The sequence below is a fragment of the Saccopteryx leptura genome, chromosome X (assembly GCF_036850995.1).
Source record: "Saccopteryx leptura isolate mSacLep1 chromosome X, mSacLep1_pri_phased_curated, whole genome shotgun sequence".
In the NCBI taxonomy this organism is placed as follows: Eukaryota; Metazoa; Chordata; class Mammalia; order Chiroptera; family Emballonuridae; genus Saccopteryx; species Saccopteryx leptura.
In genome coordinates, this window is record NC_089516.1 from 46,892,942 (window position 1) to 46,953,889 (window position 60,948).

Here is a 60,948-nt window from a genome sequence, read left to right on the forward strand (position 1 = left end):
GGAGTGGGCACCAACCCGTGTTACTGGACAGAGTGGCAGAGCCAGAGGTCTTTGAGTGGGCGGAAGCCTGCCTGATTATGCTAGCAGCTCTGACTGACTGAGCCTTACCCAGAGCCCTGTGCTGAGTGGGAATAGAGTGGGGAGTTGCCAGCTCTTTGAACCTCTTACTCTCCAGGCAGAGGCAGCAGCAACCCCATAGCTGGATTACCAGGCTACTAATTGAGGAAGGAAAGACTAGGAGAGAGGCTCCAGGAACATGGACTCTCTCACTGTCAGAGCCTATAAATGCTAATGAGCCTCGACTGCCAATGACAGTAAAGCACAATACATGACATCGCCATAGAGACTTATCAACTGCAAACCTCTACCTGAGCATGCCAAAGGGGCAGAACCCGGGGTACAGAGTCACCGACCAGGAAGAAGGAGAGAAAAGAAAAAGCAAGAAGATAACCTCTCAAAATCAAGAATGATCTGCAGACTTTATAACCTATCCCATTTTATTATATTTGTTCATTTGTTTCTCTTATCTTCATTCTTGATTTTTTTTTCTTCCTCCTCCAATTTGGTCATTTAACTCTCTGCCAGTCTTACTCTCTCCTCTCCTTGAACTACACTACCCATAAGTGTTACATCTCCCATTATCTTTTCTTTCCTCTTCCTTTCTCTCTATGAGGGTTGCACTCCAAAATCCTTAACGCTCTCTCTCTCCTCTTTTTTCTCTTTTCTTCTTTTAGTGGTACCCTCTTTTTTTCTCTCTCTCTCTCTTTCTTTTCTCCCTCTATATTAGTTTCTTCCTTTCTCCTTTACATCTCCTCTCATTCAAACCTCAATAACGAACAAATTATCTGATCTGGGAATCAAACTTATGTTTGTGGCATTTTGGGAAATTTTTACTTCACCTTTTTAACTCACTAGTAGTGCTCCCATCCCTGGCTCTCCATTTTACCTAGTTCTTGTTCCACTAAATACAATAGTATATTTTTGATTTGTCCCCCCATTTTCCTGTTTCCCTCTTATTCCTCTCATCATAACTCTTAGTCAACCAACACCTAAAAGCAAATCATTTTATTCTTGACCCAATTTTTTTTCTTATTTGCTTTTTATGGGTCCATACCCCCTTTTTTTCTTTTTTTTCCCCCTTATTACTTCTCCCTAATTCAGGCCCTCCATTACAGGCATTATTTGTTCTATTTAGTACAATATAATTCACAGTTCACCACAAGATTTTCTCAAGAAAGAGGGGAGAGGAGAGGAGAGAAAAAAAGGAGGGGGGGAATAATTTCCTTTTTTAAAAATTTTTATTATATTTTATTTTTTTTATTTCATTATTAACTTTTAAAAAAACAACTCTTTTCAATTTTTTATTTTTTAACTTTTTATTTTTTATTAAATCTCAATATTATCAACAAAACCACCCTCAGATGCCATTAAGGAAGAGAAAATCGAATATCATGGATACAAAAGAAAGAGAGGTAACACAGCTAGATGAGGAAAAATCTATGGAGAAAAAATTTAATATATTGGAAACCTTGGAGCTAAATGAAAGAGAATTTAAGATAGAAATGTTAAAAATCCTCCGAGATATACAAGAAAACACAGAAAGGCAATTTAGGGAGCTCAGAAAACAACTCAACAAACACAAAGAATATATTTCCAAGGAAATTGAAACTATAAAAACAAATCAAACAGAGATGAAAAACTCAATTCACGAGCTGAAAAACGAGGTAACAAGCTTAGCTAATAGAACAGGCCAGATAGAAGAGAGGATTAGTGAAATAGAAGAAAAGCACCTTCAGGAACAACAGAGAGAAGAAGAAAGAGACTCAAAATTAAAAAAAAAAATGAGATAGCCTTACAGGAATTATCTCACTCCATCAAAAAGAATACATAAGAATAATAGGTATATCAGAGGGAGAAGAGAGAGAAAATGGAATGGAGAACATACTCAAACAAATAATAGATGAGAACTTCCCAAGCCTGTGGAAAGAACTAAAGCCTCAAATTCATGAAGCAAACAGAACTCCGAGTTTTCTTAACCCCAACAAACCTACTGCAAGGCACATCATAATGAAATTGGCACAAAACAATGGCAAAGAAAAAATTCTCAAGGCAGCCAGGGAAAAGAAGAATACACATATAAAGGAAGGCCCATTAGATTATCATCAGATTTCTCAGCAGAAACTCTACAAGCTATAAGAGAGTGGACCCCAATATTTAAAGTCCTGAAAGAGAGGAACTTTCAGCTGCAAATACTATACCCATCAAAGCTATCCTTCAAATATGAAGGAAAAATAAAAACATTCACAGATACAGAAAAGATGAGGGAATTTATCATCAGAAACTCCAGGAATTACTAAAAGGGCTTCTCCAATCAGATACTAAGAACAAAAAAAACAAAGCCACAAGTAAAAGCTCCAAGAAGAACACAAGAAAACCAAATTTAAACTGTGACAACAACAAAAAAAAAGGGGGGGAGAGCATGGAGATTAACAGTAGCAAAGGACGATGGAGTGCAAAAGTACTCACAAAATAGTGCGATACAATGAACAGGGTAGGAACCCTTTTCATTACTTAAAGGTAACCACCATTGAAAAAACCACCACAGAAGTACATAAGATAAAAAAAGATAGCAACAGAAGAAAGATGTATGGAATACAACCAAATAAAAACAAAAGATAGAAAAACAAAAGAGAAGGATCAAACAAGACACAAAACTAACAGAAAGCAATCTATAAAATGGCAATAGGGAACTCACAAGTATCAATAATTACACTAAATGTAAACGGATTAAACTCACCAATAAAAAGGCACAGAGTAGCAGAATGGATTAAAAAAGAAAATCCAACTGTATGCTGCCTACAAGAAACTCATCTAAGTAACAAGGATAAAAACAAATTCAAAGTGAAAGGCTGGAAAACAATACTCCAAGCAAATAACATCCAAAAAAAAAGCAGGCATAGCAATACTCATATCTGATAATGCTGACTACAAGACAGCAAAAGTACTCAGAGACAAAAATGGCCATTTCATAATGGCTAAGGGGACACTGAATCAAGAAGACATAACAATTCTTAATATATATGCACCAAACCAAGGAGCACCAAAATATATAAGACAGCTACTTATTGACCTTAAAACAAAAACTGACAAAAATACAATCATACTTGGAGACCTCAATACACCGCTGACGGCTCTAGATCAGTCATCCAAACAGAGAATCAACAAAGATATAGTGGCCTTAAACAAAACACTAGAGCACCTGGATATGATAGACATCTACAGGACATTTCATCCCAAAGTGACTGAGTATACATTTTTCTCCAGTGTACATGGATCATTCTCAAGAATTGACTATATGTTGGGCCACAAAAACAACATCAGCAAATTCAGAAAAATCGAAGTTGTACCAAGCAAATTTTCTGATCATAAAGCCTTGAAACTAGAATTCAATTGCAAAAAAGAGGAAAAAAATCCCACAAAAATGTGGAAACTAAACAACATACTTTTAAAAAATGAATGGGTCAAAGAAGAAATAAGTGCAGAGATCAAAAGATATATATAGACTAATGAAAATGACAATACGACATATCAGAATCTATGGGATGCAGCAAAAGCAGTGATAAGAGGGAAGTTCATATCACTTCAGGCATATATGAACAAACAAGAGAGAGCCCAAGTGAACCACTTAACTTCACACCTTAAGGAACTAGAAAAAGAAGAACAAAGACAACCCAAAACCAGCCAAAGAAAGGAGATAATAAAAATCAGAGCAGAAATAAATGAAATAGAAAACAGAAAAACTATAGAAAAAATTAATAGAACAAGGAGCTGGTTCTTTGAAAAGATGAACAAAATTGACAAACCCTTGACAAGACTTACCAAGGAAAAAAGAGAAAGAACTCATATAAACAAAATCCAAAATGAAACAGGAGAAATCACCACGGACACCATAGATATACAAAGAATTATTGTAGAATACTATGAAAAACTTTATGCCACTAAATTCAACAACCTAGAAGAAATGGATAAATTCCTAGAACAATACAACCTTACAGGACTGAGTCAAGAAGAGGCAGAAAGCCTAAACAGACCTATTAGTAGAGAAGAAATAGAAAACAACATTAAAAACCTCCCCAAAAATAAAAGTTCAGGCCCTGACGGCAATACCAGTGAATTTTATCAAACATTCAAAGAAGACTTGGTTCCTATTCTACTCAAAGTCTTCCAAAAAATTGAAGAAGAAGCAATATTTCCAAACACATTTTATGAGGCCAACATAACCCTCATACCAAAACCAGGCAAGGATGGCACAAAAAAAGAAAACTACAGACCAATATCTCTAATGAATACAGATGCTAAAATACTAAACAAAATACTAGCAAATCGAATACAACAACATATTAAAAAAATAATACATCATGATCAAGTAGGATTCATCCCAGAATCTCAAGGTTGGTTCAACATACGTAAAATGTTTAATGTAATACACCATATCAACAAAACAAAGAACAAAAACCACATGATCTTATCAATAGACGCAGAAAAGGCTTTTGATAAAATACAACACAATTTTATGTTTAAGACTCTCAACAAAATGGGTATAGAAGGAAAATATCTCAACATGATAAAGGCCATATATGATAAACCATCAGCTAACATCATATTAAATGGCACTAAACTGAAGGCTTTCCCCCTTAAATCAGGAATAAGACAGGGTTGTCCACTCTCTCCACCCTTATTTAATGTGGTACTAGAGGTTCTAGCCAGAGCAATCAAACAAGACAAAGAAATAAAAGGCATCCATATAGGAGAAGAAGAAGTAAAGGTATCACTTTTTGCAGATGATATGATCCTATACATCGAAAACCCCAAAGAATCCACAAAAAGACGACTACTAGAAACAATAAGCCAATACAATAAGGTCGCAGGATACAAAATTAACACACAGAAGTCAATAGCCTTTCTATATGCCTACAATGAAACATTTGAGAATGAACTCAAAAGAATAATCCCCTTCACGATTGCAACAACAACAAAAAAATACTTAGGAATAAACATAACAAAGAATATAAAGGACTTATATAATGAAAACTATAAACCATTGTTAAGGGAAATTGAAAAAGATATAATGAGATGGAAGAATATACCTTGTTCTTGGTTAGGAAGAATGAATATAATCAAGATGGCCATATTACCCAAAGCAATATACAAATTTAATGCAATTCCCATCAAAATTCCAATGACATTTTTTAAAGAAATAAAGCAAAAAAAATTATCAGATTTATATGGAACTATAAAAAACCCCGAATAGCCAAAGCAATCCTAAAGAAAAAGAATGAAGCTGGGGGCATTACAATACTTGACTTCAAACTGTACTATAGGGCCACGACAATCAAAACAGCATGGTATTGGCAGAAAAATAGACACTCAGACCAATGGAACAGAATAGAAAGTCCAGAAATAAAACCACATATATATAGTCAAATAATTTTTGATAAAGGGGTCAACAACACACAATGGAGAAAAGAAAGCCTCTTCAATAAATGGTGCTGGGAAAACTGGAAAGCCACACGCAAAAGAATGAAACTGGACTGCAGTTTGTCCCCCTGTACTAAAATTAACTCAAAATGGATCAAAGATCTAAACATAAGACCTGAAACAATTAAGTACATAGAAGAAGACATAGGTACTCAACTCAGGGACCTGGGTTTTAAAGAGCATTTTATGAATTTGACTCCAATGGCAAGAGAAGGGAAGGCAAAAATTAATGAATGGGACTACATCAGACTAAGAAGTTTTTGCTCAGCAAGAGAAACTGATAACAAAATAAACAGAAAGCCAACTAAATGGGAAATGATTTTTTCAAACAACAGCTCAGATAAGGGCCTAATATCCAAAATATACAAAGAACTCATAAAACTCAACAACAAACAAACAATCCAATAAAAAAATGGGAAGAGGACATGAACAGACACTTCTCCCAGGAAGAAATACAAATGGCCAACAGATATATGAAAAGATGCTCATCTTCTTTAGTTATTAGAGAAATGCAAATCAAAACTGCAATGAGATACCAACTCACACCTGTTTAGATTAGCTATTATTAACAAGACAGGTAATAGCAAATGTTGGAGAGGCTGTGGAGAAAAAGGGACCCTCATTCACTGTTGGTGGGAATGTAAAGTAGTACAACCATTATGGAAAAAATATGGAGGTTCCTCAGAAAACTGAAAATAGAACTACCTTATGACCCAGCAATCCCTCTACTGGGTATATACCCCCAAAACTCAGAAACATTGATACATAAAGACACATGCAGCCCCATGTTCATTGCAGCATTGTTCACAGTGGCCAGGACATGGAAACAACCAAAAAGCCCATCAATAGATGACTGGATAAAGAAGATGTGGCACATATACACTATGGAATACTACTCAGTCATAAAAAATGATGACATCGGATCATTTACAGCAAAATGGTGGGATCTTGATAACATTATACAAAGGGAAATAAGTAAGTCAGAAAAAACCAGGAACTACATTTTTCCATACGTAGGTGGGACATAAAAGTGAAACTAAGAGACATTGATAAGAGTGTGGTGGTTACGGGGGGAGGGGGGAGAGGGAGAGGGACAGGGGGAGGGGGAGGGGCACAAAAAAAGCTAGATAGAAGGTTACAGAGGACAATCTGACTTTGGGTGATGGGTATGCAACATAATTGAACGACAAGATAACCTGGACTTGTTATCTTTGAATATATGTATCCTGATTTATTGATGTCGCCCCATTAAAAAGAAAAAAAAAGAAAACTAATGTATACTCAGTTGTTCTGGGGTGAAATTCTTTGAAAATATCAACAAAATACAGCTGATTTAATATGTCATTTAAAGCTGCAGCTTTTTATTGATTTTCTGTCTGGATAATCTATCTATTGTTGTGAAAGTAGTGTTAAAATCCCCTAATGTAATTATATTGCTTTCAATTTCTCTTTTTATGTCCATCAAGATTTGCTTTACATATTTGAGTATTCCTACATTGTGTGCATAAATGTTTACCAAGGTTATCTCCCATTGCTCCCTTTAACATTATATAGTGTCCTTCTTTTTCTCTTTGTATTCAAGTACCGGTATATTTTGTCACCTATAAGTATAGTTACCTCACCACTTTTTTTTCCTTTTCATTTGCATGAAATCTATTTACCATTTCTTTAACTTTAGTCTATGTGGACCTTTAATTCTAAGGTGGGTCTCTTGTAGACAGCACATATATAGGTCATGTTTTCTTATACAATTATCTATCTTATGTGTTTTGATTGGAATATTTAAGCCATTTATATTTAAAGTGATTATTGATTGATATGCATTTAATGTCTTTTTTTCTTTTAACTGTATTCCTCTGGGATTTTTCTTCTTTTCTTTTTCTTAAAAGCCTTTTAATATTATTGTAATGCTGGTTTAATAATAACAACCTTCTTTAGTTTTTTCAAATCTGGGAAGCTCTTTATATCTCCTATAATTTTTTAAATTTTTTATTATAATTTTAATGGGGTGACATTGATAAATCAGGGTAAATATGTTCAGAGAAAACATCTCCAGGTTATTTTGACATTTGATTATGTTGCATACCCATCACCCAAAGTCAAATTGTCTTCCATCACCTTCTATCTTATTTTCTTTGTGCCCCAAACCCCCTCCCTCTCCTTCCTCCCCAAACCCCCGTAACCACCATACTATTGTCCATGTCTCTGAGTCTCATTTTTATGTCCCACCTCTGTATGGAATCATACAGTTCTTAGTTTTTTCTGATTTACTTATTTCGCTCAGTATAATGTTATCAAGGTCCATCCATGTTATTGTAAATGATCCGATGTCATCACTTCTTATGGCTGAGTAGTATTCCATAGTATATATGTACCAAAGCTTTTTAATCCACTTGTCCTCTGACGAACACTTGGGCTGTTTCCAGATCTTCGCTATTGTGGACAATGCTGCCATAAACATGAGGGTGAATTTCTCCTTTTGGAACAGTGCTATGGTGTTCTTAGGGTATATTCCTAGAAGTGGGATCACTGGGTCAAATGGCAATTCAATTTTTAATTTTTTGAGCAATCTCCATACTGTCTTCCACAATGGCTTCACCAGTCTGCATTCCCACCAGCAGTGCAGGAGGGTTCCCTTTTCTCCACATCCTCGCCAGCACTTTTTTTGTGTTGTTTTGTTGATGAGCGCCATTCTGACTGGTGTGAGATGATATCCCATTATGGTTTTAATTTGCATTTCTCTAATGATTAGTGATGTTCAGAATTTTTTCATATGCCTATTGGCCATCTGTATGTCCTCTTTGGAGAAGTGTCTATTCATTTCTTTTGTCCATTCTTTGATTGGATTGTTTGTATTCCTGGTGTTGATTTTTATAAATTCTTTATAAATTTTGGTTATTAACCCCTTAACAGACATATTGTCAAATATGTTCTCCCATTGTGTAGTTTGTCTTTTTATTATATTCTTATTGTCTTTAGGTGTGCAAAACTTTTTAGTTTGATATAGTCCCATTTGTTTACTCTGTCTTTTATTTCACTTGCCTGTGGAGATAAATTGGCAAATATATTGCTGCGAGAGTTGTCGGAGAGCTTATTGCATATGTTTTCTTTTAAGATGCTTACGGTTTCACAGCTTACATTTAAGTCTTTTATCCATTTTGAGCTTATTTTTGTGAATGGTGTAAGTTGGTGGTCTAGTTTCATTTTTTTGCAGGTAGATGTCCAATTTTCTCAACACCATTTGTTAAAGAGGCTGTCTTTACTCCATTGTATGCCCTTACTTTCTTTGTCAATTATCAGTTGTCCATAAAGTTGTGTGTTTATTTCTGGGTTCTCTGTTCTGTTCCATTGAACAAGCTCAAATAAACAACTTAATGCTGCATCTTAAAGAACTAGAAAAAGAACAGCAAGTAAAGCCCAGGGGTAGTAGAAGGAAAAAATAATAAAGATCAGAGCAGAAATAAATGACATAGAAGCTAAAGAAACAATACAGAGGATCAATGAACCAGGAGCTGGTTCTTTGAAAAGGTAAACAAGATTAATGAACCTTTAACTAGACTCACCAAGAAAAATAGAAGACTCAAATAAATAAAATTAGAAATGAGAATGGAGAAATAACAACTGACACAACAGAAATACAAAATATTGTAAGAAAATACTATGAAGAACTGTATGCCAAAATGTGGACAAGTCCTGCCGGGGGTGAGGACAATGGAGACACAAAGACCCGACTCTGGAGACCAGGTTCAGTGACGCAGATCCACTTTATTCAGGAAGTAAGCTAGCTTATATACACAGGTTCAGCGTATAGGGTGTTACAGCATGTTCCTCAAAGCCAATGGCTGAAAAGATTAGAGAGCTGCATGGTTGGCACTGTCACTTCCTTATAGCGGCGAGCTTCCTTCCTGGGTATGCCCAGGAGGCTTCTGGGAGCTGGAGTATTCTCACAGCATTGCATCAGTCACAACTGCTAGGAATGCGCTCTGTGCTCCATCCACACCAAAAAATTAAACAACCTAGGACAAATTCCTTGAAACATGCCATCTTCCAAAAATCAATCTGGAAGAATGAGAAAACCTAAACAGACCAATTACAACAAATGAGATCAAAACAGTTATCAAAAAACTCCCAATTTTGCCTGACCAGGCGGTGGCGCAGTTGATAGAGCGTCGGACTGGGATTCCGAGGACCCAGGTTCGAGACCCCGAGGTAGCCAGCTTGAGCACGGGCTCATCTGGTTTGAGCAAGAGCCCACGAGCTTGAACCCAAGGTCACTGGCTCCAGCAAGGGGTTACTCAGTCTGCTGGAGGCCACGGTCAAGGCACATATGAGAAAGCAATCAATGAACAACTAAGGTGTTGCAACGTGCAATGAAAAACTAATGATTGATGCTTCTCATCTCTCTCTGTTCCTGTCTGTCTGTCCTTATCTATCCCTCTTTCTGACTCACTCTCTGTCTCTGTAAAAAATAAATAAATAAATAACCTTTAAAAAGAAAAAAAAACTCCCAATTTTAAATGATAGCTTTGCTGGGTAAAGTATTCTTGGTTGTATTTCCTTGCTTTTCAACACATTGAATATTTTATGCCAATCCCTTTTGGCCTGAAATGTTTCTTTTGAGAAATAAGCTAAAAGTTTAATTGGAACTCTCTTGTAAGCAACTGCTTTTCTCTTTTTGCTTTTAAAATTGTGTCTTTGCCTTTAGCCTTTGCCATTTTAATTATGATTTGTCTTAGTATAAGCCTCTTTGGGTCCATATTGTTTGGGACTCTCTGAACTTCCTGGACTTGAGTGTCTTTTTCCCTCACCAGGTTAGAAAAATTTGGGGTCATTATATTTTCAAATAGGCTCTTCATCTTTTGTTCTCTCAGTTCTCCTCTGGTAACTCTATAATACAGATGTTATTGAGCTTCATGTTGTCCCAAAGGTCACTTAAACTGTCCTCATTATTTTTAATTCTCTTCTTTTTGTTGCTCTGATTGTTTCATTTTCTACCTTATCTTTCAAATCACTGATTTGATCCTCTGCTTCATCTAACCTACTTCTTTTTTCTTCCAGTGTATTATTGATGTCAGATATTGTATTCTTCATTCTGACTGGTTCCTTTTTATGGTTTCTATGTCATTTTTTATGCTTGCTATCTCTTTGTTGAGGTTATCATTTTGATACTTGAATATTTATAGAACAGTTACTTTGAAAACTACATCTGACAAATTGCTTATCTCTATTTCAGTTAGCTCTTTCTCTAGAAATTTCTCCCATTCTGTCATTTGAGGCCTGTTTTTTTTTCTTCTCCCCATTTTATTGCCTCTTTGTGTTTGTTTCTATGTATTAGATAGAGCTGCTGTTTTTCCCACTCTTCATGGGGTGGCCTTATGTAGTAGGTGTTCTGTTGGGTCCAGAAGTACAAACTCTTAGATCCTGGAGCTGGATGGGATGATCCAGACATGTCCCTTGTGTGGATTATGTAGGCCCTCTTGTTGTAATTGAGTCTTAACTGATATTTTCCCATTGTACATAAAATTGACCCTCAGGCAGGCTGACTGTGAGGCTCTACTGAGACCAATGTGTGCAAACTGTTGTGCAGGTGCTGACTACAGTAAGCAAAATTTGCCTAAGTTGGGTTTGGGCCTGATGAGATCTCCCTTTAGATATGTTCATTGTGTACCTAGTTGGATCCTGCTGTGATTTTGTCTAAATTTGACCACTGGTTATTTTGGTTCTGGGTATCTTGGGAGAAAACCTAGTGTAGGCCAATATAAGATGCTGCCTATGACTGGCCCTCAGCCACCTGTTAGGACCTAAAAGCAATCCACAGTTTGTGACAGCCACTGCTGGCCTAGGTGCATGTGGGGAGAACCAATCTGCACACCAAAACCATCTTTTACCAGCACCTGGCCCAGGGACAGGTCAGCAAAAGCCTCAAGGCACCCCAAGATCTACCTCAAGCTTCCCCTATTTGCTGGCTGCCTGTTAGACTCTGTCACTGAAAAAGTCTCTGGTGGAGTCAGGATGATGGGATACTGGACCTCCCCTGAGGGGGAAGTTCCAGTCAGGCTCCAGGGAAGGTTCAGGGTATATCACCAACCCCAGACTCACAGGTCTCAATCTGTTCCAGATTTTGCACCAACCTAGCAGGGTGGAGCCACTAGGCATCAGGCAGGTCTGGCCTTGGAGCCCAGAGTATGGGTCTGCTGGAAGCTAGGAGTGTGATTCTATTGAATCTACCATGAGAGAAAACACCAAATTCATGGGAAATTTGGAAAAATTGCTCCTACCTCAAATTCAAACAAATGAGGCATTGTCACTCCCTGAGTCTGTCTGTCCAGACTTCTACTCCTTGACCAAAGCCTCTGACTCCTCAGCAGGACCTAATATCTGCAAGTTAGGGAAAATTTCTTTCCTCAGGTTTTTGCAGCATATAAGGGAGTGCTCTGCCCAAGAATGGTAAAGATTGTGGTACAGAAAAATGATTCAGTACAGAAATTTGGGAGCTGTGCTCTCCTCAAAGCTACAAACGACAGACTGTCCTCTTGCAATTCTAGTCCATGCAGGCTTCCCTCAACCAATGCCTAGGGAAAGTGGCTGCAAATGAGTTTTGCATTGGCCCTTTAAGAAGGTGTCTGGTCTCTGCAGACTCCTGTCTATTTCTGGCAGAGAGAAACTTTGCTACTTTTTTTTTTTTTTTTTTTTTTTTTTACTTTGCTACTTTTTTAGAATCAAATGCTATGTGAGAGCCTCATCCCAGCTCTGGTGCTGTCAGATAGGGAGCCTGTCTTTGAGTTTAGGTCCCTCCCTTCTCAAAGTGAATTCCCCCCACAACTGAGATACTCCTCCTAAACTTCAACTGTGGTTCATCTTTTCACATGCCTGCCCTTTATACCAGTCTCCATGTGACTTCTTCTGTTAATCCTTAGTTATAAGTCTCCTCTTCATTTAGTCCTGAGTTGGTTTTTCTGAATAATTATTCTTAAATTTAGTTATAACTCCAGGTTGGTCTTATGAGGAAGTGAGTATAACAACCACTTATTCTACCACACTATTAGATATCCCCATTTTTAACTTCTTAATCCCTTCACCTTTTTTACCTGCTCTTTTATCTCCCCTCCTTTCTGGCAACCATCAGTCTGTTCTCTGTGTCAAAAGTTAATTTAGTGTTTTAGGGGTCCCATGAATATCAGTTTAAAAGGGTTGTAATCTGGGGGATGACGTCAGAGTAATGGCGGGGTAGGAAGCGATACCGATAAATCTCCCCCAAAACTCAACAAGATCTTCAACCAGAAACAGAAAAACCTATACTTGAAGCTTCCAGATGCTTCGCAATACACCCAAAGGTATGATTGAGTGAAAAATTGGCTAAATATATAACCAAACCCCGAAGGAAATAGGGAGTAAGAAATGCTCCGCCTTCCTCACTAACCTAAACAGGGCGGCTTTCTCTGGTAACTGTGAATATAGAAACTGAGGCGGGCAAAGGGAGTGAATACATCCAGGCCGTGACACAAACGGCCGAACCAGGCTGTGGCACGGAGATCCAAGCGGAGGAAAATCTGATCCTGTGGCAACCCGTGCAATACAAGCTAACACTCGCGCCAAACCCAAACAAAGAAAGACAAGCAGCGTGGCCATTTTACCTGGTCTCCTGGTTGGTGCGCAGTTAGTGGGCAAGAATTTCTTCCTAGGCCCCGAGAGTGGGTGCCCGTGTTGCCCCATGGAGAGGCAGGGTCAGAGGCCTTTCTGTGGGCCGGGCAGAGTCTCTGGGCAGACCCAGCGCCCCGGGAAAGCCATGCACGGGAGGGAGTGAGAACTAATTCCAACGGTGGAGATTTTCCGTGCTGGAGGGTGTTTCACTCAGAGGAAAACGCGGCCGGCCTCATATCTGGGTTTGCGCGCGCAGATAAGGAGTGAGCAATTCCTCCGAGTGCCTCGGCAGTGTGCGCCTGTGTTATTGCACAGAGGGGCAGAGTCAGGGGCCTTTGTGTGGGCCAAAGCGGAATCTCGGGCCGCCCCAGCGCCTTGCAAAAGCCGCGCACGGGGACGGAGCGAGACTCAATTCCAACGCTGCAACTTTCCCCTGCGGTTGGGGGTTTCACTCAGAGCGTGAGACTGCTGGCCGGATATCCTGGTCGCAGACAGTGAGTGAGAATTTCCTCCAAGTGCCCCGGAAGTGGGCGCCCGCTTGTGTTACCGGACAGAGTGGCAGAGCCAGAGGTCTTTGAGTGGGCAGAAAGCCCGCCTGTTTATGCTAGCAGCTCTGACTGACTGAACCTTACCCAGAGCCCTGTGCTGAGTGGAAATAGAGTGGGGAGTTGCCAGCTCTTTGAGCCTCTTACTATACAGGCAGAGGCAGCAGCAACCCCATAGCTGGATTATCAGGCTACTAATTGAGGAAGGAAAGACTAGGAGAAAGGCTCCAGGAACACGGACTCTCTCACTGTCGGAGCCTATAAATGCTAATGAGCTTCGACTGCCAACGAGACTAAAGCACAATACATGACATTGCCATAGAGACTTATCAACTGCAAACCTCCACCTGAGCGTGCCAAAGGGGCAAAACCCGGGGTACAGAGTCACCGACCAGGAAGAGGGAGAGAAAAGAAAAAGCAAGAAGATAACCTCTCAAAATCAAGAATAATTTGCAGACTTTATAACCTATCCCATTTTATTATATTTGTTCGTTTGTTTCTCTTATCTTCATTCTTGATATTTTTTTTCCTCCTCCAATTTGGCCGATTAACTCTCTACCGGTCTTACTCTCTCCTCTCCTTGAACTACACTACCCATAAGTGTTACATCTCCCATTATCTTTTCTCTTCTCTTCCTTTCTCTCTATGAGGGTTGCACTCCAAAACCCTTAACTCTCTCTCTCTTTCTCTCCTTTCTTTTTTCTTCTTTTAGTGGTTCCCTCTTTTTTTCTCTCTCTCTCTTTCTTTTCTACCTCTATATTATTTTCTTCCTTTCTCCTTTACATCTCCTCTCATTCAAACCTCAATAACAAACAAATTATATTATCTGGGACTCAAACTTATGTTTGTGGCATTTTGGGGGGTTTTTACTTCACCTTTTTAACTCACTAGCAGTGCTCTCATCCCTGGCTCTCCATATTATCTAGTTCTTGTTCCACTAAATACAATAGTAATTTTTAATTTGTCCCCCCATTTTTCCGTTTTCCTCTTAATCCTCTCATCATAACTCTTAGACAACCAACACCTAAAAGCAAAGCATTTTATTCTTGACCAAAATTTTTTCCTTATTTGCTTTTTGTGGGTCCATACGCTCTTTTTTTTTTCTTTTTTTTTTTTTTTTTTTTTTTTTTTTGCCCCTTTATTACTTTTCCCCAATTCAGGCCCTCCATCACAGGCATTGTTTGTTATAATTCACAGTCCACCACAAGATTTTCTCAAGAAAGAGGGGAGAGAAGAGGAGAGGAAAAAAGGAGGGGGGGAATAATTTCCTTTTTTTAAAAAATTTTTATTTTATTTTATTTTTCTTTACTTCATTATTAATTTTTTAAAAAAAACAACTCTTTTCGATTTTTTTTTTATTATTTTTTAAACTTTTTATTCTTTATTAAATCTCATTAATACTATCAACAAAACCACCCTCAGATGCCATTAAGGAAGAGAAAATCGAATATCATGGATACAAAAGAAAGAGAGGTAACACAGCTAGATGAGGAAAAATCTATGGAGAAAAAATTTAATATATTGGAAACCTTGGAGCTAAATGACAGAGAATTCAAGATAGAAATCCTAAAAATCCTCCAAGATATACAAGAAAACACAGAAAGGCAATTTAGGGAGCTCAGAAAACAACTCAATGAACACAAAGAATATATGTCCAAGGAAATTGAAACTATAAAAAGAAATCAAACAGAGATGAAAACTCAATTCACGAGCTGAAAAACGAAGTAACAAGCTTAGCTAATAGAACAGGTCAGATAGAAGAGAGGATTAGTGAAATAGAAGACAAACAACTTGAGGCACAACAGAGAGAAGAAGAAAGAGACTCAAAAATTAAAAAAAATGAGATAGCCCTACAAGAATTATCTGACTCCATCAAAAAGAATAACATAAGAATAATAGGTATATCAGAGGGAGAAGAGAGAGAAAATGGAATGGAGAACATACTCAAACAAATAATAGATGAGAACTTCCCAAGCCTGTGGAAAGAACTAAAGCCTCAAGTTCAAGAAGCAAACAGAACTCCAAGTTTTCTTAACCCCAACAAACCTACTCCAAGGCATATCATAATGAAATTGACACAAACCAACAGCAAAGAAAAAATTCTCAAGGCAGCCAGGGAAAAGAAGAATACAACATATAAAGGAAGGCCCATTAGATTATCATCAGATTTCTCAGCAGAAACTCTACAAGCTAGAAGAGAGTGGACCCCAATATTTAAAGTCCTGAAAGAGAGGAACTTTCAGCCACGAATACTATACCCATCAAAGCTATCCTTCAAATATGAAGGAGAAATAAAAACATTCACAGATACAGAAAAGATGAGGGAATTTATCATCAGAAAACCACCACTCCAGGAATTACTAAAGGGGGTTCTCCAATCAGATACAAAGAACAAAAAAAAAACAGAGCCACAAGTAAAAGCTCCAAGAAGAACACAATAAAACCAAATTTAAACTGTGACAACAACAAAAAGAAAGAGGGGGAGAAGATGGAGATTAACAGTAGCAAAGGACAATGGAGTGCAAAAGTACTCACAAAATAGTTCGCTACAATGAACAGGGTAGGGACCCTTTTCATTACTCAAAGGTAACCACCATTGAAAAAACCACCACAGAAGCACATGAGATAAAAAAGATAGCAACAGAGGAAAGATGTATGGAATACAACCAAATAAAAACAAAAGATAGAAAAACAAAAGAGAAGGTTCAAACAAGACACAAAACTAACAGAAAGCAAAATATAAAATGGCAATAGGGAACTCACAAGTATCAATAATTACACTAAATGTAAACGGATTAAACTCACCAATAAAAAGGCACAGAGTAGCAGAATGGATTAAAAAAGAAAATCCAACTGTATGCTGCCTAAAGGAAACTCATCTAAGTAACAAGGATAAAAACAAATTCAAAGTGAAAGGCTGGAAAACAATACTCCAAGCAAATAACATCCAAAAAAAAGCAAGTGTAGCAATACTCATATCGGATAATGCTGACTACAAGACAGGAAAAGTACTCAGAGACAAAAATGGCCATTTCATAATGGCTAATGGGACACTGAATCAAGAAGACATAACAAATCTTAATATATATGCACCAAACCAAGGAGCACCAAAATATATAAGACAGCTACTTATTGATCTTAAAACAAAAACTGACAAAAACACAATCATACTTGGAGACCTCAATGCACCGCTGACGGCTCTAGATCGTTCATCAAAACAGAGAATCAACAAAGACATAGTGGCCTTAAACAAAACACTAGAGCACCTGGATATGATAGACATCTACAGGACATTTCATCCCAAAGTGACTGAGTATACATTTTTCTCCAGTGTACATGGATCATTCTCAAGAATTGACCATATGTTGGGCCACAAAAACAACATCAGCAAATTCAGAAAAATCGAAGTTGTACCAAGCATATTTTCTGATCATAAAGCCTTGAAACTAGAATTCAACTGCAAAAAAGAGGAAAAAAATCCAACAAAAATGTGGAAACTAAACAACATACTTTTAAAAAATGAATGGGTCAAAGAAGAAATAAGTGCAGAGATCAAAAGATATATACAGACTAATGAAAATGACAATACGACATATCAGAATCTATGGGATGCAGCAAAAGCAGTGATAAGAGGGAAGTTCATATCACTTCAGGCATATATGAACAAACAAGAGAGAGCCCAAGTGAACCACTTAACTTCACACCTTAAGGAACTAGAAAAAGAAGAACAAAGACAACCCAAAACCAGCCAAAGAAAGGAGATAATAAAAATCAGAGCAGAAATAAATGAATTAGAGAACAGAAAAACTATAGAAAAAATTAATAGAACAAGGAGCTGGTTCTTTGAAAAGATGAACAAAATTGACAAACCCTTGGCAAGACTTACCAAGGAAAAAAGAGAAAGAACTCATATAAACAAAATCCAAAATGAAAGAGGAGAAATCACCACGGACACCTTAGATATACAAAGAATTATTGTAGAATACTATGAAAAACTTTATGCCACTAAATTCAACAACCTAGAAGAAATGGATAAATTCCTAGAAAAATTCAACCTTCCTAGACTGAGTCAAGAAGAAGCAGAAAGCCTAAACAGACCTATCAGTAGAGAAGAAATAGAAAAAACCATTAAAAACCCCCCCAAAAATAAAAGTCCAGGCCCTGACGGCTATACAAGCGAATTTTATCAAACATTCAAAGAAGACTTGGTTCCTATTCTACTCAAAGTCTTCCAAAAAATTGAAGAAGAAGCAATACTTCCAAACACATTTTATGAGGCCAACATAACCCTCATACCAAAACCAGGCAAGGATGGCACAAAAAAAGAAAACTACAGACCAATATCTCTAATGAATACAGATGCTAAAATTCTAAACAAAATACTAGCAAATCGAATACAACAACATATTAAAAAAATAATACATCATGATCAAGTGGGATTCATCCCAGAATCTCAAGGATGGTTCAACATACGTAAAACGGTTAATGTAATACACCATATCAACAAAACAAAGAACAAAAACCACATGATCTTATCAATAGACGCAGAAAAGCATTCGATAAAATACAACACAATTTTATGTTTAAGACTCTCAACAAAATGGGTATAGAAGGAAAATATCTCAACATGATAAAGGCCATATATGATAAACCATCAGCTAACATCATATTAAATGGCACTAAACTGAAGGTTTTCCCCTTAAATCAGGAACAAGACAGGGTTGTCCACTCTCTCCACTCTTATTTAATGTGGTACTAGAGGTTCTAGCCAGAGCAATCAGACAAGACAAAGAAATAAAAGGCATCCATATCGGAAAAGAAGAAGTAAAGGTATCACTTTTTGCAGATGATATGATACTATACATAGAAAACCCCAAAGAATCCACAAAAAGACTACTAGAAACAATAAGCCAATACAGTAAGGTCACAGAATACAAAATTAACATACAGAAGTCAATAGCCTTTCTATATGCCAACAATGAAACAACTGAGAAGGAACTCAAAAGAATAATCCCCTTCACGATTGCAACAAAAAAAATAAAATACTTAGGAATAAACATAACAAAGAATGTAAAGGACTTATATAATGAAAACTATAAACCATTGTTAAGGGAAATCGAAAAAGATATAATGAGATGGAAGAATATACCTTGTTCTTGGCTAGGAAGAATAAATATAATCAAGATGGCTATATTACCCAAAGCAATATACAAATTTAATGCAATTCTCATCAAATTCCAATGACATTTTTTAAAGAAATAGAGCAAAAAATCATCAGATTTATATGGAACGATAAAAAACCCCGAATAGCCAAAGCAATCCTAAAGAAAAAGAATGAAGCTGGGGGCATTTCAATACCTGACTTCAAACTCTATTATAGGGCCACGACAATCAAAACAGCATGGTATTGGCAGAAAAATAGACACTCAGACCAATGGAACAGAATAGAAAGTCCAGAAATAAAACCACATATATATAGTCAAATAATTTTTGATAAAGGGGCCAACAACACACAATGGAGAAAAGAAAGCCTCTTCAATAAATGGTGCTGGGAAAACTGGAAAGCCACATGCAAAAGAATGAAACTAGACTACAGTCTCTCCCCCTGTACAAAAATTAACTCAAAATGGATCAAAGATCTAAACATAAGACCTGAAACAATTAAGTACATAGAAGAAGACATAGGTACTCAACTCAGGGACCTGGGTTTTAAAGAGCATTTTATGAATTTGACTCCAATGGCAAGAGAAGTGAAGGCAAAAATTAATGAATGGGACTACATCAGACTAAGAAGTTTTTGCTCAGCAAGAGAAACTGATAACAAAATAAACAGAAAGCCAACTAAATGGGAAATGATTTTTTCAAACAACAGCTCAGATAAGGGCCTAATATCCAAAATATACAAAGAACTCATAAAACTCAACAACAAACAAACAAACAATCCAATAAAAAAATGGGAAGAGGACATGAACAGACACTTCTCCCAGGAAGAAATACAAATGGCCAACAGATATATGAAAAGATGCTCATCTTCTTTAGCTATTAGAGAAATGCAAATCAAAACGGCAATGAGATACCACCTCACACCTGTTCGATTAGCTGTTATTAGCAAGTCAGGTAATAGCAAATGTTGGAGAGGCTGTGGAGAAAAAGGAACCCTCATACACTGTTGGTGGGAATGTAAAGTAGTACAACCATTATGGAAGAAAGTATGGTGGTTCCTCAAAAAACTGAAAATAGAACTACCTTATGACCCAGCAATCCCTCTACTGGGTATATATCCCAAAAACTCAGAAACATTGATACGTAAAGACACATGCAGCCCCATGTTTATTGCAGCATTGTTCACAGTGGCCAGGACATGGAAACAGCCAAAAAGCCCATCAATAGATGACTGGATAAAGAAGATGTGGCACATATACACTATGGAATACTACTCAGCCATAAGAAATGATGACATCGGAACATTTACAGCAAAATGGTGGGATCTTGATAACATGATACGAAGCGAAATAAGTAAATCAGAAAAAAACAGGAACTGTATTATTCCATACGTAGGTGGGACATAATAGTGAAACTAAGAGACATTGATAAGAGTGTGGTGGTTACGGGGGGGAGGGGGGAATGGGAGAGGGATAGGGGGTGGGGAGGGGCACAAAGGAAACAAGATAGAAGGTGACAGAGGACAATCTGACTTTGGGTGGTGGGTATGCAACATAATTGAACGACAAGATAACCTGGACTTGTTATCTTTGAATATATGTATCCTGATTTATTGATGTCACCCCATTAAAAAAATAAAATTATTAAAAAAAAAAAAAGAAATATTACTGTGAATAAGACAAGCGAAGTACCTGCCTTCACAAAGCTTAAAGTCTAGGGGCAAGAGATTGAAATTAGATGTAATAAATAAATAAACTCATTTCAACTTCTGATAAATGCTACAAAGAAAATAAAACATTGTATTTTAAAAAAAGAAAAAAAAGGGTTGTAATCCCATGAAATGGTATGCAAAATCATGTGTGTTTATCTGCAAACATTTTCTAAAAATAAAATTTATAAAATGGTCACCACTCTCAAAGGGTTCTATTACCCAAAATAACTAACAATCATTACTTTGGAGGATAAATAGTTTTATCTCAACCCAATTACTTCTAAACTCAACAGAAAAAAATTAGAGACATTTCTATAAATAACAGAAACAAAACAATCTTCACTATACATTATTAACTTTAATATGACTCTAAGAGCTCTGAAAAAAGCAACACAATATAAAACAGAAATAAGATCTATAGCTACTACAAAGGAAGAAACCAATTTACTATTATATGATGGCATATTTAAAAATTTTTAAAAATCAATTTAAAAAAATGTTGGCCAAATCAATCCACAAATTTTACAGGGTAATTTATTATAAAGAAAATCTTCAGTCACTCAATTTGATAATAGAATTGAAGCATCCCAACATAATAATCATTAAAAGTTAAAATAATGAGGAATAAACAACATAAATCTAACAAATCTTATACAAAATTTCATACACTGTTGAAATAATATTTTAATGACCAGAAAAAACATTTTTAGGAATATTATTTTCTCTGATGACAATACTTCTAAGTTTTTTCTTTTGTAAATGGGAACATTTTATTTTATTTGCTTCATATATTTTAGTGAATTTACACATTAAAGATATATATTGCTGTTCTCACTTATACTTTTCATTTATCCTTTCTTGCTTCAAAAGTACAGTGGTACCTTGAGATATGAGTTTAACTTATTCTGTAACCAAGCTTGTAAGTCAGTCAACTTGTATATCAAACAAATTTCTCCCATTTAAAATAACTGAAATAGATTTCATCTGTTCCAGCCCTATGAAACATCCCAAAACCATCCTAAATTATGAAAAAAGACATGTTTTTCATTAAGAAACACACATGTATACTTTACCAATGCATAACAAAATATATGAAATAAAAGAAAAAAGTGTTATTTAGTACTGTATTCTTACCTTGGAGACAGACGAGTGTGGCTAATGAAGGTGAATGGTGAAAGAGGAGAGAAGGAGAAAGGGATGCAGGCACTGTAGACATGTAAACTAAAACTGCACTTTCTTAACACTAAATGTAAACTAAAACTGCATTTTCTTTACTTAACAAAATTAAAACTGCACTTTCTTTACTTAAAATGAAACCACAAAATCTTAATTGTAAAAAAATGCACTGTCTTAACTTTAAACTTAATCTAAACTTAACATTACATATTTTTCATTTAATATTACCTGTATTTGCCTTTTTGGCTGCACTTTTGGCACTTTCACTTGCAGGACTTTGGAATAAAAATCAATCCAAAGAGGTTTGCTTTTGCCTGCCTTTAAAAATGTTACAGAAATGTGACAAATGTCATTAAAAAGTGCTGAAGCACGACCAGTTGAAACCTTTTCTGGGTGTGTTTTTTTCAATGAAACTTTAAAGCTTCTCCCACATTGCCAGCATGTCTTTAATTTTACTTGTAGAAATCACTTCCTCCAACTCTACCTCCTCCTCAATACTAATCTCTTGCAGAAGCTCCATATGTTGCATCATCTGTAGCTTCTTCAACTACTCATTTGAGAGTTCCTCCTCATGTTCCTTGATGAGCTCGTTTACATCACCCTCATCTACCTCCAGACCCATCAACTTTCCGAGGGACACAATCTCCTCCAAAGCATCTACCTCAGTCTTGGTCTCTGGTTCAAATCCTTCGAAGTTCCTATCTGCAACAACATCAGGCCATAACTTTTTCCATGCCGAATTCAAGGTTCTTTTTGTAACCTCTTGCCATGACAAGTCAATAATGTGTAAACATATCACAATGTTATAGTGATCTTTTCAAAACACTCGAAGGGTTAGAATTGTATTCTCAGTCACCTCAAAGCAGCGGCAAAAGAAGTGCTTTGTGTAAAACTTTTTAAAGTTGGAAATGACCTGCTGATCCATAGGTTGCAAGATTGAAGTTGTGTTGGATGGGAGATAGAGGACTTTCACAAATTTGAACTCATCAAGAATGTCATCTTCAAGACCAGGTGGGTAGGCTGGAGCATTTTCAAGGATTAGTAATGCTTTCATCAGGAGTTTATTTTCTTGAAGATATTTCTTCACCACAGGACCAAAAACGAGAGTTACCCATTCAATAAAAACCTGCTGCATAACCCATGCCCTAGCATTGGTGCACCACATAACCTGCAGTTTTTCTTTAAGAATCTTGTGAGTCTTCCCTGACCAGGCGGTGGCGCAGTGGATAGAATGTCAGACTGGGATGCGGAGAACCCAGGTTCGAGACCCTGAGGTTGCAAGTTTGAGCATGAGCTCATCTGGTTTGAGCAAAAAAGCTCACCAGCTTGAGCCCAAGGTCGCTGGCTTGAGCAAGGGGTTACTCGGTCAGCTGTAGCCCCACGGTCAAGGCACATATGAGAAGGCAATCAATGAACAACTAAGGTGTCACAACAAAAAACTGATGATTGATGCTTCTCATCTCTCTCCATTTCTGTCTGTCTGTCCCTATCTATCCATCTCTCTGACTTTCTCTCTGTCTCTGTATATAAAAAAAGAATCTTCTGATTCTTAAAGGCTCGAGGATTTTCAGAATGATACACTAACAGTGGCTTTACTTTACAGTCACAGCTAGCATTTGCACATAATGCAAGGGTCAGATGGTCCTACATGGGTTTATGGCCTGGAAGCTTCTTCTCCTCTGAGGTGATGAAAGTCCTCTGGGGCCTTTCTTTTTCCAAACAATCCTATTTTACCACAGTTGAACACTTTCTGGGGGATGTAGTCTTCCTTTGCAATAAGCGCAGCAAAATGTGCGATGTACTCCTAAGCTGCCTTAACATCAGTACTCACAGCTTCACCATGCTTCACCACTGCCAGATCTCTTCTCGAAATTTTCAAACCAGCTGTGACTTGCCTTAAACATATCTTCTGCTGCCTCTTTTGAGGTTGATAGTTCTTTCTTCTTCAAGTTGCCATAAATAATATATGTCTTTTTGCATATTACAGTCTTCATCACTGTATCTCCTGCCAGCTCTTTCTCTTTCACTCACACCAGCAGAAGCTTCTCCATTTCTTCATGGATATTTGTCCTTAATTGGGACAGAATTGTAGTTCCTTTCACTAGATTTGTGCTTTTGATGGCATCCTTTTGTTTAAAGATGGTACAAATTGTAGACGTATTGAGGTCGTGCAGGCTTGCCAGTTCAATCACTCATACATTGTGCTCATGTTTTTTTATTATTTCTTGCTTTACTTCTATCAACATGATTCTCTTCTTCTTCTCACCACTGTCCTTTACTCTCACTTTCTTTGGTCCCATGATAGCACACAAAAAAGTTAGTAAAAAATGCAAAAATGTTGCAAGAACGAGTACAGAACATGAGATTTGACTTGATTCTATGGGTAACATGTGAGAAAGAATGAGATGTTGGTGTTGTGCTGCCATTATTGGACCCATGCACCAACGCACCAACTAGTGGCAGTGTCCCAAATAACAACTCGTATCTGGAATTTTGCTCAGATCTCAAGCAAAAATACAGACAGAGTCGCAGTTCATATCTTAAAAAATTAGTATGTTAGTCTGCTCGTATCTCAAGACACCATTGTATTCTCTGTTATAAATTAGATACTTTTCATGTTCAATGTATGCTTTTATTATTTTACTAAATGTTTTTGAGGTTTCATTGACATATAACATTATATAAATTTCAAATGTGCAATATAATAATTCAATATATATTGTGAAATAATCACCACAATGTTTAGTTAATATATGTCTCCAAATATAGTTACACATTTTTTTCTTGTGATGAGAAATTTTAAGATTCACGCTCTTAGCAACATTTAAATATGCAATACAGGAGTGATGTCAGAGAAATTGTGGCACAAAAGATACTTTGGATCTCTCCCCTTTAAATTTCAACAAATTGAACAACTATAATGCAGTGAAAGAACCTAAGATGAGCTTGCAGCCACACCTAAAAAAATCCATGCAATGGATGAACTTAAGGAGGGTTGGGTTCCAAATGGAAGTGAAAGATAAAATGCTTTCATGGTGGAATCTGGAGAGAAAGCAGAAGACTAAATTTTTAATTCTCCTTGCTGGACTGAGGGTGGGAAGCTTGAGTTTAATTCTGAGCCAGAAGAGGTGGAGAGACTGAGTGGCAGAGGGGAAGGAGCTGAGCTAAGGTTGGCACAACCAGGCACAGGGTTACTGCCTGGGTTATGGAAGACTGTCCACATCACTTGCCTTGTGATCAGCTGGCACAGGACCTATGCTCATCCTGAAGAGCTCCCTTAGTCACCTAGTGCTAGGCTGAAATGAAATAAAGAATGGAAAAACTATAGAAAAAAATGAATACAACAAAGAGCTGGTTCTTTGAAAAGATCAAGAAAATTGATAAACCCCTAGCTAGACTCACTAAAGAAAAAAGAGAAAGGACTCATGTAAAAAAATATCCAAAATGAAAGAGGAGAAATTACCACAGACATCATAGATACACACTATGAATGATTATATGCCACAAAATTCAACAATCTAGAAGAAATGGATAAATTCCTAGAACTATACAATCTTCCTAGACTTAGTCATGAAGAAGTGGAAAACCTAAATAGACTCATTAGCAGGGAGAATATAAAAACTATCAAAAACCTACCCCAAAATAGATGTCCAAGACCAGATGGTGACAGTAGTTAATTCTACCAAACTTTCATAGAAGAGTTGGTTCCTTTCCTTCTCAAAGTCTTTCAAAAAATGAAATAAGTAATACTTCCAAATACATTTTATGAAGCCAACATAACACTTACAACAAAGCTTATCAAGGATATTACAAGAAAAAAAACCCACTACAGACCAATATCTCTAATAAAAACACATGCAAGAATCCTAAATAAAATACTAGCAAATCAAATATAACACATTAAAAAATAATACATCACAATCAAATAGGGTTTATTCTAGGAGTACAAGTATGGTTCAACATATGGAAATTAATTAACGTTATATATCATATCAACAAAACAAAGAACAAAACTCATGTAATCTTATCAATAGAGGCAGAAAGGGCATTCAACAAGATACAACATCAAATTGTGTTAAAGCACTCAATAAAATGCATACAGAAAAAAAATACCTCAAGATAATAAAGGCCATATATGGCAAACCATCAGCTAATATCATACTAAATGGTGAAAAACTGAAAGCTTTTTCTTTAAAATCAAGGAAAATACAAGGCTGGTCACTCTCTCCATTCCTATTCAATATAGTGCTGAAAGTCATAGCCAGAGCAATCAGACAAGAGAAAGAAATAAAAGCATTCAGATTGGAAAAAGAAGAAGTAAAGGTTTCCTTTTTGAAGATGACATGATCTTGTATATAGAAAACCCCAAAGACCCAAAAGAAAGACTAATGGAAATAATAAACCAATACAGTAAGTTTGCAGGATACAAAATCAATATATAAGTCTATTGCTTTCATATATGTCAACAATGAAACTTTGGAAAAAAACTAAAAAAATAATCCTTTTTACAATTGCGACAAAAAATACATAAAATACCTAAAACAAACATAACAAAGAATATAAAGGATGTATATACAGAAAACTACAAAGTATTATCAAAGGAAATTGAAAAAAACACAATGAAATGGAAAAATATTTCATGTTTATGGATAGAAAGAATCAACATAGTTTAAAATGGCCATATTGCCCAAAGTAATATACAAATTTAATGCAATTCTCATCAATTCCAATATCATTTTTTAAAGAAATAGAACAAAATATCTCCAGGTTTGCATAAAACCATAAAAAACTCTGAATAGGCCCTGGCCAGTTGGCTCAGCGGTAGAGCGTCGGCCTGGCATGCGGGGGACCCGGGTTCGATTCCCGGCCAGGGCACATAGGAGAAGTGCCCATCTGCTTCTCCACCCCCCCCCTCCTTCCTCTCTGTCTCTCTCTTCCCCTCCCACAGCCAAGGCTCCATTGGAGCAAAGATGGCCCGGGCACTGGGGATGGCTCCTTGGCCTCTGCCCCAGGCGCTAGAGTGGCTCTGGTCGCAATGAGCGACGCCCCGGAGGGGCAGAGCATCGCCCCCTGGTGGGCATGCCGGGCGGATCCCGGTTGGGCGCATGCGGGAGTCTGTCTGACTGTCTCTCCCCGTTTCCATCTTCAGAAAAAAAAAAAAAACCTGAATAGCCAAAGAACTCCTGAAAAAAAAAGAAGGAAGGAAGCTAGAGGTATTACAATACTTGTCTTTAAATTATACTACAGAACCACAATAATCAAAACAGAATGGTATTAGCAAAATACACACACACACACACACACACCAATGGAACAGAATTGATAACCCAGAAATAAAACCACATAAATATTGACAAATCATATTTGACAATGGAGCAGAAATTACACAATGGAGAAATGAAAGTCTCTTCAATAAGTCATGCTGGGAAAACTGGAAAGCCACATGCAAAAGAATGAAAGTTGGCTACATTTTGTCTCCCTGCACAAAGATCAATTCAAAATGGATCAAAGACCTAAATATAAGATCTGATACAATAAATTACATAGAAAAAAACACAGACATCAAGCTCATGGACCTTGGCTGTAGAGAAGTATTTATAGATTTGACCCCAAAGGCAAGGGAAATAAAGGCAAAAATAAATGATTGGGACTATATCAAACTAAAAAGCTTCTGCACAGCAAAAGAAACTGACAATAAAACAAATAGGCAGCCAAATAAATAGGAGATGATATTTGTGGACAACAGCTTTGATAAGGGGTTAATATCCAAAATATATAAAGAACTCACAAAGCTCAGCAACAAAAAAGCAATCAATCCAATTAAAAAATAGGAAAAGTACCTGAATGAACATTTCTCCCAAGAAGACATACAAATGGCCAACAAGTATATGAAAAGATGCTCATCTTCACTAGCTATTTGAGAAATGCAAATGAAAACTACAGTGAGATACTGTTTCACATCTGTTAGATTGGTTATTATCAACAAGACATGTAATAACAAATGTTGGAGACACTGTGGAGAAAAAGAAACCCTCATTCACTGCTGATGGGAATATAAATCAGTATAACTATTATGGAAGAAATTATGATGGTTCCTCAAAAATTAAGCATAGGACTACCATATGACGCAGCAATCCCTCTACTGGGTATCTATCCCCAAAACTCAAAAACATTAGTATGTAAAGACACATGCATCCCCATGTTTATTGCATCACTGTTTACAGTGGCCAAGACATGGAAACAACCACAATGACCCTCGATAGAGAATTGGATAAAGAAGATGTGGTATATATAAGCAATGGAATACTACTCAGACATTAGAAATGATGACATAGTGTCATTTATGACAACATGAATGGACCTTTGGAAAAGTATCCTGAGTGAAATAAGTAAATCAGAAAAAGTTAAAAACTGTATGATTTCACACATATGTGGGATACAAAACTAAAACTCATGGACATAGATAAGAGTGTAGTGGTTACCAGGGGGAGGAAAATTTGAGGGAGAGGAAGAGGGGTTGGGGGAGGGGTGTAAAGAGGGCAAATTTAATATAAAGACAGAAAATTATTTGACTTTAGGTAATGGGTATACAACATAATCAACTATTCAAATGATGTTGTGATGTTTATCTGAAATCTGTGTACACTTGTTGATCAATGTCACCCTGTTAAATTTAGTTTTCTAAATTTAAAAAATGCAATACAATGTTATTAACTGTAGTCACAATGTTGTACATTGCATCCCAATGACACAGTTATTTTATAACTAGAAGCTTATAATTTTTGTCCCCTTCATACATTTTGCCCACTCCCTACCCCTGGCAACCACCACCAATATGTTATTTGTATCTATGGGCTTTTATTTTTTTTAAGTTTCCACAAGAGAGATAATATAGCATTTGCAGATGACAATACTTTTATAGTATATATATATATATATATATATATATATATATATATATATATATATATATATACACACACACACACACACACACACACATACACACACATATGTAAGTTCTTCCCCAATTAATTTAAATGTAAAACAAAATTCTAATTAAAGTCTCAGTGGAATTTTGTTTTGATTTTTTCAAAAAGATTATTTTAAACATCTAACATAATAACAGGAAGGAAAAGTAAAGATCATAGAAAAATATTATAACCTAGTAAACCATAGAGAAGACATATGGGTATTTACCCTTTGAGATATTAAAATATAAAACTATAATAATTTGAACAATGTGATAATGATGCAAGTATAGATACACTTATCACCAAAAATAAACAAGTAATCCAGAAACTTCTTATTATACTATCCATAATGAAGGTAGTATCACATATCAATGAGGAAGACACTGAATACTTATTAAAGAGTCTGAAAAACTACCTAGTTATTTTTAAATAATAACAATTCTTTTTACCACTTATTGAATACTTGTGGTATAATAGATGTTGTGAAAAGTCATTTACAGAGATTTCTGACTTAAATCTCATAAAGACTTATCAAGTAGATAGTATTCTTAAAGTAGATAAAATTGAGGTATAGGAGGTTAAAATATCAGAAGTTACACTTCTGGTGAACAGTTGAGAAAAGTTACATATCCAGGTTGATTGGACTTCAATACAAGGCTCAATAATTTTCATATGCATTAAAGAGCTTTATTTATTTTAAAACCATGGAGGCATTTTTATTTCCAAGAACATTGAATAGACACATTCTTTTCTATTCCCCTGCTAAGTATAACTGTAAACTCTAAGCATTATTTATATATATACATACAGAATAAGGCAATGTAGTTTTATAGTTGCTTGTACAAAAAATAATACAATACTCAATAAATAATAATACAAGAATAAACTGTGTTTTACGTACTCAAAACTGTAAGCCTACATTTGCCACACCCCGAATATAGACATGTATATATAAAAAAGTTTTTAAAGACTCTGAAAGCTGGAGAGAAGAAAAGCCAATTAGTGACCTTGGGACCCATGAAACAACACAATAGAAAATTCCTTGAGTTTTCTTTTTGCCTTATATCTCCAAGATATGATAATGGATGAACTAAAAACCCAGAAATGCCAATGTATACAGATGAAAAGAAAAAAGTCTCAAGAAAATCCTGCTTCGCCCACCAAAGGACTAGGGAAAGAACAGCGAGGAATTCTCACCCGCACAGAAGTGGCATCCAACACCAGAAGGTCTGGATTAGGATATCAAAATTTAGCAGAGGGGCCTTGGTAGCTCCTGCTATCCCAATAATGCATTGTGCAGACACAATTACTTGGAAATCAAATAATCCTGTATGGGTAGACCAATGGCCCCTTTCTCGTGAGAAACTTAGGGCAGCTGCTCAATTGGTACAAGAGCAGCTACAGCTTGGGCACATTAAACCAGCTAATAGCCCATGGAATACACTTTTATATTTTGATCTTGTCGCCTCCTGGATTATCAAGGGGCATAGGTGACCCTTACAGCTTATAGGTATTGAGGCTCAAAATTATTGTTGTTCCTTTTTTCAAAGGATCAACAACAATGGCTCTGGGAAACTTCCACTAAATGCAAATTGCTTTTGCAAATCAATGGGCAACTTTATACTGAAACAGTCGACTTAAAATCAGCTCAAAGACTAGAATTATATGCTATTTTCATGGCTTTTCAGCATTTGTCATATTTCTCCTTTAATCTATAGATAGACAGCAAATATTTACTTATGGTTGTTTCCACTATAAACACTGCTGTCTTAGGGACAAATGCTGATGAACTATTTCAGCAGTTCCTCCTTCTTCGAAGACTTGTATGTCAACATAGAGCTCCATGTTTTATAGGACATACTCGAGCTCACCCCATGCTCCCTGGAGCTTTGGCACAAGGGAATGCCCTTGTTGATCAAACTATCCAAAAGAAAATTATTTGGAGCAACCATGACAGATCTCGAGCAATTCAGTCTCATACTATTCATCACCAGAACGCTGCAGCCCTGTGTAAACAGTTTGAACTTTCTTGGGAAGCAGCACCGCAGATTGGTAAATCCTGTCCAAGGGGTCCTATACTACAATCTGTCCCTTCATTTGGAGTTAACCCTCAAGGACTCCTACCAGGACAACTTTGGAAAATGGATGTTACTCATATATCTTCATTTGGCAAACAGTCCTATGTCCACATTACAGTGGATACATATTCTGGATTTATAGTAACCTCTGTCAGAACAGAAGAGGCTGCTAAGCATGTTATAGCTCATTATATGCATTTTTCTATTATTGGATTTCCTAAACTGGTTAAACTGACAATGCTCCTGCATATGTAGCAAAAGCATTTACTGTATTTTGTCAAACCTTTCGAATTATGGGTATTTCTTACAATCTTTAAAGTCAAGGTATTATTAAAGTGTACCCAGCAAATATTTTAAGGTCAAGTAAAAAAAAATTAAAGGGGGGAGTCATATCCTGGAACTCCTATGGATCTACCATATCATGCTTTTTACCTTAAAAATTTTAAATTTCTTTTGAATGCTGATGAACAGGAGACGCCAAATCTTTTTCTCCTGCAAACTACTACCTTTTTTTATTTGATCCAGCTAATAACACTGTTTTGTCTTTTTCCAAATAGCTCCAGATATAAGGAAAAGGTTTATATAGGTGGATGGGAATCCCCAAACCCCTCAGCAAGATCTTATGAGCATGACTTTTAAGGTACCAAGAGTCAGAAAAAGCCCAATAGAGATCAGGTGAACTACCAGCTTTTAAGATATGCCCTTAAAGGCTCCAATGCCCCAAAGGGGTCTCATAGGATTCGATCTGGGTCCTGCTTCAATAGTGAATAGGAAGGTCATTGAGCTAAAGCCTGCCAGGCTTACATGCCTTTGCTGTGAGGAAAAAGGGACACTGGGAGGTAGGCTTCCCCCTTGCTCCTCTAAGGGAGGGTTCAGTCTCTTCCAGCCCTGATCCAGCCACCTGTGACCTAACCTTGCCCAGAATGCTGGGGTTTGCCACTGAAGGCTGAAGGTGCCCAGGGCCATCAGCCCCATCTACAACACTGTGTATGAGCCTATGGTATTTCTTCCCAGAAGCAGGTAAACTGATCTCATTTTCACAAGGGCCACTTAACTATGTCTTGCCTGAATAGTCAGGTTTTTTATTCTTCCCTCAAAGATCTCTGTTGTGGGTGTTGATAGTCCTATTTTCTGCTGCTTTGTTCAATATATAGTGTTTCCTTATTCCTCCTACCTCAATGCCCCATTCATCTTTCAGGCTGGGACCTACTCCTAATTTAGAGTTCTCTCTCCCTCTTTTGCCAAGTTCTATTGTGAATTTACCTTTGCCACCCAGCTTAGTGTATCCCAAGGTTCTCTTTACCACACCATAGTTGCAGAGCTCCAGGGAAAAGAACCCTGGTCTAATCTTTCCAGGCAGAGGAAAACAGAAGCTCCATCTCCACACATGCTGCAGATGGCTTTTGCAGAATCATTACCAGCTAGAAGCAGCGGACCAAAATTGTAGAAGAAGCAATACTTCCAAACACATTTGATGAGGCCAATATAACCCTCATACCAAAACCTGGCACAGACAACACTAAAAAAAAAAAAAGACTACAGACCAATATCTCTAATGAATACCGATGCTAAAATCCTAAACAAAATACTAGCAAACGAAATATAAGAGCACATTAAAAAAGTAACTCACCATGATCAAGTGGGATTCATCCCAGGATCAAAAGGATGGTTCAACATACGTAAAATGATTAACATAATACACCATATAAAAAAAACAACAAACAGCAAAAACCATATGATCCTATCAATAGATGCAGAAAAGGTATTTGATAAAATACAACATCCATTTATGTTTAAAAGACTCCAAAAAATTGGTATAGAAGGAAAATATATCAACATAATAAAGGTCATTTATGACAAACCATCAGCTAACACATTTAAATGGCAAAAAACTGAAAACGTTTCCTCTAAAATCAGGAGAAAGACAAGGCTGTCCACTCTGTCCATTCTTATTTAATTTAGTGCTGGAAGTTCTAATCAGAGAAATCAGACAAGAGAAAGAAATAAAGTCATTCATATTGGGAAGGAAAAAGTAAAGGTTTTACTTTTTACAGATGATATAATCCTATACATCAAAAACCCCAAAGGCTCCACAAAAAGACTACTAGAAACAATAAACTAATACAGTAAAGTCGCAGGATAGAAAATTAACGTATACAAGTCTATTGCTTTCTTATATGCCAACAACAAAACTTCAGAAAATGAACTCAAAAAAATAATCTCTTTTATGGCTGCAACAACAAAAAAAAAAACCTAGGAATAAGCATAACAAAGAATTTAAAGGACCTATATAATAAAAATTACAGCCTGACCAGGCGGTGAAGCAGTGGATAGACTGTCAGACTGTGATGCAGAAGGACCCAGGTTTTAGACCCTGAGGTCACCAGCTTGAGCATGGTCTCATCTGGCTTGAGCAAAAAAAAGCTCACCCACTTGGACCCAAGGTCACTGGCTCAAGCAAGGGGTTACTTGGTCTGCTGAACATCCACGGTCAAAGCACATATGAGAAAGCAATCAATGAACAACCAAGGAGTCCCAACAAAAAACTGATAATTGATGCTTCTCATCTCTCTCCGTTCCTGTCTGTCCCTATCTATCCCTCTCTCTGACTCTCTCTGTACCTGTAAAAAAATAAAATAAAAATTACAAAGCATTGTTAAAGGAAATTAAAAAACACACAATGAAATAGAAAAGTATTCATTGTTCTTGGATAGAAAGAATAAATATAGTTAAGATGACTATATTACCCAAAGCAATAGACATTTTTAATACAATTCCAAACAAAATTCCAATGTCATTTTTTAAAGAAATAAAACAAAAAGTCATCAGGTTTATATGGAACCATAAAAAAAACAAAACAAAAAAAAAAACACCAAATAACTAAAGTAATCCTAAAGGGAAAAAAATAATGAAGCTGGGGGCATTACAATACCTGACTTCATATTATACTACAGAGCCACAATAATGAAAACAGCATGATACTGGAATAAAAATAGACACTCAGACCAATGAAACAGAATAGAGAGCCCCCAAATAAAACCACTTATATATGGTCAAATCATCTTTGATAAAGGAGCCAAAAACACACAATGGAGAAAAGAAAACCTCTTTAATAAATGGTGCTGGGAAAACTGGAAAGCCACGTGTAAAAGAATGAAATTTGACTACAGTTTGTCTATTTGCAAAAAATTAATTCAAAATGGATCAAGGACCTAAATATAAAATCTGAAACAATAAAATACATAGAAGAAAACATATGTACTAAACTCAAGAACCTTGGCCATAGAGAACATTTTTATGAATTTGACTCCAAAGGCAAGGGAAGTAAAGGCAAAGATAAATGAATGGGACTACATCTGGCTAAGAAGCTTTTGCACACAAAAGAAACTGACAACAAATAAAACAGACAGTCAATGAAATGGGAGATAATATTTGCAAACAACAGCTCAGATAAAGTGTTAAAATCTAAAATATATAAAAAACTCAGAAACCTCAGGAACAAACAGCAAACAACCCAATTAAAAAAGTAGGGAGAGGACATGAACAAACACTTCTTTTTGCCAACAGACATATGAAAAGATGCTCATCTTCACTAGCTATTTGAGAAATTCAAATCAAAACCACAATGAGGGGCAGCAAGATGGTGATGGAGTAGGCGGACATACCAACTTCCACCTCCAAAAACCAAAGTGGATTACAACTTAATTTTAAGAACAGTCATCTGGATAAACCAACTTTGGACTAAACTAAGAGGACTCTTTAACCAAAGAACACTGAAGAAGCCACACTGAGACTGGTAGGAAAAGAAGAAATGCAGGGAGGGCTGCCCCGTTCCCGGGAATGAGTAGCAGTTCAGAGGGACTCACATGGCGGGAGGTGAGTTTAGCAGAGAGGGGACGGTCCTGGGCCCCAGGAACAAAACCCCAGACTGCAGCCACAGAGCCTAGAAGAAGTGTACAGAGAGTATTTAGCTGTGAAACAAGTCAGGATACTGTTTGTCAGAAAGAGGCAGATTTCCCAGACCCAGGATTCACCTTAAAGGAACCACGCAGAAAAATTTTTTCACAACCATTCACCCGGGGATCTGGGGAACAGGGAGAGCTGAGAGGACTGGAGTAACAGGAAGAGAGTGTAATCTAGGAGGCACAGGGAAAAACACTTTGAGGGACAGCCACCCTAGCCCATGGGCTGAGTCACTCCCTAAATCTAAAGCAAATATTTTTCCTGGAACCAGCAATATTAGCAAAGGGAAGCAGGTCACCAGCCAAACAAGCTCTCCTGCTGTAGTCAGAACAAAGAATTGCTTAGAAACAGGAAGCCATCAGGGATACAGTATTGAGTGCTGAGGTCTGAGCTGCATCACCACCCTGACATTGCTAAGTGTTCAGCAGAGTGTGGGTGGCAGAGGGATGCAGAAGCGCAGTCCCATCAGCAGGGGAGAAGATGGGGGTGGTCGGTGCTGTGGCATGGGTGCAAGCATAGTCCTGCCCGCGGGGGCAGAAGCTATGGCCAGTTGTAACTGAGGCCTGGCATGAGCGCAGTCACGCCCAGCAGGGGCAGAGGCTAGGGGCAGGCATGACGGTGGAAGAAGCACGTGAAAGCAATCTGATCTGTGGCTGCTGGCCGGGCACGCCTGCAGTCCTGCTAGCAGGGGCAAAGCAAAAGCCAGGAAACCAATTGAGACTTGTGGCAAGGAACAGGAACATAGTCCCGCTCATGGGGCCAAGGCTTGTGGCCTTTGCACGTGACCACAGTCCCACCCGTGGAGGCAGAATGAAGGCCAGGGCTGACCAAGGCTTTCAGCACAGGCATACGAACACAGTATCACCTGTGGAGGTGAGGCAGAAGCCACTGGAACTGCAGCAGCAGGTTGGAGCCTGCAACACTCATGCTGAAACACCCAAGGAGGCAGCAGAAGGGGTGGCAGGCCTGCAGACAGTCCACACCTAGAGTACACAGAGGCCACATGCATCAGACTTCTTTGGCCACATTCTTCTTATACACAGACAAAATGACAAGGCAAAGATATGCAACCCAAATAAATCAACAAGATAAATCCCCAGAAAAAGATTTCAATGAGACAAAAATAATCAAATAAAGAGTTTAAAATAATGATTATTAGAATACTCAAAGATCTTAGAGCAACAATGGATGGACATAATGAGCACCTAAATAAAGAGATAGGAGGTATAACAAAGGGCATTAAAATAATAAAAAAGGATCAGTCAGAAATGACAAACACAATATCAGAAATGAAGAAGACCACACTGGAAGGAATTAAAAGCAGAAAGGATGAAACTGAGGACCCAAACAGCGAGTTAAAAGACAAGATAAACGGAAGCAGAGAACCAGAGCAGAAAAATGAAAGAAGATCAAAAAGTCTGAGGAAACTCTAAGAGAGCTCTGTGACAACATGAAAAGAAATAACATCTGCATCATAGGAGTTCCAGAAGGAGAAGAGAAAGAACAAGGTATAGAAAATCGGACTGAAGAAATCATAGCTGAAAACTTGCCTAAGTTGATGAAGAAAAAAGTCACACAAGTTCAAGAAGTACAGAGAGTTCCATTAAAGATAAACCCAAAAAGGCCAACACAGAGACACATTATAATTAAAATACAAAAATTAAGAGATAAAGACAGAATACTAAAAGCTGTAAGAGAAAAGTAGTCTATTACCTACAGAGGAGCCCCAATAAGGATGACATCTGACTTCTTAAGAGAAACATTAGAGGCCAGAAAGAAATGGCAAGAAATATTCAAAGTAATGCAAAACAAGAGCCTAAAACCAAGACTTCTCTATCCAGCAAGGGCGTCATTTAAAATTGAAGGGAAATAAAAGGCTTACCAGACAAAAAAAAGAAAACAACAACAAAAATTCAAGGAATTCATTACAACCAAACCATTGCTACAAGAAATGTTAATGGGCCTACTGTAAACAGAACAAAGGAGGAAAAAAAATTAGTAAAAGTAGAATGTACATTTAAAGAATAAAATGGCAATAAACAACTACATATCAATAATAACATTAAATGTAAATGGATTAGATGATTCAATCAAAAGACATAAGATATCTGCATAGATAAGAAAACAGGACCCGCACATATGCTGTCTACAAGAGACACACCTTAAAACAAAAGATACACACAGACTGAAAGTAAATGGATGGAAAAAATATTTCATACAAGTGGAAATGAAAAAAAGCTGGGGTAGCAATACTTATATCAGACAAAATGGAATTTAAAACAAAGGCTTTAGTAAGAAAAAAGAAAGTCACTACATAACGATAAAGGGAGCAATCCAACAGAAAGATATAACCATTAGAAATATCTATGCACCTTATATAGGAGCACCTAAATATATTAAGCAGATTTTGATAGGCATAAAGGGCAAGATCAACAGCAACACTATAATAGTAGGGGATTTTAATACCCCACTAATATCACTGGATAGATCCTTAAGAAAAAAATTAACAAAGAAACAGCTGACTTAAAGGACACACTAGATCAATTGGATTTAATAGATATCTTCACAACCTTTTAACCCAAAGCAGCAGAATATACATTCTTTTCAAGTGCTCATGGTACATTATCGAAGCTAGACCACATGCTAGGACACAAAACAAGTCCCAACAAATATAAGTAGATTGAAATCATATCAAGCATCTTCTCGTATCACAATGGTATGAAACTAGAAATAAACTACAATAGAAAACCTGAAAAACACTCAAACATTTGGAAACTAAATAGCATGTTATTGAATAACAAATGGGTTAACAATGAGATCAAGGAAGAAATAAAAAATTACCTTGAAAGAAATGAAAACAAACATACAACAACTCAAAATTTATGGGACACAGCAAAAGCAGTACTGAGAGGGAAGTTCATAGCATTACAGTATACCTTTGAGAAAAAGCTCAAATAATTTAATCCTGCATCTAAAAGAACTAGAAAAAGAACAGCAAGTAAAACCCAAAGGAAGTAGAAGGAAGAAAATAATAAAGATCAGAGAGGAAATAAATGACATAAAGGCTAAAAAAAACAATACAGAGGATCAAGGAAACCAAAAGCTAGATCTTTAAAAAGGTATACAAGGTAGATGAAGCCTGACCGGGTGGTGGAACAGTGGATAGAGCATCGGACTGGGATGCAGAAGAACCCAGGTTCGAGACCCTGAGGTCACCAACTTGAGTGCGGGCTCATCTGGTTTGAGCAAAAGCTCACCAGCTTGGACCCAAGGTCACTGGCTCCAGCAAGGGGTTACTCAGTCTGCTGAAGGCCCGCAGTCAAGGCACATATGAGAAAGCAATCAATGAACAACTAAGGTGTCGCAATGCGCAACAAAAAACTAATAATTGATGCTTCTCATCTCTCCGTTCCTGTATGTCCTTGTCTATCCCTCTCTCTGTCTCTGGAAAAACAAAAAAACAAAAAAACAAGGTAGATGAACCTTTAACCAGACTCACCAAGAGAAAAAGAGAAAGGACTCAAATAAATAAAATTAGAAATAAGAGAGAAGTAACAACTTACACAACAGAAACAGAAAAGATTGTAAGAAAACACTATGAAGAACTGTATGCCCAAAAATTAGACAACCTAGGTGAAATGGACAAATTCCTCAAAACATAATCTTTCCAAAATTAATATAGAAGAACCAGAAAACCTAAACAGACCGATTTCATCAAATGAGATTGAAACAGTTATCAAAACACTCCCAACAAACAAAAGTCCTAGGCCACATGGCTTCACCAGCAAATTATACCATATAATACCATATTATACCATATAATAAGAACTAACTCCAATCTTTCTCAAGCTATTTCAAAAAGTTCAGGAGGAGGGAGGACCTCCAAATTCGTTTTATGTGGCAAGCATGATACTGATTCCAAAACCAGGCAAAGACACTACAAAGAAAACTATAGACCAATATTCCTGATGAACTTAGATGCTAAAATTCTCAACAAAATATTAGCAAATGGAATCCAGCAATACATGAAAAAAAATCATACATCATGATCAGGTGGGAGTTAATCTAGGGAGACAAGGCTGGTACAATATCCACAAATCAATCAATGTGATTCAACACATAAACAAAAGAAAGGATAAAATACACATGATAATATCAATAGATGCAGAAAAAGCATGTGATAAAATCCAGCATCCATTTATGATCAAAACTCTCAGCAAAGTGGTACAGGGATCATACCTCAACATGATAAAGGCCATCTATGACAAACCCAAAGCCAACATCATAATCAGTGGGCAAAAATTAAAAGAGATCCTCTTAAGATCAGGAACATGGCAGGGATGCCCCCCTTTCACCACTCTTACTCAACATAGTTCTGTAAGTCCTAGCCACAGCAATCAGACAAGAAGAAGGGATAAAAGGTATCCAAATTGGGAAAGAACAAGTAAAACTATCATTATTTGCTGATGATATGATACTGTACATAGAAAACTCTAAAGTCTCAGTCAAAAAACTAATGGACTTGATAAATGAATTCATAAGGTGTCAGAATATAAACTCAATATTTATAAATCAGTGGCATTTTGATACACCAACAATGAACTGTCTCAAAGAGTAATTAAGAAAACAATCTCCTTCACTATTGCAATAACAAAAAAATATCTACGAGTAAATTTAATCAAAGAGGTAAAAAACTTTTACCTGCAAAATTATAAAACATTGATAAAAAAATCAAGGAATATACAAACAAGTGGAAGAATATACTGTGTTTATGGATAGGAAGAATAAATATTAAAATATCTATATTACCCAAAGCAATCTATAAATTCAATGCAGTTCCTATTAAAATACCAATGACATACTTCAAAGATATAGAACAAATATTCCAAAAATTTATATGGAACCAAAAAAGAACATGTATAGCCTCAGCAATTCTGAAAAAGAAAAACAAAGTGGGGGGTATCACACTTCTGATATCATGCTATACTACAAGGCCATCATATTCAAAACAGCCTGGTACTGGCATAAGAACAGGCATACAGATCAATGGAACAGAACAGAGAACCCAGGAATAAACCCACACCTATATGGACAACTGATATTTCACAAAGGAGGTAAGAGCATACAAGGGAGTAAAGACAGTCTCTTTAACGAATGGTGTTGGGAAAATTGGACAGGTACTTTCAAAAAAAATTAAAATGGATCACTAACTTACACAAAAGTAAACTCAAAATGGATAAAAGACTTAAATGTAAATCGTGAAACCATAAACATCTTGGAAGAAAACATAGGCAGTAAACTCTCCAGTATCTCTCGTAGCAATATTTTTGCTGATTTATCTCCTTGGGCAAGTGAAAGAAAGGACAGGATGAACAAATGGGACTATATGAAACTAAAAAGCTTTTGCACAGCAAAAGACACCATGAACAAAATAAAAAGACACCCCACACAACGGGAGAACATATTCACCAATACAGCTGATAAGGGGTTAATAACCAAAATTTATAAAGAACTTGTAAAACTCAACACCAGGAAGATAAACAATACAATTAAAAAATGGGCAAAAGAAATGAATAGACACTTCTCCAAAGGGATCATACAGATGCCCAATAGGGATATAAAAAAATGTTCAACATCACTAATCATTAGAGAAATGCAAATTAAAACCAGAATGAGCCTGACCTGTGGTGGCGCAGTGGATAAAGCACCGACCTGGAAATGCTGAGGTCGCCGGTTCGAAACCCTGGGCTTGCCTGGTCAAGGCACATATGGGAGTTGATGCTTCCAGCTCCTCCCCTTTCTCTCTCTTGGCCTCTCCTCTCTCTGTCTCTCTCTCTCCTCTCTAAAAATAAATAAATTAAAAAAAAAAACAAACCAGAATGAGATACCACCTCACAACTGTCAGAATGGCGCTCATTAACAAAACACCACATAATAAGTATTGGAGAAGGTGCGGAGAAAAGGGAACCCTCCTGTACTGCTGGTGGGAAGGCAGACTTGTGTAGCCACTTCAAAAAACAGTATGGAGATTCCTCAAAAAATTAAAACTGGAACTGCCCTTTGACCCAGCTATCCCCTATCACACTTTTAAGAATATATATCCTATGAATCCCAAATCATTGATTCAAAAGAAGAAATGCACCCCCATATTTATGGCAGCATTGTTTACAATAGCCAAGATCTGGAAGCAGCCCAAGTGTCTGTCAGTGGACGAGTAAATTAAAATGCTGTGGTGCATATACACAATGGAATACTATGCGGCCATGAGAAAGAAGGAAATCTTACATTTTGCCACAACATGGATGAATGTGGGAACTATCATGCTAAGTGAAATAAGCCAGGCAGAGAAAGAAAAAATACTATAAGACCTAACTCATTTGAGGAATCTAATGAACAATGTGATCTGAGGAACAAAACAGAGGCAGAGGTGGGATCAAAGGGACCAGAGGGAAAGTGGTCAGAGGAAAAGTAGAAGAGAAGATGGGATCAGAGAAGGGAAAAAGGTTAATGAAATTATATATACATAACAGAGCATTACAGAGAACAGGACAGCAAATCCAGGAGGGAAGGGGAAAAGGCATTGGCAGAAAGGGGTACAGGGGAGGGGACTGAGGGGAACACGGGGGTGGGGGAAGATATATTTGGTGGGACACTTGAATGTATGTAATCACAAATTAAAATAATAAATAATAATAATTTTTTTAAAATCATTATTTTATTATAAACATTAGAGGTAAAATAATCAGTATAATTTGACATTCCCATCCTTTGCATAAAGAAAAAGCAGTAAATAATGTTGAATGGGTTAATTAAATTGCTAAATTATTCTTTATTTAATTTGAAGTTATAGGCATAGTTCATTGACTGGAGAGTGGATAACTTACTACTTTGCCCCTTCACCCTTTCCCATATATTATTAATGGGTTTCTTGCTGTTAGTAATTTAGGAATGTCACAAGATTGGGACTCTTTCTTTAGGCAATACATTTCAGATGGGATCCTGGAAAACTGAAAGATGCCAATGAAGGGAAGAAGTCTTACCAAGGTCAGATATCTGTCTGTAGTGCCCAGTCAAGACAAGAAGGTAAAAATTTCACATTGACCCCTCCTTTCCAATGTCATCATAAGAATGTTCAATCCTGTAGAGAATTTTTATAAGAGTTTATTTGCGTCAAACAGAGAACATGCCTGGAAACAAAAATCTCAACAGGTTAAGAAAAACGCTTCCCAGAATGACAGTTTGCAGTTTCTTTTATACATTTGGAATTAAGGAGGAAACATAAGAAAGATTACATAAATGTGGGGAAAAGGAAGGTGGAGAAATCTCTATGATTGGATTATAACATAGTTGACAAGATTATGTGCTGTCTTGAGGTGGTTATGCTTTCTAGGGACCTGAAAAAGAGGCATTCCGTTTCAAATGTTTGTTAACCTAGATGCAGGAAAAAAAAAAAACCAACAACAAAAAAAAACCATGGGACTTGTTTAAGGCAATGATAATCTTTTATTAGGGAAGTGATAGGCCTGAGGTATGACTACCCACCATGACCTGCCCAGTTAGAAATTTATGATCAGATCACTCTGTGAGGATACTTTTGGTTAGATTTACTACAGAGCCCCATTTTCATCCACAGCAAATTTAGATTAGCAGGAGAAAAAGATCTGTAAGAATTAGCTCTTTAGATTGTGACCTCTGGTTAAATTTTGGGTTGGGGGTTTCCATTGATTATTGATCCTTTCCTTCTCAGGGACAACTGTTGCTTTCCTATTCATCTCATTGTATTTTCTGAGAACTTGCTTTGGTTTTTTTCCTGTCCCAGGGTTGGGGGTGCACAGAGGTTACTGCATGTGCAGGTGGCTCAATGGTCAGGTTGAGGGCAGCAAAAATATGGCCAGACAGAAATTTGAGTCACACTCCATTTGCAGCTAGCATCTTACTGACGGTTGCCAAATATCAGAGGAATTGTCTAAGTCTTTCTTTTTGTTATCTTTGAAAATCACCGTAAATCTTGGAAGAGTAATATCTTTTATACCCTTTTTGGGGATGCCTCTTGAATCCAGTGGTAAGCTATGAAAGCACTATTGGTTTTGGTTTTGAGTCATTTGATAAGTATGCCTTTAGTTTAAAAGAAAAAGGAGATCTCTCCAATCAAGATGACACAGTAAGCAAATATTATGCTTGCTTCCTCCCATAACTACATCAAAATTACAACTAAACTGCAGAACAAACATCATTGAGAACTTCCTGAAGACTGGCTGAAGTTTTGTAACTAAGGATATGTGAAGCCAGTATCCGCCATGGTGGCCATTCACATGCAGGTTTGCATTGGATTCGGACAGACAGTAATGAAATAACGGAGCCACAAACTGGTGGGCCATTAGCTTTAATCCTAGCTTGCACCCAGCAGGTAAGTAAAAACACACACTGGGCTCCAAAACCCACTTATTCAGTGCTCACAAAGCTAGTGACTTATCCGAGTTTCCTAGAATCAAAGGTTTCTAACCTCACCAGTTTATTCACCTCTGTTCCCCATCTCCTCTCTGCCCAAATTGGCTTCTCACTCAGCACTCCACCATCTTGGCTGCTTCTCCTGGTCTCCTCCATGTGGCCTTTCTCTGCTCTCTGCTCTCTCCTCTAATGCTAATCTCAGGAACTGAGCAAGCAAGCTCCCGGTCTGCCCCACTTTATAGTGCAGAAATCAAAACCTTTAATCCAATATACAAAATAGGGAAGCCTCTAATACAAAGTCACTTATCTGAGGCATGATGGAATTGTACCACCCCACATCAAAAAGGGTGGGAAAGGCTTAGTCCTAAAACCAAGCCCCAGGCTACAAGGATCCTGCCTGCCCACAGCCTGCCCCCAACACACATGAATAAAATCATGCCCATCCCAAGCAATCACCTGGGCTATGGGCTTCCATGTGGGCAGCTCCATCTTTAACAAAGTGAGCATAATATATATATTTTATCCGCCCAACAGGATATCAAGAGGAAGTCACATCAAAATGCTCAAAGCAGTCATTCTGTCAAGTGAGGAAGAGGAAGCTGCTGCAGGCAGTGGCCAGGTGCTGGGAGTACCTGGTGAAGAATATGATGGGATCAGTAGCATATCCCAGGGATCTGTAGAGAGGGGCCCTGGGAGGAGATTAAGAAATATTTTGGTAATGGGGGATGGACTAGAAACTACTGAAATGTCTACAATGGCAGGTTTAGGCCCAGGTCCAGGTCCAATCCCAACAAGCCAATCCAGCCAACACCAACTCCACCCCCATTCCCCTACTTTCAAAACTTCTAACCCCAATCAGTCCAAGAGGCAGACCAACCAAGTTCAGTAGCTGCTCAAAGTGGTGCTCAAGACACTATGGAAACACCAGTTTGCATGGCCTTTCCAGCAGCTTCTGGACACTGTCAAACTCAACCTCCCTGTTTACTATAAGATCAGTAAACGCCTATGGATATGGGAACAATAAATATGTGCTTGGAAAACAACTATTACTGGAATGCTCAGGAATGTACCCAGGACTTCAACAGTCTGTTTACAAATTGTTACATTGATAAGCCTGGCGGTGACATAGCCTTAACAGGCAGAAGCTCTGGAGAAACTCTGCAAAAAATGAATGAACTGCCCACAGAAGGAAAAGTTACAGGATGTCGGAAGAAAAAACCAGGGACAGCAAAGCCTGGAATCTCTACAGTACCAAGCATAAACATCGACTCCACCGCAGATGCAGATGTCTTAACAGAACCCTCTATCTGTGCAGGTCACACCTCATCCCTTACCTGCCCTTACCCCTGACCTCATTGTCCAGACCCCCGTCTTGACAGTGTTTCCTCCCATAGCCACTACAGACTTTCCCACCAGTGTTCTCCTAACCCCCCTCCCACTCACGCCAGCCTTCCAGCCTGTGCAGAGCCATTCACCCATAATTGCAGCAACTTCACAGCCAGTGAATAAAAGGAAAGGTGTAAAGAGGAAAGTAGACACCACCACCCTCACTACCATCGACCCCATTTGCAAGTCGCCTTTGCTGTCCCCAGAGCCCAATACCAACAAGCTGGGCTCCCAGCAGGAGAGCAGCAGGCCTATGAAGTCCTCAAAGAAGGACACGTCTGACTCGCAACAGCATGCAACACCGGACAAGAACAGTGAGGTCTAGGCACAGCTCAAGTGCTGAAGCAGTATCTTCAGAAAGATAGTCACCAGGAAGCACGTGGCCTATGCCTGGTCCTTTACAAGTCTGTTGACGTGGAAGTGCCGGGCCTGCATGATGATTGTGACGTCATCAAGTAACCCATGGACACAAACACAATCAAGTCTAAGCTGGAGGCTGGTGAGTATCCGATACTCAGGAATTTGTTACTCAAGTCCCGTAGATGTTCTCTACGTCCTCTAACTACTAAAATACTACTCTCCGGTCCACAAGGTGGTGGCTATGGCTCACAAGGTTCAGGATATGGTCAAGATGCCTCCTGACAAGATGTCGGTAAATCCCAAGAAGCCTGTGATGCCAGTCTTCTTCAGTGACAGCTGCTTGGACAGTGACCAGTCAAGTGATGAATCTGGTAAGGAGCCAGCCCCGGAGGTGTTGGAGCGCCGGGAACAATTTAAACCAATACAGGAGCAGCTTGCAGCTGCCTCACAGGCCAAAAGAAGACAATGGAAGGAGAAAGACGAAAAGAAAATTCAAGAGAAAAAGGACGAAAATAAAGAGGAAGTAGAGAAAAAGACTAACACGGGCAAGGAGCTTCATCCCCAAAAGACCAAAAAAAACAGCAATAGAAATACAAGCAAGGAATCAGCACCCAGGAGGAGGAAGCTCCTTCCAGCAGACCAGTCAGAAGTGGAAGACAAGCCGGAGGTGGAGGACGAGTCCGAGGACGCGGAGGATGAGGCGGAGGACACGTGGGAGGACGAGACGGGGGACGAGGCGAAGGTGGAGGACGAGACCGAGGATGAGGCGGAGGACGCGGATGATGAGGCGGAGGACACGTGGGAGGACGAGACGGGGGACGAGGTGGAGGTGGAGGACGAGACCGAGGATGAGGTGAAGGACGCGGAGGATGAGGCGGAGGACACGTGGGAGGACGAGGTGGAGGACACGGAGTACGAGGCAGAGGTGGAGGACGAGACCGAGGATGAGTCCGAGGACGAGGCGGAGGACGCGGAGGACGAGGCGGAGGACACATCGGAGGACGAGGCGGAGGACACATCGGAGGACGAGGCGGAGGACACATCGGAGGACGAGGCGGAGGACGCGGAGGATGAGGCGGAGGACACGGAGGACGAGGCGGAGGACACATCGGAGGACGAGGCGGAGGACACATCGGAGGACGAGGCGGAGGACACATTGGAGGACGAGGCAGAGAACAGGTTGCAGGTGGAGATGGTGTGGCAGCAAGTGGATGAGTCGGAGGAGCAGTTAAGCCAAATGTTGCATATCGTCTGGTGTAGGAAGCCCTCGTTCAAGACAAACACCTCCTTCCAGATTAACATCGGCTTGGAGACCCTGCAACTACCAACCGCGTGGAAAGTGCAGTGCTCCGTCAACTCCTTTATGCGGAACAGAGAAAGACCTCATGCCGAAGACGAGGATGTGATTGCTGGCCCCTCCAAAATAAAGGACTTCTCAGCCTCTGGGTCGGAGAACAGCAGCGACTAGACACCTCTGACGCTGAGGACTCTGAAACACGTCCTGCCTAATTCGTTGGGCAGTACTGTTAATAAAATGGTGGCTTCAGATGCCTTCCCAACAGTCTAGCTTAAGTCCATTTTCTTCTGTGACAGGGGCAGGAATCCATCCAGTTAGGGAACTTCTCAGAGCCCCGGGCCTGTCCCTGGGGTGCATTAGTCATGTCCATCAGGGCGGTACACATTTAGTCCTGCTTCCAGGAAGGCTGCTTGTCGGGCTGGTCACTGGGGCCTCCTTTTTACACACTGACTGGCTGTCCCATTTAGCTTCCCTGGTCACTTGGGTTTATCTGGGTGGGTGGCATCTCCCAGAGAGTGACGACAATTCCCCTGCACAGGCATATATATGATATTGCTCCATGTGCAAGGCCCCGTCACATGTATGTTTTCTCTCCCTTCATCCCTCCAACTTATTCTGGGACTCTGGGTCCTAACTGTTTCCCTCCTGGAACTGGCAGTGATATTAGCCCAGGGGAAATCTCATTCAGGCAACACGCTAACATTTAGAGCTTTCCCAAGTGAGGAACAGGGGTTGTACCTCAGCATGCCTTCTCTCTGGTGGCCCATGTGGCTCCATCAGCTGGAAAATATCACCAGCCACAGCTGACTCACAGGCCCTGGAATCCTGTTTTTATTGTTGCCTGTTGGGCACTTTCCCAACTTTTGTGGCCTCTGTTCAAGACGCATAGGAATAGGACCTCATGGGCTGCCTTCCCTCCCATGTGTCTAGAAGCAGGCTGCAGTGGGCAGAAGCGGCTGGGGTAGGCCACTGCTGAAACCATTTGGGGAATATTGCCATGTAGCCAGCTGACCTGGCCCCTGGAACCTATCATGTCTAAGCTAGTGGGTGAAAAGGGGCTCTTAAAATCTGAAGCACTGGACTGATCAGTGGTGAGGGCATCAGAGCCCTTGGGCCAGCTCCCTGCACATCTCTAAGGGGCATAGCCAGTGTGACCACACTTCTAGTTTTCAGTGCCCTGCAATAACGGCAACTGCTTAGAGTTGGGCAAGCCAGGGTGGCTACATCATCCAAGCCCTCTGAGAGGCACTGAATATGTTTTATTGCTCTAAAAATAAATATTAGCGCCTTTTTTTGGTAATGAATCTAGCATTTCAGCAGAAAACTGCATGATGTGAAAGGTACCCTAGGGACCAGCATCTGCCTTTCAGGAAGGTGGGTTTTTTGTGGTTTTTTGTTTGTTTGTTTGGTTGGTTGGTTGGTTGGTTGGTTTTTGGCTAAGTATGGTTTGTGCATACTTCTTCAAGGCTTAGTCATCTGCTGGCATCTCAGAGCTAACCTTCTGAAACTTGAGGCTTGAGGAGGTGCAGTTCACTATCAGCAGACCTGAGCAACTATAACTGCCTCAAACTGGCCTTGGCTCTGGGTTCTAGTTGCAGCAGCACCCTCTCCACCAGAGCCTCGAGGGCTCTGCAGTGTGTGCTCAGAGTCCAAAGCTGTTCCCTGGCCTTCTGGCCAGTCAGCTTCCAATCAAGTTCCATTTGCCAAGCAGACTACTTTGAGCTGTCCTTTGGCTTGTGCCTGGTGTGGTTCCAGTGCAGTTCAGTCTAGCTGAGGCCAGGGGACTTCCTGCTTGGAAATTCCAAGACAGTGGAGAAGCAGCTGGCATTGTCTTTCTGGGAAGTTTCTGCTGTCTTGGAACAAATGACTTCTTAGATTCTCACAGTGCCAGCCTGTCTGCCACTCCACCCCCTCCCACATGTTTGCACATGGGCTGTAGCTATAGACCAGCTCTTTTTCTGGGTCCTTGTATCCTCACTGTCCAGGGATATTGTCCTTCTTGGCTATGGGTTTTCCATCTGCTGGAGAACTTGATCGTCAGACTCGAGCAATCACCTGTGACCAATACCTCAGGAACAGAGCAGAGAGTAGTGTCCACTCTTTTTCATAGGTCCCTGTGCCTGGGCAGTGGGAGGTGCTAAACTGGCTTCAACTCACTGATGGGCCTCAACTCTCTGCATGATTACAATACCCCTTTTTCTTTTGATTATTCCTCAATCTTGAGGAATATACGTATTGATATTTAGGGTCCAGGTTCAATCAAGAGAGAAGATTAGTATGTAAGATGGAATCAGATTTCTGCCCATTATGTTCCTCTTATATGGCTCTTACAATCTCATACCCTCACTTGTTCTTTGTTAGATTCTAAACCTTAGAGAGGGCATTCGAGATGTACAGTTGAAAATCAGGAACCACAGCAATGGTAGAAGAAGCAGTAGGCCAGAATACCTGAACTGTAAGTAATAATCAGAGCAAAGTACAGTGGTCTCTGAGTCTTTAAGACTGCCAATTTAGGCCCTGGCTGGTTCTCAGTTGGTAACAATATTGTATAAAAACACCAAGGTTGTGGGTTCAATCCCCAGTTTGGGCACATACATGTAGAAAGCAACCAACAAATGCACAACTAAGCAGAACAACAAATGAAAGCTGTCCTTTCTCTCTCTCCCCCCCCCTCTTCCTTCCTCTCTCTGTCTCTCTGCAATCAACCAATTAAAAAAAAGAAAAAGAAAAAAAAGAAAGAAAGATTGCCAGTCTAGAAGACCTCTAATGAAAGGCTCAGAGCTCCATTTTTGCTGAAATGAAGGCAAGCAATGACAATCTGACAGATTCCCCAGGCTTGAAGTCTAAACATCCTTGATAAAAGACCTGATACCAGCTCAAGCAAGCTCTCAAAGTGACTTTCACAATAGCAGTCACTGAAACTGTCTAAGCATGAGCTGTTGTGATAACTTCTCTGAAGATTATATTTATGTGGTCTAGCTGGGGTCTACAGTGGCAGGGCTCATAAAAAATTTTTAGTTTTCAATAATTCCAAGACAAAAGATGAGAAACTAATAAAACAATAGTTCAGAAGGCTTTAGCCAAATACTTTTATTAGAAAAATTTAAGATCCAGTCCAGTCCACAGCTGAAAAATAAGATTTTAAAGACAATTAACTAAACTAGAATCATTATACTTTAAATTGAAACAATTTTTCTCTCTAAAATCACCCTCATTTTATCAAAGATAGCCAAATTAAGTCTAATTTACTGTATAAATCTAGTGTCAACAAATTTGGCCTGTTGTTTATATAAGTAGGGCAAGAATAGTAATTTATCGTATAAGCTCTTTTAAATCTACTCTGCTGGAATTTCATAAGGAATTTCCAGATTGAACTTTAATTAGCCTCCACGTGGTTGTCATCAGCTTTTGCCTATAACAGCTATTGATTTGAATGAATTCGTCAGATTCTCAAGGTTCATCAAAATGTCTTGAGCTTCTTTTTTTGCCATCTTCCAAGAAAGCAACCATTGTTTCATACCTGGAAAGACTGTTGTGAACCATGTAAGGTACCAGACTGTTTCTCCAAGGGGCTTTTATTGGCTTCCAAAGTCAATTCTAATTCTTTAAAGTTTTCTGGTGACAACCAAAGCCTATGTGAGTCCTTTTCAAACATGACATTTCAGTCAAAGTCTTTGTTATAAACCAATTTTCAATTTTGTCCTGTTATAAAAAGAATATATTTTTATCAAATTTATGCAAGCAACCATATTTTCCTGAAAATGATAGTGCTCATTCAGAGTCTACAAAATTCTAGAGGGATCAGGTGGGAAGATATAAATGTTTCAATATTGCTTACAAAGGTATAATTTACCATATTGTTTTAAGTTATAGGTAGTTTAAAAGAAAAAAAATTTTCTTTATATCTGAAAACCAAAAGATTAAAAATTAGCAATATTTCCAAAAAGAGGTATAGAAATGTTATAATAATCTTCAGTTAAATCAGTTCCATATGATTAATTCTTGTCTATCTTTACCCATTGCCAACAGTTCCTTAATCCAGTTATTCCTTAGAGCTTTATAAATTTTCATCCTGTTTAAAGGTATAATCTGGGCCCTGGCTGTTTGGCTCAGCGGTAGAGCGTCGGCTTAGCGTGTGGAGGACCCGGGTTCGATTCCCGGCGAGGGCACACAGGAGAAGCGCCCATTTGCTTCTCCACCCCTCCGCCGCGCTTTCCTCTCTGTCTCTCTCTTCCCCTCCCGCAGCCAAGGCTCCATTGGAGCAAAGATGGCCCGGGCGCTGGGGATGGCTCTGTGGCCTCTGCCTCAGGCGCTAGAGTGGCTCTGGTCGCAACATGGCGACGCCCAGGATGGGCAGAGCATCACCCCCTGGTGGGCAGAGCATCGCCCCTGGTGGGCATGCCGGGTGGATCCCGGTCGGGCGCATGCGGGAGTCTGTCTGACTGTCTCTCCCTGTTTCCAACTTCAGAAAAATGAAAAGAAAAAAAATAAATAAAAAATAAAAATAAATAAAAATAAAAAAGGTATAATCTGAAAGTTTATTCTGAGAAAACTGTTTTAAAACAATAGTGTTCTTTTATGAATATTTTAAAAGATGAAACATACCTGCAAAAGCATCAGAATACAGCAATGACTATCTGTAAATGACAAAACTTAAAATGTCATGATTATAGTTCAATGCAATTGATAAAAGACTTTATTTTTGTAACATAATATTTTAAGATAACATGAATTAGCCTGACCAGGCAGTAGCACAGTGGATAGGGCATCAGACTGGGACACAGAGGACCCAGGTTCAAAACTCCGAGGTGGTCAGCTTGAATGCGGGCTCACCAGCTTGAGCACAGGGTCACTGGATTGAGCATGGGATCATAGACATGACCCCATGGTGGCTAGCTTGAGCCCAAAGATCACTGACTTGAAGCGCAAGGTCGCTGTCTTGAGCAAGGGGTTACTTGCTCTGCTGTAGCCCCCTGGTCAAGGCACATATGAGAAAGCAACCAATGAACAACTAAAGAGATTAAGGAGCTGCAACGAAAAATTGATGCTTCTCATCTCTCCCTTCTTGCCTGTCTGTCCTTATCTGTCCCTCCTCTGACTCTCTCTCACTGTCTCTGGCAAAAAAAAACCAAGATAACATGAATTATAAATGACTATTATATCAGGACTTTGTAGACTCCTGGAGATTTTAATATAATCTTTAACATATAATATTCATTTAATAATAAGAATATATGTATATGTATACAACATAACTATTTTCTTAGTTGACAAAGATTCCCATGCAATTTAAACATATCAAATAAGTCTAATTAGTTCAAAATCTCTCCCTTGAAAAGAGAGAAGAAAAAAATCTTTTCAGGTGTTCCAGGGGCCCACTGAAACAACCAAAAGCCATTTCTAAGTTAAGGAAAAGGTCTCCTGTTAAAATTTATACCCTGGGAAGTTTGTCAAACACAATCGACCAAAAAGATCATATATCATTATGAAACAATGTTAAACTATTCATTTGCCCAATGTGGCAATAAAAAGGTATCAAATAAAAATGCAAGTTAGAAAAACTTTTTAATTAAACATAAGAATCTCTGTTTTCTAGGTAGAAAACCTATAATATCTTATCTGGAGTAGAATAAATACTATGAAAGAACTTTTTCTTTAACAAAGTGAGTAAGAACCAAACTCTTATTCTGCATTAGCTTACTTTTGATATTTAAATTTACTAACTTAATTAAATTTTAACCTTATTCAATTTAACCATATATAAAATTTCCTCAAGTTTTTTCTGAGGGGCAAACCTACAATATTAGTATACAGAAAATGTTGTAGAATTGTGGACCTGAAATGTGTATAATTTTTTAACCAGTATCACCTCAATAAATTCAATTTTTAAAAAGATTTTTCTTGGCCTGACCTTGGTGGCGTAGTGGATAAAGCGTCAACCTGGAAATGCTGAGGTCGCCGGTTCGAAACCCTGGGCTTGCCTGGTCAAGGCACATATGGGAGTTGATGCTTCCTGCTCCTCCCCCCTTCTCTCTCTGTCTCTCTCCTCTCTCTCTCTCCCTCTCTCTCTCCTTTCTAAAAAATGAATAAATTAAAAAAATAAAAATAAAAGATTTTTCTTCATAGACCTTTTGCAACTCTTTAAGTCTCTCTTAGTTTGTCTCTTTTACTCATTTAGAAAAACCAACAATATTTTAAGACAAACCTCATTTATAATTTCTTCAAAAAAATGTATTTTCATACATTACTATCTTCCATTGCTAAGAATATACAGGTTTTTTCCATCTTAATTAGAAATTTAACTCTTAATTTTTATGGGCAATTAAAAAGTAAGAAATTAATATTCTTTACATTGATACATTTATTAACACATGTAATAATTTCTAAAACTATATTTTCTCATAGCACATTTTTTTAACATGGTACTGTTGGCGGTGAAAACGGCACCAGGTGTTAAACTGGTAGAGTCATACCAGACCTTGGTTCAGTACCTCCATATTTGAGTTCTGGTTAAGAAAGAATTCAGAAGCAAAACTCAAAGTATAAGAGAAAATTTATTTAGAAAGTCACATAAGCAGAAGTGAGCCGTTGCTTGTCTGGATTTGCTGCTTTTCTGGGCCTGGAGCTGAAACACAACTGAGGAACAGATGTATTTAAAGCAGTTTAGAACCTCATTGTCCTGAGGGTTTAATGCTAAAGGAGTATTCTCTGGCCCCCTTATTTATTCTCCTTCGAAGTGGGAGGGTGTAACTCACATGACTAGTAACAATCAAGGGAGGAAAAGTCAGGGAGGGTCTAAATCGCATTACCAGTGATAGTAAAGGCCAGGGGGTCTAAACTGCATGACTCACATGCTAGGAGAGAAAAGGTCACCCTGGGAGCAAAGTCCTTATTTTCCCAGTTTTTCCCGTTTCTAGGCACCCAGGGCTACCCACCCTGGTAACCTTCTGTACCTGGCCTATCATCCTTGCTCTGCTCATGTTTGTCTCTCTACCACAGTACAAGAAAAGTTTACTAATGAACCTAAATATCTTTAGCTTTTTTAAATAATAAACAGAACTAGATAACTATGTTTAGTAATTTATATTTTATTATTTTTATCTTATTTGAAAATGGCCTAACAGTCTATGAATAGTAATTATTTAATGTAATTAGCAAAAATTTAAAGTTTCAAGTTACCACTTATATTTATGAAATTATGTACAATATAATTATTGCTAAAACGTTAACCTGAAATAAACTTTTTTTTTACTTATTTCTTTTTTTGTATTTTTCTGAAGTGAGAAATGAGGAGGCAGAGAGACAGACTCCTGCATGCGCCAGACCGGGATCCATCCAGCAAGCCCACCAGGAGGTGATCTCTGCCCATCTGGGGTATTGCTCCATTGCAACTGGAGCCATTCTAGTGCCTGAGGCGGAAGCCATGGAGCCATCCTCAGTGCCTGGGGCCAACTTTGCTCCAATGGAGCCTTGGCTGCAGGAGGAGAAGAGAGGGATAGAGAGAAATAAGAGGGGTAAAGGTGGAGAAGCAGATGGATGCTTCTCTAGTGTGCCCTGATTGGGAATCAAACCTGGGACATCCACATGCTGGGCCGATGCTCTAACACTGAGCCAACTGGCCAGGGCCAGTAAAATAAACTTTTGATCTCATTTACATTTATTCAGTTAACATGCTCTTAAAAATTACATTTAAGCTACTTATGAAAATTTTATCATACCAAGTTATTTTTCTTGCTGTCGATTTTGCAACAGAGATAACACAAATTTATTTAACTAATATACCCAAATAGAATAAAGGTATCATTTAATAATGATGATTCTAAAGAAATGCTTATTTAACCAAACCAAACTCAAACTAGCTTAAATATAAAATATTTCCTAATATCATGTGATTCTGAAAAGTATTTTGGTTAGTGCTGCTATGGTTTTGAGACTTCTCATATAAGCACTTATTAGTTTAAGCCAATTTAATACAGCTCTTTTTTAAAAAATTTTTATTTATAAAACTAAGTTTAACTGGATGACTTTGATCAATAAAAATACATAGGTTTCAAGTAAACAGTTCTATAGCATTTAAACTGTTGATTATGTTGTGTACTTATCCAGCTCTTTTAAATACTTTTTATTTACTTATTGACTTTAGTGAGAGATGAAGGGAGGAGGAGGAGAGAGAGAGAGAGAGAGAGAGAGAGAAAGAGAGAGAGAGAGAGAGAGAGAAAGAGAGAAGAACATAGATCTGTTACTATATGTGCCCTGACCATGGATTGAACTGGAAACTTCTGTGCTTTGGGATGATGCTCTAACCCAGGGGTAGTCCACCCTTTTATACCTACCACCCACTTTTGTATCTCTGTTAGTCGTAAAATTTTCTAACCACCCACCAGTTCCACAGTAATGGTGATTTATAAAATAGGGAAGTTACTTTATCAAATTTATAAAGCAGAGTTACAGCAAGTTAAAGCATATAACAATAATTTCTTACCAAGTACTTTAGGTCAGATTTTCGCTAAGTTTGGCAGAATAAATCTTTATAAAACAACTTATTATAGTTAAATCTATCTTTTTATTCAGGGGTCCCCAAACTGCGGCCCCCTGAGGCCATTTATCCGGCCCCCGCTGCACTTCTGGAAGGGGCACCTCTTTTATTGGTAGTCAATGAGAGGAGTACATTGACCATCTCATTAGCCAAAAGCAGGCCCATAGTTCCCATTGAAATACTGGTCAGTTTGTTGATTTAAATTTACTTGTTCTTTATTTTAAATATTGTATTTGTTCTGGTTTTGGTTTTTTTACTTTAAAATAAGATATGTGTGGTGTGCATAGGGATTTGTTCATAGTTTTTTTAATAGTCCGACCCTCCAACAGTCTGAGGGACAGTGAACTGGCCCCCTGTGTAAAAAGTTTGGGGACCCCTGTTTTTATTTATACTTTGATTGCTCTGCTACCACCCACCATAAAAGCTGGAATGCCCACTAGTGGGCGGTAGGGACCAGGTTGACTACCACTGCTCTAACCAATCAAGCTATCCAGCCAGAGCAGCTTTTCCTCTTCTTCTTCTTCTTCTTTTTTTAACAATGTCATTTGGTGGTAGAAAATACACAGTAAACATGATCATACAGAGATGATGTCATATAAATAGCAGTGTGAGAGATACCCTTGATCTCTCCCCTTGAAATTTCAACAAATTGAACAGTTATAACACAGTGAAGGAACCACAGTTGGGCTTTCAGGTTTGCCTGAAAGATATGTGCAATGAACAAACTAAAGGTGGGAAGAGTGAAAAAGGGGGCATGGAACATCAGACGCACTCTCAGTCAGCTCTGGAGATGATAGAGGCTTGGCCAGTCTGTCTGTCTGTTTGTTTGTTTGTTTGTTGCCTTCTGGGGCTCTGGAGAGGACAGAAGCTCAGACTGTCTGGGTTTTTGTCTGCTGGGGATCTGAAAAGTGGAGAAGCCCAGAGTGACTGGGTCTTCTTCTGCCAGGAGGAGCAGTGAGATTGAGGGGTAGAGGGGGAGATACTAAAACAAAGCAGAGTCCAAATGAGGGGTAACAGCCAGTGTTCCCATGGTCTGCTGGCAGACCATACTGGGTGCAGAGACAGAGAAAAACAAAGTGTGCTCCCTCAACCTCCCAGATTCTACCTCCCTCACTTCAGGGGTATAGAGTGTGGGAGAGATATATCCTACAGCTAGCTCTCCAGAGCCACTCTCTACCCTGAAAAACAGAGGTGTTTTCTGTCTGGTCCCCTGGTCTCTTGAAATGTGGGAAAGAGTGCACAGAGGCCTGAGATTGCCATTACTAAAACCATAAAGCCCTCACAACATGCCTTACTCATCATCACAACTTCAGCCCTGCCTGTATCATTGTGACAGCAACATCACAACTGAGGTCAGCCAAGAAATTTCACACAGTTAAAACTTGTAATACAGTATTACCTACTGGAAGAAAACAGAAAACCTCTCAAAACTGAAATCTCATTATTTTTCTTTTAAGTTATATTTTCTCAAATTTTTATATATTTTATTTTTTGTGGATGTTTTGTTTTTGATTATTTAGTTTACTAATTTTGCTTTTTGTTGTTTTTCTTTTTACTTATCATTATTTTTAAAATGTTTTATTTTCCATTGTATTTTTTATTTTTACTTTTCAATTTTTAGTTGGTTTTTTTTGTTAGATTTCTTAACAATACCACTCTTAAATGCCATCAAGGAAGAGCTAGCATACCATGGCAACACAAGAAAGAAATGTAGTTCAGAAAGAAAATGAAAAATCTTCAGAAAGCAATGTCAATCACATGGAAACCTTGGAGATAAACAATAGAGAATTCAAAATTGAAGTTCTAAAAATACACAATGAGATGTGAGAAAACAGTGCTATGCAATTTTTTTTTAAATAATTTCATTTTTTTAATGGGGTGACATCAATAAATCAGGATACATATATTCAAGGATAACAAGTCCAGGTTATCTTGTCGTTCAATTATGTTGCATACCCATCACCCAAAGTCAGATTGTCCTCTGTCACATTCTATCTTGTTCTCTTTGTGCCCCTCCCCCTCCCCCTTTCCCTCTCCCATTCCTCCCTCCCCCCCGTAACCACCACACTCTTATCAATGTCTCTTAGTTTCACTTTTATGTCCCACCTACGTATGGAATAATGCAGTTCCTGGTTATTTCTGATTTACTTATTTCGCTTCGTATCATGTTATCAAGATCCCACCATTTTGCTGTAAATGTTCCGATGTCATCATTTCTTATGGCTGAGTAGTATTCCATAGTGTATATGTGCCACATCTTCTTTATCCAGTCATCTATTGACGGGATTTTTGGTTGTTTCTATGTCCTGGACACTGTGAACAATGCTGCAATAAACATGGGGCTGCATGTGTCTTTACGTATCAATGTTTCTGAGTTTTGGGGGTATATACCCAGTAGAGGGATTGCTGGGTCATAAGGTAGTTCCATTTTCAGTTTTTTGAGGAACCACCATACTTTCTTCCATAATGGTTGTACTACTTTACATTCCCACCAACAGTGTATGAGGGTTCCTTTTTCTCCACAGCCTCTCCAACATTTGCTATTACCTGTCTTGCTAATAATGGCTAATCGAACAGGTGTGAGGTGGTATCTCATTGCCGTTTTGATTTGCATTTCTCTAATAGCTAAAGAAGATGAGCATCTTTTCATATATCTGTTGGCCATTTGGATTTCTTCCTGGGAGAAGTGTCTGTTCATATCCTCTTCCCATTTTTTTATTGGATTGGTTGTTTGTTTGTTGTTGAGTTTTATGAGTTCTTTGTATATTTTGGATATTAGGCCCTTATCTGAGCTGTTGTTTAAAAATATCATTTCCCATTTAGTTGGCTTTCTGTTTATTTTGTTATCAGTTTCTCTTGCTGAGCAAAAACATCTTAGTCTGATGTAGTCCCATTCATTAATTTTTGCCTTCACTTCTCTTGCCTGTGGAGTCAAATTCATAAAATGCTCTTTAAAACCCAGGTCCATGAGTTGAGTACCTATGTCTTCTTCTATGTACTTAATTGTTTCAGGTCTTATGTTTAGATCTTTGATACATTTTGAGTTAATTTTTGTACAGGGGGAGAGACTGTAGTCCAGTTTCATTCTTTTGCATGTGGCTTTCCAGTTTTCCCAGCACCATTTATTGAAGAGGCTTTCTTTTCTTCATTGTGTGTTGTTGGCCCCTTTATCAAAAATTATTTGACTATATATATGTGGTTTTATTTCTGGACTTTCTATTCTGTTCCATTGGTCTGAGTGTCTATTTTTCTGCCAATACCATGCTGTTTTCATTGTCGTGGCCCTATAATATACTTTGAAGTCAGGTATTGTAATGCCCCCAGCTTCATTCTTTTTTCTTTAGGATTGCTTTTGCTATTCGGGGTTTTTTATAGTTCCATATAAATCTGATGATTTTTTGCTCTATTTCTTTAAAAAACGTCATTGGAAGTTTGATGGGAATTGCATTAAATTTGTATATTGCTTTGGGTAATATAGCCATCTTGATTATATTTATTCTTCCTAGCCAAGAACAAGGTATATTATTCCATCTCATTATATCTTTTCAATTTCCCTTAACAATGGTTTATAGTTTTCATTATATAAGTCCTTTACATTCTTTGTTATGTTTATTCCTAAGTATTTTTTTTTTTGTTGCAATCATGAAGGGGATTATTCTTTTGAGTTCGTTCTCAATTGTTTCATTGTTGGCATATAGAAAGGCTATTGACTTCTGTATGTTAATTTTGTATCCTGCGACCTTACTGTATTGGCTTATTGTTTCTAGTAGTCTTTTTGTGGATTCTTTGGGGTTTTCGATGTATAGGATCATATCATCTGCAAAAAGTGATACCTTTACTTCTTCTTTTCCGATATGGATGCCTTTTATTTCTTTGTCTTGTCTGATTGCTCTGGCTAGAACCTCTAGTACCACATTAAATAAGAGTGGAGAGAGTGGACAACCCTGTCTTGTTCCTGATTTAAGGGGAAAAGCCTTCAGTTTTGTACCATTTAATATGATGTTAGCTGATGGTTTATCATATATGGCCTTTATCATGTTGAGATATTTTCCTTCTATACCCATTTTGTTGAGAGTCTTAAACATAAAATTGTGTTGTATTTTATCGAAAGCCTTTTCTGTGTCTATTGATAAGATCATGTGGTTTTTGTTCTTTGTTTTGTTGATATGGTGTATTACATTAACCGTTTTACGTATGTTGAACCATCCTTGAGATTCTGGGATGAATCCCACTTGATCATGATGTATTATTTTTTTAATATGTTGTTGTATTCGATTTGCTAGTATTTTGTTTAGTATTTTAGCATCTGTATTCATTAGAGATATTGGTCTGTAGTTTTCTTTTTTTGTGCCATCCTTGCCTGGTTTTGGTATGAGGGTTATGTTGGCCTCATAAAATGTGTTTGGAAGTATTGCTTCTTCTTCAATTTTTTGGAAGACTTTCAGTAGAATAGGAACCAAGTCTTCTTTGAATGTTTGATAAAATTCGCTTGTATAGCCGTCAGGGCCTGGACTTTTATTTTGGGGGAGGTTTTTAATGGTTTTTTCTATTTCTTCTCTACTGATAGGACTGTTTAGGCTTTCTGCTTCTTCTTGACTCAGTCTAGGAAGGTTGTATTGTTCTAGGAATTTATCCATTTCTTCTAGGTTGTTGAATTTAGTGGCATAAAGTTTTTCATAGTATTCTACAATAATTCTTTGTATATCTACGGTGTCCATGGTGATTTCTCCTCTTTCATTTTGGATTTTGTTTATATGAGTTCTTTCTCTTTTTTCCTTGGTAAGTCTTGCCAAGGGTTTGTCAATTTTGTTGATCTTTTCAAAGAACCAGCTCCTTGTTCTATTAATTTTTTCTATAGTTTTTCTGTTCTCTAATTCATTTATTTCTGCTCTGATTTTTACTATCTCCTTTCTTCGGCTGGTTTTGGGTTGTCTTTGTTCTTCTTTTTCTAGTTCCTTAAGGTGGGAAGTTAAGTGGTTCACTTGGGCTCTCTCTTGTTTGTTCATATAAGCCTGAAGTGATATGAACTTCCCTCTTATCACTGCTTTTGCTGCATCCCATAGATTCTGATATGTCATATTGTCATTTTCATTTGTCTGTATATATCTTTTGATCTCTGCACTTATTTCTTCTTTGACCCATTCATTTCTTAAAAGTATGTTGTTTAGTTTCCACATTTTTGTGGGATTTTTTCCCTCTTTTTTGCAGTTGAATTCTAGTTTCAAGGCTTTATGATCAGAAAATATGCTTGGTACAACTTCAATTTTTCTGAATTTGCTGATGTTGTTTTTGTGGCCCAACATATGGTCAATTCTTGAGAATGATCCATGTACACTGGAGAAAAATGTATACTCAGTCACTTTGGGATGAAATGTCCTGTAGATGTCTATCATATCCAGGTGCTCTAGTGTTTTGTTTAAGGCCACTATGTCTTTGTTGATTTTCTGTTTGGATGACCGATCTAGAGCCGTCAGCGGTGTATTGAGGTCTCCAAGTATGATTGTACTTTTGTCAGTTTTTGTTTTTAGATCAATAATTAGCTGTCTTATATATTTTGGTGCTCCTTGGTTTGGTGCATATATATTAAGAATTGTTATGTCTTCTTGATTCAGTGTCCCCTTAGCCATTATGAAATGGCCATTTTTGTCTCTGAGTACTTTTGCTGTCTTGTAGTCAGCATTGTCAGATATGAGTATTGCTACACCTGCTTTTTTTTGGATGTTATTTGCTTGGAGTATTGTTTTCCAGCCTTTCACTTTGAATTTGTTTTTATCCTTGTTGCTTAGATGAGTTTTCTGTAGGCAGCATACAGTTGGATTTTCTTTTTTAATCCATTCTGCTACTCTGTGCCTTTTTATTGGTGAGTTTAATCCATTTACATTTAGTGTAATTATTGATACTTGTGAGTTCCCTATTGCCATTTTATATCTTGCTTTCTGTTAGTTTTGTGTCTTGTTTGATCCTTCTGTTTTGTTTTTCTACCTTTTGTTTTTATTTGGTTGTATTCCATACATCTTTCCTCTGTTGCTATCTTTTTTATCTCATGTGCTTCTGTGGCGGTTTTTTCAATGGTGGTTACCTTTGAGTAATGAAAAGGGTCCCTACCCTGTTCATTGTAGCGAACTATTTTGT

General features: G+C 38.1%; 1 pseudogene; it reads left to right on the forward strand.

Annotated features, from left to right (window-relative positions):
• The first annotated feature begins 43,796 nt into the window (after window positions 1–43,796).
• LOC136386333 (bromodomain-containing protein 4 pseudogene) lies at window positions 43,797–46,451 on the forward strand (annotated as a pseudogene).
• The last annotated feature ends 14,497 nt before the right edge of the window (window positions 46,452–60,948 follow it).